Genomic DNA, 53,059 nt, shown 5'->3' with positions numbered 1-53,059 from the left:
CTGTCATTATTCCATGTTATTATTGTTATTGTTTTTTTCCCACTGTCCGACAAGAGAAACTGGAACGCAAAAAGGTGAAATTATGTAATCTGCAACTCGTTAGTTCAGACCTCCGAGGCAAAATGAACATACCATTATTATTATTATTACGTACTCTTCTTAATAAAATATCCAGTTGCATCAATTTCTGCAAGTCGGCCACTAACATAATAATATTATGTTAGTGACTAATATTTAGTCATGATTCTGGCCGGGTATTTGTGTTAATTTAAACTGGTTTTCTGAAATAGACCGGTTATGTAAAGCATAGATCAAACATTTTCAATTGGGTTGAGCCTGGAGGTGTTGGGACTCCCAGCTACGGCCAAGTTTTAATCATCTAGATGTCAAACTCAAGGCCCGCGGGCCGAATCTGGCCCGTAAAGGCAATTTCTCCGGCCCTCAAGAGCTAAAAAAAGGCATTTCATGTCATAAAGTAGAGGCGTATATTGGTTTAAAGTGTGTAGAGTGGCTAAAAGTTTTCCTACAACACATTAAAACAACCAAGAAATGTCCAAAAAGAGAAAAAGTGATGCAGAATGATGAGTTGAAAGTGCAACTCAACCCAATATCAACTTTATTTCTGCAGATAAACTGTATAAAATGGGCCTACGGTGCTACTTTTATGTTGCTGTGCATTTTTTTTATATTTCTATGTGAACTGAAATTACATTATGAAATCAAAAGTATCGTCTATACACGAGCAACCGGGCCTTTGAGATGATGGTGGAGATGAAGTCATCTCCACCATCATTAAACTCACACTGCAAAAACGGAACTGGAAATAAGTAAAGTGTTCTTAAAATGAGTGTATCTGTCCTTGATTTGAGCAGGTAAATAAGATGATTTGCCAATGGAATAAGAATTTTGCACTTAAAATAGGAACAATTCATCTCCATCATCTTATTTCAAGTGCAGGATGTCTAATTATCTTATTTTAGGGGTCAAAATACTCATTCCATTGGCAGATAATCTTATTTAGCTGCTCAAATCAAGGACAAATACACTAACTTTAAGAACATTTTACTTATTTTTAGATCCGTTTTTGCAGTGCAATAGCTAGGAAAACACCCCACAGGATGATGGCGCCACCACCATGCCTGGCCTTTGGTACATTAACCCTACAGCTGTGAAAGGCTCACCTTGACTTTTCCACTGCAGCCAAACAGTTTGATCATAAAACTTTCCTCCAAAGGGAATCAGGCTTGAAACTTGTTGATCGCCCCGAAAAGCATTTGCTTGAAGTTGCAAAGCGACTCTTGCAATTATGTCCAAAAACTGTGAATATTGTGAAATAGTTCTGCATAGATTCATCACACATAGTGAAGTATTTCAAGCCATTAGTTCTTATAAATGTTATGATTATGGTTTGCAGAGAGTGAAAACCCAATTATGAGATAATTCCTCATATGGAAAGCCTGGATTTATTCTACTGCCCAGCAAAGTATAAAACATTATAAAGCAGAATTAAATACAGGCTGCAACCTTCATATAATGTCCCTCTATGAGAGCAGAGGGTATTAGGAGGATTGTGAAAATCTGCAGTGACTTTTTTAGGCCAGCTGTGCAGCTGTAGAGTTTCCTTTTGTACATGTGAAGCCGAGGCTTGGTCCTAGTTAAAGTCTGGGCTTTGGCCCGCCACAGCAGAGAAGCCTCAGCCTTTTCAGTCGCTCTTCTCCAGCTGTTTCATCATTTCTCTGCAGAGCGCCAGGTCTCTGTTGAGGGATTTAGCAACACGTTAAGGTGGAAGAACAATTTGACTCTCATGGAGGTGATGGAAAAAAGTCATTTACAACCAAATATCTCAACAATATCAGAAATTATTCATTCTGTGTCTGGTATATAAAATATGTCTGTGAATTACTGTCAATGTTGACATATCCACTACATTACATGGGTAATATCAGTAGTTTATTAAATATGAGGACTGTAGTATTTCAGGTACATCTAAATTGATTAAAAAAGTATATTTATTTTTATACAATCTAGTTAGTTATACATTTTCTCACAGGATTCATTTTAAATTAAAGATGTTTAAGGAAAAAACTGAAAATTTCACATATTGTGGTCATTAGATGGTGAGTATTAAAATATTCAGATATGATTAAATGGGTAATATCAGTAATTTATTTAAAATACTGTAGTATTTTCAGGTTCATCTGAAATAATTACATAAGTATATTTTAGTATATTTTTTATACAATTCTAATTATTTATACATTTTCTCCCAGGATTTATTTTAAATTTAAAAAATTTCAGTAAAGAACAATGAAAATTTCACATGTGGTCATTAGATGGTGAACATTAAAATATTAAGATATGATTAGATGGATAATATCAGTAGTTTATTAAAAAATGATGACTGTAGTATTTCAGGTACATCTGAAATAATTAGAATATCATGAAAAAGTATAATATCAACACTCATTTTAGAAAATGAAACTCATATTATATAGATTTATTCCACTTAAATGCAAACTTTCCTTCCGTCAGAACAGAGGACTTCAGACACTGAGCAACAGTCTGTCAAGGCTGCGGTTCTCCCTGCTGCTGCTGCACCTTTTCCTGACACACTTCTTCCTTCCACTTAACTTTCCATCAACATGTCAGTGTCCAGCCCTCTGAAAATAAAAACAGCTTTTGTGTTTAATGACCCAGACTGAGACCGTTTAGAGGCTCAGAAAACCGTTTTATGTGTTTTGAGTTACATTTAGCTGATTAGTTTTCAGTATTTAACGTTTTCACTATATTATGATTTTCTGAGGCGTTGAATTTCAGGTTTTCATTCTCTGTAGCCATTAATCACCATTGAAAATACAAAAATAAAGTCTTCATATATTTCACTGTGGCTGTAAGGAATCTATGCATGAGTTTCACTTTCTGCCACGAATGACTAAAAATATTAATATCTGTACCTGTAATCGGTCCAGTTAATCTGCTGCCCAGTCACGATTCATACACATAAAAAAAACATAAAACCATCCATCAACCGCAACACTAGTGAAAGACTTTGGTTTTAGTGAGCAGCATCTATCTCTCCAACCCCATGTGAAAAGTTGATAGACGGCAGGAATCGGATATAATAATCTCCACTTTCTTTAATGATCTAATATAGAGGTCAGCATGATTATTAAGGGAGAGGGATGGTGCTAACAGTTCTTATTCCTGGTTTAAAAATGACGTGTGGCAATAATGTCACTATGACATAAACACTTTGATGAAAACAGGATTGATATTAAAAAGTTTCCCATAAAAATACATATTATGTTGCTTTTTTTGTCTGACCAATGACTACCTGTGAGTCAAAGCGTCTGAAGTCTATTTATCACCAAGTACTCCTGGGTATTTATATTGTGGCTCCACTGTTTGATCACTACCGCACTGATAAAGGTGTTACTTTTACTAAAGTCAACACACGTTTGTTTAATCTTTTCTACATTTAAGTTAAAAAAGGAAGCTTTTCACCATTTTAAAGGCTGCTACCCACCCGGTAGGTGTAAGCGTTCATTTGCCACTTTGGCGTCATGAAGTCACTAAAAGGGCCGGTAGCACGTGTATAGACGATACTTTTCATTTCATAATTTCATTCCAGTTCACATAGAAGTATAAAAAATGCACAGTAACATAAAAGTAGCAACCTTAGGCCCAATTTATACAGTTTATCTGAAAAAAAGTTGATATTGGGGTGAGTTACACTTACAGGAGGCACAGTTTTAGCCACTTTATACACTTTAAAAGGATATATGCCTCTACTTTATGACATGAAGTGCCTTTTTTTTTGGCTCTTGAGGGCCGATTCGGCCCGCGGGCCTTGAGTTTGACACCCGTGCCCTAGAGGATTAATTGTAGTGAAAATCGTTTTTTTGAATAATTGAATAATAATTTTATCCGAGCACATATTAAAAAGTATATAAAAATATATAAAAAGTCTCAGATGAATGACACAGATGGCCGTGTACGTATGTGAACGTCTCACCAGGCAGTCGGAGCCTCCCAGCATTCCTGGCTTTTCGTTTGGCCTCGGGCTAAAGCGACCGCCGGGGTCACCGGGTTTCTGACTTCCTGTTGTGCTGCTGCAGTCCCCCCCCAACATGCTCCACGTTTAAAGCCGGAGCGACAGGAAGTGACCGCCGACCCTCACAATAAAAGTGCAACTTTTCTTTATTTCCAATACAGCAACATAATTCATCGCTTCCTTCTCCAACACAATAAAAGCGTCTCTTCGGAAAATATTTTGTGTATTTGAGCTCACAGTCAATACATTCATTCGGTTTACATACAAAATTAAAATACAGCAGAAGATTTAACAAAAAAAAAAAAAAAGAAAAACAGATCCTCAAACAGCACAAATAATCCGAAAAAGGAGAAAAACAACACGGCGGACGTTTAAAAATCGAACATCTATGTGGAAAACCAACCGGGCGAGCGTGCTCACTGGAACTGCTGTATGTTTGCAGCATGGAGGGAAGAGATTTGTACGCACCTCGAAACACAGCGACACAAGGTAAAGATCCACAGAGAGAGAGTATAATGGCTGCTATGTGCAAATAAACACGGTGGTCCACTTATTCCAGCGTTATTACAATGAGACAACATGGATGTTTCTCTTTCTGATACCACACGCTACACAACAAATAAATAAGTCATCGTCTTCAGGCTATTTTAAGTCTTAGTGAATATAGTTCCTCCAAATATATATATTTATTTCAGAGTAGAATAAAAAAAAAGGGTCTGGGAAAGGTTATTGACAGCCTGCAAACACAAACTTCAGAGTTTCCTTCATGATCAGATGTTTCTCACTCAAAAGGAGCATCATTTGTGTTCACAAGGATTTCTGGAGCACCACTGTGGTTGTTTCAGCATCAGCGTTCACTTACAGTTTTTAAAATAAATGCCTTTAATTAGCTTGTTATATCAAGAAACAGCTTTAAAAAAAAGGAGTAAAAATCCCAAAAGAAAAGCAAAAGTTTACAGATGTTTAATTAAGTTTGGTATGTTTATCTTAGCATGCTATTAAAATATTTTTACTCGTTCTAATGTGAAAAAAAGTTTAAATTACAGATCCACTGAATGGATAAAAGCAATTTTCCTTCATTGTGAAGCTATTTTTGTAAACTGCTACATGTTGTAGTTGAAAAAAATACAGACTTTTAATACAAATTCTGGAAAAATCTTAAAGGAACTATCAAGAAATTTACCATAAAGCTCTACAACAACATCTAAATAATAACCAATCTGCTGCTGCATAGAGACTGCTTATTAGTAGTGCTGATAACAGAGTAGTGTGTTTAAAAGTCTCTGCAAATGATCAACATATTAGAGTTTATAAGTGATGTAATAAAATCAAATATAGGATCCTGTGGTTGCCAGACTTTTTCCTGAGTATTACTGATTATAATTATATTTATAGTCCTTCAATCTGTAAATAAAAAGTTAAAACATTTTATTTTGCACTCCCTGAAGTAGAAAAAAGTGTTAAATGCCACATTTTACAGTTTTTCTAAGTAGATTTATTTTTAACTTTAATAAAATAATTCACTTCATTTAACTTTTATTTATTATTCTCCGGTTAGTCCCTGAATGTTTATGTCACAAAAATAATTTTTTTTGAGCTAGAATTATTTTGTGTTATATGTTCTGTGAAGCTGTGTAGTCCATTTTTGCTAGGTAGCTACCTCTGTAAAGCTAACATTTGTTAAAAATAAAACCTTCAAGCTCTTAAATTATGTGGAAAGGTGCTTACCACCAACCAATTAACCAGATTTAAATGAGAGGAAGTTAATAATTTGGATTTTTTTTTTTTTTAAATAGGGTGGCTAAGGCATTTAGCATTTGAGCTAGCAAACTAATGCTACCGAAATTAGCTTATGATGCTAAAAGGTTAAAAAAATATATTTTTGTAATATTATGGTATTTATTAGGTACAGTACAAGGAGTATTGGTAAACATATATAATGTAGTGATTTCAATCTAACACGAAAAAAGTAGATTGACGATAACTTTTAGATGAAACAGGTAGTTTTTCGTTTTTCCTTTGTAACTCACAGACCACTTAAATAACTTTTGTTAATCTAATTTGCTGCTTCACTTTGCTCTATATTTTTCTAAAGTAAACTTGCAATGTAAAATATTCAGTACATCCATTTCTTTGTACAGTCTGCAAAGCTAGTCCTAATTAAAAGTGTTAGCCTTGGTGTCAGTTTTTGCTAACCAGCTACAAAGGTAAAGCTACTGTGCGTATTAATAAAATAATTTAATGATTTAGACAATACAGTATGTATTAACCACAATTTTAGATCGACTGTGCAGGCAGCAAGTTAATATAAATAAATAAAAAAATAGCATTTAGCATTTTAGCTAACAAAATTGGTCCCAACAAAATTATCTGGCTAATGTTACAAGGCAGAAAACTGTAATTCTGCCGATATTGATGTTTTATTTGGCAATTTACTTTAAAACGCACTAGGAGAGTCTGTTTCTTACGAATGTATTTGATTAAGATTAATTTCAAACTTAATTTCAAAGCTTAAACAAAAATAAAGAGGCATAATTTTGTAGCAATTCTGTTAGCATTTCTAAGTTAGCCAAAATAAAGCATTTTCTTTCATCTAGTTTATGTTTAGAATTTATTGAATAAAAACTATTTATATTGGAAATAAGATTTAATAAAATTTTACAAAAAATAAATGTTGATAAACCTGTTTAACCTATAATCTTGTAATTGTTTTTCAATGTCAGTCGCATGCTAGTTTTGTAAGCACTTTTGCTATTTCTGTAAATTCTGAATAAAATGATGAATTTATTATAAACATCACAACCTTTTTGTTACACTCCAATGACTAAAAGTTAATTAAATTTCACTTCACTGAAATAACCACAGTGTTACAACAGGGACACTGATGAACATCCAGAGCCAAAATCAGGTTTAAAATGAAATCTGTCAGTTTAAAATCAAATTTTTCCAAATGTTTAGGTTCCCTTAGCTCACGTTGTTCTATAAAATCTATTGACCAAGGCATTTTAAATAATTTTTGCAGCAAAATATTCAGAAACTGTAAAGTACAATTTCAAGATTGAACACATCAAACCCAAACACAGCATCTGCAGCATTGACGAACTGGTAAACTTTAAAAAGCTTCTGAAGTTATTTTTTTGTTTTTTTTATCAAAAGCAGTGGCAGGTTCCACCTCACAGTGATTATGGGCTGTACAGTAAATTTGCTGCCTTTCGTGCCTGCAGCTTCATCCAGTTAATACCGCGCTGGAGAAAAACCCAGAATCTAGTCGGAGCCCGCCGCGGGTTTAGAGTTTAGGAGTTTGGACTTCCATGTGAACGTGAGGAAAAGTGATCGTTTGTCCTTTTTCTGTCATTCCACTGATGCTAAGGCGTCACAGTCTGAGGGCTGGGAGACAGAAAGAGTCACTGGGGGGGTTCTCCTGAACACTAAGTGTCATGGCTTCACCTCAGAGGCGGGTTCAGGAGTCGATGAGGAGGTTACAGGTGCAGGCTGGGCCAGCGTGGAGAACCAGGAGGACATGGCGGACTTGGCGCTTGTCAAGGCTCCACCCACTGACTGACCTGATAATGGGAAATAAGTAAAGTTTTATTTGAGATTGTCCTGTTCTACACACAAAAGCTCCTTACGATACATTTGTGCTTTGGCTTAGTGGCTTTCTTACCCACTGCCTTCCCGGTCTGGACCATATTGCGGCTGGTTGTGATCATCGCGTTTCCGATCTTCTTCCCCCGCTCACTGTTCTGCACCGAACTGCGGTAAGAAAAACAGGTTCAGGATTTAGGAAATTAATCTAAGTTAACAGGTTGCTTGAACATTTCCTAAAGCAAGCTTTCTAAATATGCATCTACGGAACGCTGCAACATTCTGTTAAGGACTACTTACAGAGCATTTACCAAAATAAGGAAAAATCTGATTGTTATGAAAAGGTTAATTTCAGTAATTGAAATGGCGCCTGGAGGATAATTCAATAACATTATATATCGATTGATAGACGTGTGGTCTAATAGAAAAATAGGGGTCAATAGAAAGTTCAATGGTCATTACATCCTCCCAACCAATCACAATGCAGACCCAAGAACCAAACTCCACCCCCTCCAAAGAGCTCAGACAGCATTCGTTTCTTTTTTTTTTTTTACTTGCAGTTTTAGTTAAAAGTTGGTTGAATAAAGGGTTGGGTTTGAATTCAGTCTTTGTTTGTTCTTTATCTAAACATAGATAATTAAGGAACAGCATAAAATAGCCAGGCCTGCACTTATAAAAAAATACATGTTTTGAATTTGTTGATAATTATCGATATTAATCAATATGATTTTCATTTTTATCGATAAGCCTTTTTCCTATATTGTCCAGCCCTAAAGTCATGCACTACATTGATTAATACATGACATTGATTTATATCCTAAAAGGCTAATGCACTGTTTTCTACCACACTTTTCCTTCCACTAAACTTTCCATTAATATGCTTGGTTACAACACTTTGAACGGCCGACTTCTTTAGCAAAACCTTTGAAGGCCTAATCTTCCAATGGAGGGCATCAATGACTGTCTGCTGGACTACTGCATGGTCATTTTGTTAGCCACAACATAACCATGAAATCTTTATTTTTTCTAAATCGTTTTTAATTGGTCTTGTGGAATATTTCAGTTTTGTCAGAATTTTTATTTCGGGGTTTTCACTAGCTGTAAACCATCATTAAAGTTAACAGAAAGTGTTTCCACCGTATGCTTTCCTTCCAATCAATTTACCATTAATATGCTTTAATACAGGGGTGTCCAAAGTGCGGCCCGGGGGCCATTTGTGGCCCTCAATCACGGTTTATCATGTATTAGCCATATTTTGGCTTTTAATTTCAGTTAATCGTAAATAAGACCACAAACGTTTTACCAAAAGGCAGACATGGGTGCACCCATTTATTTAACTCTGCAAAATAAAGACACACACAAAAAAAATAAACGATGATTAAATTTAATGCTTTAGAAGAGTCTATTTATGTTTGAAATCTAAAATAATTTACATATTCCTTTTCTACATAAATCAGACTAATTTGCTTGTTTCCTTAAAGTATTTTGTGTGTTTAGTTTATTGTTGAGCAGATAAGAATGGAAAAAAAAAGGTTTTAATTTTGTGGCCCCTGGGTACTATCTACATGACATTATTGGCCCCAATGGCAAAAAGTTTGCGCACCCCTTCTTTAATACAACCAATTTAAACCAGTTTCCCTTTTTTTAAGTTAAATTAATGAAACATTTTGATGCCGTTCTGACTTAACGAGCTTGGCGGTGTTTCACAGCAAACGTTGGGTTAACGGCGGCGCCGCCCGGCTTTGGCCAAACTCCAACCCTGGTGTGGATCCAGCATGCAGCCCTTCATGTGGATCCCAGCTGACCTGACATTCAGCAGGAATCTCGCTCCTGTGTCGTCCGCAGCGTTGTTAAAAAGTCGATAATGTCAGCAGCTGCAGGAAGCAGACGGCTGTCACTCAGAGAACTCATGATGGGACGATTCTTTTACCTAAATATGAACTCTTTTATTGCAGGTTTGCTGTAAATGACACCTGTAACCCTTAAGAACACAATAAATAGTATTTCTCCAGAAGCAGCTACGTTAAATGAGCCAGGAGAAGCTCTAACATCCACTTCTCCTCTCCTGGGTTGACCCAGATAAACATCTTAATATACCAGGTTACCAATAAAGAAAGATCCTATTGGCCTGCAGCGGTCACATGACTCGCTTCCTGAGAACGTCTTTGCCACCAGCTGCTCTTTGTCCAGCTCCATTGAGGAGGAACGAGGAAGAGGTCGGCCTCGTTTTTCCCCCCCGGAGCTTCCAGAACATTCAGAAATCAGTCGCTGGGAACAGAACCGCAGCTTCGACTTGATTCTTCCTTTTCTGATCCACTGTCATCCGTCGCTCTGTCGTCCAGAGTCAGGTTTCAGGGAAATAACTGTTTACTGAGGCAGGGAACCGGGACGAGAATGCTCAAAGACGGATACTTTGGGATCAATAAATAAAACTTTAAATGAATAAATGCTTAGTCGGAAAATCAAAATAGGTTTTGGTTGGCTCTCACCAGGTTTTGAAATTTAAGAAAAAGAATAATAAACTTCCCCAGACTAGGGCTGAACGATTTTGGAAAATAATCTAATTGCAATTTTTTTATCTTAATATTGCGATTTAATGCGATTTCTTCCCCCCAGTTTAATTTATCATGTCTTTTTAAAACATATACAAAACAACAAATCAATTTGTTTCCTCTCCGTGCGTATTAGTTACTAAAAGACCCACAGCATCTAAACTCAGAGCAGAAATGATTGCGTTCTGCGTTTGGTTGAAAATATATTTCAACCAAAATTGCAATTTTGACTTTTTTCTGCATTAACCACAAGCAACAATTGTTGTCTGTTCAAATGGCCTCTAGATAAAGATGTTTGTAAACAAGGACTATTTAAAACAAGAACTTTTAAAGTTTCTATTAATCAGAATATTATTCAAGAGAACAGCTTTTAGTTGATTTGGACATCAATCCTTGTTGAACATAAAGTGCAACCAACAAGCAAGTCTATGTATTAAACTAATTGACCTGTACTTAATGCTATGTATGATTATACAAACTCTAAAACAAGTAAAAAAGTTAATTATCTCACTGCTTCAATTGTCTTCCCTTCCATTTGGAGGCAAACCCACTTTAAACATTTTAGCAACACCTAATGGACGTGTCTAATTCCCTGATTGTTACATAGCCAAAAATTGCAGACCTCTGTGATTTGGAAATTGCGTTTTTTTTAAATCGCGATTATATTGAAAATGCGATTAATTGTTCAGCCCTACCCCAGACTCACTCACACACACACACAAATTCAAGCAAAAAAAATACTGTATAAATACGAGACGCGCCAAATCAGATGATGGCGTTGTAACGTAAAATCTAGAAATCTGTGCTGATATAAAACATGCTTCTCTCAGGGTGTGGGGGCGTCCCTCAGGGCTGTGCTCTTGTGTCCTTCCTCATCTCTGTAAAGAAAATATCTCATATTTTCAGAGATTCCCCATCCATGCCTTAATCTACATCTACAAAACGACCAGCTAAACCGACTAAAGATGCGCTGAAATTCGCTGACTTAGATGAAAATAGTCCCATCAGAGGACGCTTTCAACCTGGGAATGGGAGGCTGCAAGGATCCATCCATCCATCCATCCATCTGGATGGATGGATGGATGGATCCAGGTGGAGGGAGGAACGGCTCCAGGAGGGAACCCCAGACATCCTCCTCCTCAGCAACATCCTCCTGCTCATTCTGGGGATCCCAAGGCGTTCCCAGGTCATACAGGATATATATCAGGGTGTAAATCACAAAGTTCATCGCGATACCATGTTATATCGATTTGTTTGGATGACGAAACGATATTTGCCGATATCACAAACTCTGTTACTATTTCCGATTGATGCGATTGATATGATCGAAAAACACAGATATGATTTGACAATTTTATTTCTAAGCCCTTATAATAAACAGCATTCTTCTAATTTTAAAATGATAATAATAGATCACCTGTTCCCTGCAGTGGCATGCCTGAATTTCAAAATAAAAGGCATATCTTAAAAATGAAGATTTGGATAAATATTTTCATTTTGCATCAATGTAATTAATTAATCACTGAATCGATATATCAAGTGGATCGATGTATCGTTACACCTCTAATATATAGCCCCTCCAGCAGGTTCTGGGTCTTCCCCAGAGTCTCCTACCAGTGAAACATGCCCTGAAAACCTTAATTAACTCCTTTCGACGCAAAGAAGCAGCCCACTCTATCTCTGAAGATTGTTAATATAATTTGCATTTTGGTAAAATTCGTTCTTCTATAATTAGTGTCTTGCAAAAGCATTCACACCTCTTGAGCTTTTTTCCTATTTAAATCACAACAGTCTGGTGTGTTTTATTGGTATTTTGTGAAAGAACAACACAAAGTGGAGCATAAATGAAGTGGAAAGAAGAGAATATGTCGTGTTTTAACATTTTCATGCAAAAAATAAATAAATAAATAAATAAAAAGCAGAAAAGTGTCATGAATTTGTATTTAACCTTAATTGAGTTTGATACCACTAAATCAAATCTATGTGCTAGTTTATCACATTAAACCCCAGCAAAATACATTAAAGCTTTTAGTTGTGAAGTTATATTAATGTATAACTAATATATGCAGAAACTAAACAGATTTCTCTCTTTCTTCTTTCATTTTGCTCGTTAACGCTCTAAGCGGACGCGTGTGCCGGTGATTTCAGCCGACCCTCTGCAGCTTGTTTGTTTACTGAGGCTTTATGAGGCGTGACACCCAAAACCTGAAGGTAAGGCGAGACCTCCGAGCGTCACGGCCGGCTCCGTAAACCTGGGACCCCGTCGGCTCTACGTTGGCGTGAGCGCCTCGTCCGGAGGGTTCGTCTGCAGCGTAACTCTACCTGCGGCGCTCCAGCTGTGGACGGAGTCGCCTTTCATCCACGCTTCCAGGAACGAAAGCGTAGCCGAGGGTGGAAGGAGTCTCTGGCTCTGTTTTTTCAGAATGAAGCTCGCTCATTATTTATGTCCCTGGCTGTTATGAGACCCCCCCCCCCCCCCCAGTAGCACATATGCTGCACGCCGCTGCCTGCACCATGCAGTATTCATCAAGGCTGCAGAAACCCACCCTGCAGAGTTCTGAGGAGACGCTGCGGCTCATCAGAAGCTGACGTCACGTCGCCCGCCGCCAGGAAACGGAGGATCAAGCTCACATTTTCTGAGTTATTCTGATTCTGTTTCAATCTGCCTCTGTGATCCACAACCGGTTAGATGTTGGAAGCAAATAAGCAGCGAAGAGAGCCGGACCTCTTATTATGGCAGAGCGACCATGGATGCAGCTGACCTTCAAAATCTGGCAAACTGTGATGCTAACATATAAGCTAGCAGCAGATATAGTTAATTAATAAAGTGTTATGCTTAAAATACACATTTTGCTCCAAATAGATCGAGATGCTTGATTTAAAATGTAAGTAATAAAGCAAGAACATATTTCTGTAAGACTCTAAAAAAAGATAAACTACTTAGTGTTGGAACAAACAGAAGGAAATATAATCACTAGATCAAGATACGCCTTTATTTTGAAATTCAGGCATTAGACCACAAAGGAAAATGTGATCTTATTGTTATTTTAAAATTAGAGGAATGCTTTTTTGATTTAAATGCCTAGTACCTGTACCATCATTTTATTTTGTAAGTTAATATCAATGTAGTAACAATCATATCGATCACATCAATCGGAAATCGTATCGTCATCCAAACAAATCAATATAACATGGTATCGTGATAAATCTGATGAGTTATAACCTTAATATATATCCTGTACCTCTTTGGACTTTCCACAAGTGAGTCTTAATAACTGAAAATGAGAAGCAGCTAATATTTTTCAATATGAATGAATTAAGTTTTCAGTTTTACCAACTATGGGATATCAACAGCCCTTAGAAAATAAGGTATCCATCTTCTTTTTACAAACATTTTTGACCTTTTCTTTATTTTAAAACCTAGATAAAAAAATTGTATTTCTTTAAAAAATGTAAGTTAAACATTTTCAAAAATGTTTATGTAACAACAGAAGCTTAAAGCAGGTTTTATTTAGCTGGACTGAGGCTGTCGATATCCAGCAGATAAAATCAGTAGAGGAAGCAAGTTAACCCCCGTTAGACATGTTTAATGCGGCCTAAACAAAGTTAGAGGTATTATCTTTGGCCAACATAAAGGGCTTAAAACACGGAAACACATTCAACTCTTAGAATAAGAGGGAAATTGGAGGAACAGATTTAATGAAGACGGAGACGGACATGTAGTAGCTCACAGAGTTGAAGGGAGTTCTGCTGGAAAAGCTCCATGATGTCAGAAAATCTTTCAATAATAGATGTAAATTTTGCCGTGATGTTGCATTATTAGCCTCATAATGTTCTTTTTTTTTCTCCGTCTCCTCTGTGCTTCCATCACCGCGTCCAATCTGAGCCATGAAACTGTCCAGCTGGACAATTATTACATTAGCAGGAAAAATAAGAATTCATAATACGTGGAAAATATCAGCCGACTATCGTTGCACTCCAAACATTCCTATAAGACATGAATTTTTGCATGCACTGATATTGTGATTATATATTTGTGACATACTAATGCAAACCCTCATGTTTTTTTGTTTTGTTTTTTTGGGAAGACTCATGTTTTTAGTCGGCATCTGAAGAGTAAGAGTTTATTTTCTTCAGCTCAACCCTGAAGAAAGAGAAATATCTGTTGGCTATCTTTCTCACAGCAGACATTTACAGGATGGAGAGCATGAAGACAGCAGATGTCCATAATAAGCAGAGTTGGGGGCTAACTAGATATTTATATGAGTAACATTTTAAATTAAATGCATCTATAAGAGTAGTTTTACTTTTACTTGAGTGATATTCTTCAGTATCGCTACGCCTGGGTACAAATTCTGGCTACTTTACACACCTGGAGTTACTTCCATGAATGATGAATCAAGATGTTTGAATGAATCTTTCACCAGACGCATTACTCTGTAGTTTATATTTCAAGTGGGACCGCTTGTGCACGCAAAAGTTTGTTCTAATGCTGCTAAATCACTAAATCGTCACTGTAAGAACCGACATCCCAGTCCAACAACAGAGATTTAGTCTGGATAGGCCAGGTGTTCGACTACGACAAGAACGTACCTGTGAGGCTGAATGGTGAACAAAACAAGGCAGCAGGTAAAGTTCAGAGCATTTTTTTAGAGGAACAGCAACAGCTTACAGCCATCTAGTGGCTGTAGACGGTAATTTTTACTCCTCGGTTTATGTCAGTATGAATTCACATTTAAAAACATGATAAAACCCTATTTTGATATTTAAGTCACACATGACTACAGGTTCAGACCAGTAGACACACGATGCAGCTTTAGGTGGTGAGACAGAAAGACTCTGTGGCTCTTCAGTCCCCCCCACTTTGGCTCTTACACTGCAAAAACAGAACTAAAAATTAGTAAAAATTTCTTCAAATGAGTGTATTTCTCCTTGATTTGAGCAGGTAAATAAGATTATCTGCCAATAGAATGAGTATTTTGACCCCTAAAATAAAATAATTAGACATACTGCACTTGAAATAAGATGATGGAGATGAGTTGTTCCTATTTTAATTGCATAAATCTTATCCCATTGGCAAATAGTCTTATTTACCTGCTCAATTCAAGGATAAACGCACTGATTTCAAGACAATTTTAGTTATTTTTAGTTCTGTTTTTGCAGTGTAATAACGTTCGCCAAATATGATAACAATTGAGTAATGTTTTAAAATCGACAGGTAATAAATGAATGCTGTTTTTACAGCAATAATGTGAAGAATAATTTTTGTAGGGTACATTTTTTTTGGTCTTCTGGTTGATATTACGTGTGTTTTTGGTGTCATTTTTAATTAATAAAAACTTGCATTAAAGAAAATGTATTCATTCTCTTACACTGCAAAAATGGAGCTAAAAGTAGATCATATTTTCTTCAAATGAGTGCGTTTGTCTTGCCAATGGAGTGTGGGTTTTGACCCTTAAAATTAGATAATTAGATATCTGCTCTGAAATTAGACGATGGAGATGAATTGTTCTTATTTTAAGTGCAAAAATCTATTTCCACTATGAGATCGTTTAAACATGTTGCTCAAATCAAGGACAAATACAATCATTTCAAGGAAATATTACTTACTTTTATTTCCCTTTTTACAGTGTATGTAAGAATCCAATGCTTTTCTTTGTTTAACAAGCTTATAAAATAGTTTTTTTCTATTTTATTTAGAAATCTAAACATATTTCTTGTAGTAAATACTATAAACACTTAGGGTTTCGGAGGCTCACTTAGCCTTTGTGGCTCTAATTAATATTAGCTGGACCAAAGGACCAAAGGCAAAAGTGGCTCCTCGGTTTTCATTCTTCTAAATAAATGATCTTTGGTTTTTTTTTCATATGCTTAAAAATATACACACACGTTCTGCACATTTCATAAGATCAACCTACTCAGCAACACACCTCTTTAATTTGCTGATGACTTTCTTATGTTTCAAAGTCTCCTATTCTTATTTTTCTTTTTTATATTTCCTACCTTTGTGTCTATCTACATACTTCCACTGAGGTTTTACTTTCCTGCTGGAACATCTGAATTTCCCCACTGAGGGATAATAAAGGTTATTTCTATTGCTTTAGTTTCTTATATGATGTAATAACAATAACACGTTTCCTCCCCATAGACTAGTGTTCCAGTTCCATAACTACTGATTAAAACCGACATGAATAGTATTTTGATTGCTGAATGTTAAGAAAAAAATAAATTTTTAAAAATCAATGGAGTGAAAGAACTGAATAAAACATACGGTTTAAAATTATGTTGATTCAATTTAACACATTTAGAGAATAAAAATGAAAGGAAATCCTGCTTTATTTCATCTTAAATGTTGACTCTGTTAGTTTTATTCCTGTATTTTAAACTACATTTAACTTAAAAACTACATACTTGCCCCCTAAAACCATAATTTTTTCCCCTCAGGGATCGATCAGTCTATTTACTGTGGCGCTCATAAGTTTACATACCCTGGCAGAATTTCAGACTTTTTAAAAAACTATACTAAAACTTTTCAATTACTCATGGTTATTGATGGAAGCCATTTTCTAACCAAACTAATTGTGTTTGCTCAAATGAAACTGATCACAAATATACATAACCTGGACGTAGAGCTGGGCCTTTATCGCATGGTTTTATTGTTATTGTGAAAGTTTTTCTGTAAAGTTCTGATCACGGTCCTTTTGCAGTTTTTGTTCCCACTGTAGGAGCAAAAGTAATTGTCTGACAGAAAATAGCTTCAACATCTGATTTACCAACAGGCTTTAGTAGTTTTTAACTTGCTTTGAAAAATGGTCCTTGAAAAAAACAAAGAAATCTGACAATTTTATTCACTATCCTGTCGGAAATGACCCATTATGTAAAGATTCCTGTAGAAAGTGAGGATTTTGTGTTAAAAGAAGCATCAAACTACTTTGTAAAGTGTCTTGAGATGACATTGTTGTGAGTTGGTGCTACATAAATAAAAGTAAATATAAAACAAACCAGAACAAGTCTGCTGAATCTGAATTGTTGTTTCTTGTCTTGGCCACTAGGGGGCAGCAGGCTGCTTGTTTTGAACTGAGAGGCCTGAAAACGGAGCAGCTCCTCCCCTGGGTCTCTTTTCTACTCATAATTTACACATTTCTAACTCAAAGCTCGTCCATCAGAAGGTAAAAACAGGAGAATGAAGTAATACTCACTGTGAGAGCCGCAGTTTCACATCAGCTACGCTGTACTGGCCCTGGAACGGGTGGCTGCGACGGAAATTACATCCAATTAACTTCATGCTGCATCATGATTGCATCATCATTAGTCTTCTGCTAATCAACTAAATTAAAGATTTACGTAAAAAAAAAGAAATAACCTGTAAATAGTTAGAATGCAGGAAAAAAAGAAAGCAATGTATTTTGTAATCAAACTATCAATTAAAAATAACAACAAATCAATATTTTCTCCTAATAGCTTCTAATAAAAATAAACACCTGAAGTTGCTTTTGATGAATACTTTCAGTGATTTTTTTTTCGGTTTATTTTGTCTTGATCGCTTGTCTTAGTTTAGATTAGAGATGCCGATAACTTGGCTAAATCCTTCACGGGCCTCATCACATGAGTAAGGACAACCAGACACAGCGAAACATGGTGACAGTCTGATTGTTATGAAAAGGTTAATTTAATTAATTGAATTAGAGCTGGACGATAATTCAATAACAATATATGTTGATTGATAGACGTGTGGTGCGATAGAAAAAAAGTTCAATAGAATAACAGCTGTCCTTCCTTTTATATTTTAATTATCTAGGTTAATATTACAGTCATTACATCCTCCCAACCAATTACAATGCAGACCCAGGAACTAAGCCCCGCCCCCTTGAAACAGTTCAGAGAGCACCATGTTTCATTTTTTAGTAAAAAGTTGGTTGAATTAAGATTTGAGTTTTAATTCATTGTTCATGTTTTTGTATATTACACAGTTTTAAATAATACTCTCCTGGATACCGTGAATAGCACACTGTCTATTTCCCCTGCATTGTTTACATTGTTTTACATTGTTTACATTTCAATTGTTTACATAAATCGCTGCTGCATCTTTATCCTGAAATTTACTGCAATTTACTGGGATTTTTCAAGCTGTATGCAAACGAAATTTCGTTCTGTACGCACTCTGTGCATACAAAATGACAAATAAAGCTGTCTAAGTCTCTCTAAAGTCTTTATTTTAAAACAGGTCGTTAAGCAACAGCATAAAAAGGCCAAGGCTGCACTTAAAATATATGTTTTGAATTTGTTGATAATTATCGATATCAATCAATATGATTTCTATTTTATCAATATGCTTTTTCTTCTATATCAGGGGTGTCAAACATACGGCCTGCAGGCCGGATCCGGCCCGCCGAACAATTTAGTCCGGCCCTGTGGCTAAATGCATTATCATTATTAAAAAAAAATAATAAAAAAATTATAATTTCCCCCCCCCCCCCCCAGTGTACTGTCTGGCAATGTGTCAATAATAATTGTTGTCTTAATGCCAAAAAGAGCTCATCAGATTTGACTTTCACAAGTGGAGCAGTGATTTATGAATGTGAATAGTTTTATTATGATTCATGCGGGGAATATCTCAAATGATATGGACACTACAATGGGAAAGTAGGAGAGGAAAGGACGAACAAGAAGAAAAAAGGAAAAGGTGAAAGAAAGAGGAGAGAAAAGGAAGAGAATGATAAAACTATTAGTGAAAAAAACATGTACTTCGTTTAATTGAAAATATGCAGTTCCTATACTGTCCACGAGGGGCGCTGTGTTTTAATCAGCAGATGGTAGCACTGAGCTTCAGATGTGGAAAATTTATTTGAAATCATTTCTTAATTTTTATCTGTTTGATGTATTTTGTCATGCAGGACAGTGTTTTTAAGTTCCAAAAAATGTGAATAAATGTTTTTCAACATTGTACAATCACTGTGATCAGTTCTTATGCATAATGCACTTAAGTAAATGATTAACTGAGTTAAAGTATTGTTGAAATTGCACATACTTTTCTTAAAAACGCTGAGGTTATTCATAATATATTGTGTAAAAGTGAAATTAATTTAACATAAAAATCAACAACAAGTCCACATTTATTAGTTCTATTTAATCTTGCAATGAGTTTACTCGTGTGGCCCTCTTGAGATCAGATTAAGCTGAATGCGGCCCCTCAACCAAAATGAGTTTGACACCCCTGCTCTATAATCGTCCTGCCTTACAATCTAGAAAACAGAAAATAGATAAAAAATTAGCAATTTTAGCATAAAAAAAGAGCAGATCTGGAACGGTCACATGTTTCCTCCTGAACTCCTCTGGCTCAGTCCACCTACCCCGCAGTGATGGCCGTCATGCCAGGATGTTTGTTACTGAACCAAACCCGGAAGTTGTGAGTGTTCTTCCAAGCGCCGACGAACGGCACGCCGTAATCGGCCAGCAGCCTCTCGTTATCTGGCAAACGCAGAGCAGAGGAGAGTGAGGACACTTCCTGGTGTGACGCCTTCAAGCCACCACCCACACGGTTCCCACCTTGCTGCAGCGCAGACGACAGCAAGGAGTGCAGGTAGAGGGTGAACTGGGCTCTGATCCACTCGTCGCCGCCCTCCCAGCCCGTCCCGTCCAGGAACACGTCGTCCCTGTTCTCCGTCACGTGCTTCACCAGGTAGTCGGCGAAGCGCAGGTCGGCCGTCGTCAGGCTCAGGGTCCTGCGCAGCTCCGGGTCCTGGATCTGGATCCGGGCCTCCTCCACCTGCGGGAGGGCGAAGACGTTCTCGGATCAGACGAGTCCCGCTTTTACGGAGCGAACGGCGAATAACGGGCGGGACTCACTTCCACGACGGCGTCGCTGAGGTGCCTCTGCTGGCGGAAGAGGATGTTGGTGGCGCCGGCCACGAAGCCTCGGACGGCGACGTCCGACAGCAGGTGGTGCTGCTGCAGCGCCATGTAAGGCAGGCACAGGTAACCCTGGAGACGGCGACCAGCAGATTAGGCATTTTACCACGACCACAGCCAGTGTTGTAGGACTCGAGTCCGAGTCATTAGCTAAATTTAAAGACTCGTGACTTGACTTGGACTTGAGCACTGATGACTCGAACTTGGACTCGGACTCCTACATTCAGATCATTCTGACTCGGAAATTGAGAAAAAGACTTGACTTTTTTTTATATCATTAGGCTATAATTTTAATATGTCATTAGAATATTTTTTGGTGTATGATTTTAATATCGAAATTATTAGTGCAATGTGCTGGAGTGTGGATTTTTTTTTAGTTTAAAAACATGTAGGCTATGTTTACTTTAGTGCGGAACTTGGACTCGACTTGATCAATAAGGACTCGACTAGGACTTGACTCAGATTTTTTTTAATGACTTGGACTTGACTCTGATTTTTTTTTAATGACTTGGACTTGACTTGGACTTGAGCACTGATGACTCGAACTTGGACTCGGACTCCTACATTCAGATCATTCTGACTCAGAAATTGAGAAAAAGACTCGACTTTTTTTTGTATATCACTAGGCTATAATTTTAATATGTCATTAGAATATTATTTGGTGTATGCTTTTAATATCTAAATTATTAGTGCAATGGAATGTTACAATGGAACATGGACTCGACTTGGATCAATAGTGACTCGACTCAGACTTTTTTTTAATGACTTGGACTTGACTCTGAATTTCTTTAATGACTTGTACTTGACTCAGATTTTTTTTTTAATGACTTGGACTTTTTTTAATGACTTGGACTTGACTCGGACTTGAACACTGGAGACTCGAACTTGGACTCGGACTCCTACATTCAGATCATTCTGACTCGGAAATTGAGAAAAAGACTCAACTTTTTTTATATCATTAGGCTATAATTTTAATATGTCATTAGAATATTATTTGGTGTATGCTTTTAATATCTAAATTATTAGTGCAATGTGGTGGAGTGTGGATTCTTTTTAATTTAAAAACATGTAGGCTATGCTTACTTTAGTGCGGAACTTGGACTCGACTCAGATTTTTTTTCAATGACTCGGACTTGAACACTGGTGACTCGAACCTGGAGTCGGACTCGAGGCATAGTGACTTGACTACTTGCTGTTACCTTGGTGAAGATGGGGAGCGGCAGGCCGTACTGGTCCTCCTCCAGACCCGACACCAGGCCCTGGGTCACCCCTCCCTGGCCGCTGACCCCCAGCGGCTGCACCGTGATCGGTGTTCCCGGCTGGGAGTCGAAGGCGTCCGGCGGCTCCGCCCCGCCGCCGCCGCCGGCTGCTTCTTCTTCTTTGGGGGCGGCGTCCTCCAGCACGCTGGGATCCAGGGTCTCCCAGTCGCTCTCGGAGGACTCGGGCGAGGCGCGTGAGGGCGGCCTGAGGTGGTTATTGTCCCCCTCCGTGCTGGTCCCTGAGGACAGAGGCTCTGCGGCTGGACGCGCCGCCTTCACGCCCTCCGGGGCCACGCCGGCGCTGGCGATGTCGGTGACGGACACGGAGACGAAGTCCTCGGCTCCCGAGACGCTCTCCACCAGACTGAGGTCGTCGGAGACGCTGCTCTTTGGTTTGTAGTGAGACGAATCCACCAGGCCGTGTTCGATCATACCTGCAGAGACACCACAGCGTCACACAGCCCGTCTGCTGCTGCTGGTAAACGTTTACACACCCGCACCGACTGCACGCCGCTCCATCTCATCAATATTACAGATTAGCCTTAACTTTAAAACAGCCTGATGTTTGTTATGACCAAACAACCTTCTGTACGTTACCTAAAACTATGCATTAAAAGTGATTTATTAAAATCACAACTCTATATGTTCAGTTCCCTTTCTGTCGACATGGATTGGATTCATTTGCACAACAAAATATATTTTATCAGCATATTGTAAATTATTGTAAAATAATTTTATTTGGTAATAATAATAATGAGAAGAAGAAATATAATAAACATTATTGCAATATTAATGAAATTATTATATGAATAATAATACCTTTTATAAATATTGTTGTATTTTTCCGACTATACTGCACACTTAAAATGCTCAAATTTTCTCTAAAATTTATGGTGCTCCTTATATATGATCACCGTTGTGCTTACGGCGGTACAATGCGCTCAAAAATCTGTTAAAATGTGTAAGTACGACTTTGGTTAGCAATGAAGTTGCTCCGCTCAATGGATATTAGGAGCACCTGATAGGACCCCTGAGCTGTCTACCAGACTGCCTGACTGTAATGTCTAAACTAGAAGTGCATTCATGTAAGGCAGCCTGGAGTACGCGCTAGCAACAATAAACCTAGTAAGTTAATTCAAAATAAAAGTTTATTTTGGTCTTATGTTAGAAACAGGGCAGTGTAGTCCAGCTACTCTGTCCTCCTGACAGAGACGATAGAGAGCTGAGGACGTGGAGGAGTGGTATTACACACCTGGGAAGAATATTTAATATGCCTTATAATCTGGTGTGGCTTATGGTCTGAAAAATACAGTATGTAAAAAATTGGCGATAAGTCATACTTAATACAGTAATGGTCAGGAATAAAAAGGCCCCCAGAGCACTTAAAATCAACGTTCAAACCTAAAGTAAAGTAAAATAAGAAAGGTCAAAGGTGCAGCCTTTGGAGATGCTGAGTAAAATTAAGAGTCCATGACAGAAAATGAGCCACTAGCTGCTGTGAAAACCCAGAAAAGGTGATGCCTATGAACTGCTTAGCAGAGGAAAAACAAGTTACTGTACACACCTCTTTATTCTGAATGTTCATCCCTACAGATCGCCTTATAATCAGACATTGCATTACGAATAATATTATTTTAAATTTTTTTAATAATGTTACAGTAAAAAATAAATTAAAAAAAAGTCATAACTTAATCAACAATGGTCCAAGTTCTGAACCTTGAGGAACGCCACATAAAATTTAGCAAGCTGCAAAATTAGCGGCTTGTTTTAATGTAAAAGACTGAAGAACGGTTTATTATATTAGAACGTTCTCCACCGTCCGCCTTCACACTTAGAACCAACTTGGATCAATGACCAACATCCTTCCTTGAAGCGGCGGGTTAGTTTCAGTCCTTAGACAACACCAGGAGAGAGTAACTCATCTACAGCATCCTCCAGACTCGTTGCTCCACCAATTTGGGAAAAGGTAAAACTTCAAACGATGCAGAATGAGAACTGCACTCAAGTCACCTCACAGGTTGGAGCAGAGAGGAAAAAGATCCCTGAACCCCCGGGACACGTTCTGAAACCGGCTCGTGGATCAAATGTTTTAGTTTAGTTTAGTAAAAACTTGTGTTGCGCCGATGCCATTTTCTAGTTTGGTAGTGAGATGTGTGTTGGAAATTATATTTTCTGTTGAAAATATGTTAAGACCCCCTGAAGTTGTAATTCTACCCCCCAAGTAACCATAACTATAATATCCAATTTGATTAGCTTGCAAGCTATCAGCATACCTGTTTCAGCGAAGCAGGTTAAATACTGTAACTGAAACACTTACAATTAGTGTTGCGCCGATGCCATTTTTTGGCCCCGATACCGATACCATTTGTTTGAAATTGATGTGTGTGTGTGTATATAAGAAGAACTGCATACTACTTAGGGTAGTAGAACTTTTTATTGCCTATCTGGAATGGGTGACAATAGTTGAATAAACTTTTGGCTCTCAAAGACCAAAATAGTGCAACATTGGTGAAATTATAACATGTATAATAGTAGTGCACACTGCAAAAACGGAACTAAAAATAGGTTAATTGTTCTTAAAATTAGTGTATTTGTCCTTGATTTGAGCAGGTAAATAAGATGATTTGCCAATAGAATAAGCTTTTTCACTTAAAATAGGAACAATTCATCTCCATCATCTTATTTCAAGTGCAGGATATCTAATTATCTTATTTTAGGGATCAAAATGCTCATTCCATTGGCAGATAATCTTATTTAGCTGCTCAAATCAAGGATAAATACATTAACTTTAAAAACATTTTACCGTACTTATTTTTAGATCCGTTTTTGCAGTGCAACAGTAAGACAGTAAAATGACATTAATAATTTAATAATCTCTTTTAAACCCTGAGTTTTGGCTCAAATGCCAAAAAAGTGCAACTTTCATGAACATATATAACATGTATAATACTAGTCGGGAGAGAGAAGGCTGCGTTCAAGTGACATACAAACATCAAAATGGTATCGGTGCCATATTTGTTGGTACTCGTTGATACCGATACCACCATTTTAGTGCTGGATCGGAGCCCCGTCCCATACTGGTATCGGTATCGGTGCAACACTAGTAAAAACCCAGATTATCTCTGCTTCATCCGTCTGTGACTCACTGTTGATAGGCTCCACAACGGTGGCGGCCTTAAAAGTACGTAAAGATCGCCACAAAGAGAGCCAGAGTAAAACTTTGGAGTAGACAGGACATAAGCAACACTTCAGGTCTCACTGTCGGCCATGATGTCCCTGAAGGGGCCGTCTCCCTGCAGAGGAACAATCTCAGGGTTCTAACTGGTTCAGGATTTTTCCTGCATTTTATATTTGGAAATATTTACATTATTATAGTATTTAGAAAATACTACAGCTTCCTTTTATTCTATTGCATTTATCCACAACTTAAAAGCTGGAGCATGAAATATTCTCAGACATTGAACTGGTCCACGGTGCAAAAAAACCCAAAAGGTTGAGGATCATAGCTGTAGAGAACTTTTGGTATTTAGGCCTTTTATTTACTTTTAATTTTATTTGCATTAAACATGTAAACACTGCAACACTTATAGCCACGGATAATTAATAATGTCCGTCCCAAGAAGGGCTTTAAATCAACACAAAGTAAAAAAAAAAAATTGTGAAGATTAGCACAGGTACCTTGCTAAAATATGTTCTCTTATCTTTCCCATTTTGAACAGGGGCAAAGAGAAATCTGTCATATTTATAAAGAATCAGAGATACTTTAATAATCCCAGAGGGAAATTACTTAAAGGAATACCCCAAGGAAGCAGGAAGATCAAGCTGCCTCGTTCAAGAAACCATTAATATGAACATTTCATCTGTTTTATACCCGATTTCCTCGGCCGTTTATCTATTTTTTACTTTTAATTTTGCCGTAAACTTCATCCTCTGCATCTTCACAACCAACTTTAGATCAGATTGCTTCTCCACTCCTACAAACTGTGTGTAACTCTGTGTCTTTGCCACTGCCACGCCTGAATTCCCCCCCATTGTGGCACAACAGAGGATTTTTTATTCTTAAGCGTTTATTTTACTTGTAAATAAAGAACGCGGTTCTTGTGGGCGTTACTGACCTGGGAAAAGTGACAGAACGGTCATCAGGGCTCCCACGAGTCTGTTTACAGGAGACACATAGAACAGGACCTGAAAACAGACGACTGTGTGGATCACATGTGGAAAACCAAGGCAACAAGAGCGATGAGACGTTATTCCCAGGCTGGACTCTCACCTTCTTCTCCAGCAGAATCAGCTTGAAGAGGATGACCACCTACGAGACGACGAAGAGCGATTTGTTAGAAGAGGTAAGACGTCTGCATCTTATTAATTAAACTGTTACCAACCTTGTGTTGAAAGTGTAGGATCAGGTCTCTGGGTGATAAACCTGAGGAGAGAAAATTAACAAATGAGGAAAACAAATACCGGATTTTGGGGAATATAAATCGCATCAGTCAAAATAAATCTGTCATAAAGAGGAAAAAAACGTAAATAAATCGCATTTATTTCAACATTTATTTCATACAATCCAAGACTAAAACTGACATTTAATCTAGTAAAACAACTTTCAGCATAACGGGCAAGTTGTCAAAATTACGGCTAAATTAGACAGTTAGCATAGCGATGCTACATGCTAAGCTAACAGTAGGACACGGATGTTTCAGAGCAACAAAAAGCTCAGATGCATCAGTGAAGTCGTAACCCGCCTGGACCACTGAGCTATATTATACACTGGAGTGCTGATTTTGCTGAAAAACTGAAGCCACTGGCCGCCATCTTGCTACTCCCTACTCTCACAGAATCCCACAGGATTTGGTTGCAACAACAAGCAGTTTTCTGGCTGTGTGAAAACGTTTCACAGGTAATTCTACAGTCAGTGGATGTACTAACACTATCAACTACTAGGAAATTAGGTGCTGAAATACTTTACATGTTATTCATATTAAATATATATATATATGTAATTATAAATATGTGTATATGTATATATGTATATATGTATACATATATGTAAATATATGTTTTTGTATATTGTTATTAATATATTTATAAATGTTATATATATGTATATTTAAATGAATAAAATGCAAAATATTTCAGCACATGACTTTCTAAGTACTTCATAGTTTTAGTACATAACATAAAAGTATATAACATTTGACATTTTAAAAGTTTTAAGCCCCCCTTAACATGAGAAAATCCTCGTTATTCGATGCTGTAGCGCACATATTCTCTAGTTACTGGGGGGAAAATAGGGAGTACCAATATGGCGGCTGGTGGCTTCAAAGCAACTCGATCTAACAGCGGGCGAATAGCACTCCAGTGTATTATATAGCTCAGCTGTAAGCTAGCGCTAGCTGCTATTAGCTTCACAGACAGCCTAATAACAGGTTCTGTAGCGGTCTGGGTCCTTCAAGCTGCACCACGCAACGCTCTGCTACGTTAACATACAAACATGTGTTCAGTCTTTGTTGTCTATAAGTTAATGTTTCCATTCATTTTAAGTTAAGGTGGCCAGATTTCAGTAACGAAAACCGGTAACGTCTCTGATTTAGTTGAGAATCTCTGTCAGGGGGTTGGTTTGTTTTACCCGATCTGGAACACTGACGGGTTGAAGGCGCGTTTTCTGCTCAGCTCTTCTACCGCGTTGGAACAGCAGCAGGACCGGGTAAAAACCTCTCGTTGTGCTCCAAAAAAAAGTTAAAAACGTTGCAATGAGTGCTGTAACGAGTTTACAGCACTCGGAGTGCTGTAACGAGGAGTCGTGTTTCTGTTGAAGTTGCATATTATCTAAGCCATTACATGGCCTTTGTTTGGGCAGTAGTATAAAGCTTGGTACTCCACATTAATCCAGACTTTTTGAATTGAGAAAGCTTCCTGGAGAGGAAGCGAAACGTCTTCAACTACGGAAAACAAGTCCAGTTGCTTTGTTTTTTTTTACTTTTTTTTGGAGTGACCATGACCTGGATGACTGAGAATCTTCACCAGCATATTCTAGTTGTGCTAAACATTTTTACTCCATCATGATACACTGAAATCTGGGACATTTCTGGAGACAGGTCATGAAAAACAGTGTCAGAACCCGGAAAACAGGGACGTCTCGTCATCCTATTGTAAGTGGTACAGGAGAATTATAGTTCTCACAAGCCTAGGGCGCCCTCTTGTGGCTAAAGTCGGTAATGTTTACTCCTTGGTTCATGCTGGTCAGTATGGATTACCATTTAAATTTGATATATAAGTCACAGGATAAGCCAAACTATGAAAAAAAGTGCGACTTATAGTCCGAAGAATGTGGTAAACATTTTTCTGTGAAACAGCATTAAAAACCAAACATGTGATCAGCTTGCTGGTGGGTGTGTACCTAGATAAACCTGCGATCCCTCCAGGGAGGAGCCCCTCAGAGAGCCGTTCATGTGCTCGTACAGCTCCTGCACAGGAAGTCACAGGTGGTTAGGACAGGAAACAGGAAGTGAACCTCAGGTAAGGTCGGACGGTGCTGTTCACCTTCAGGATGGAGATCTGTGAGAAGTCCTTCTCCTCAAAGTAGGCGTGAGTGATGAGCTGCAGCTTAGCTTGAAGCAAACCGTACAGAGGCTGTAAATGAAATAAAAACGCTGCGTCAGCATCATCAGACTGTGTGATTCAGATGCATCATGAGCCTGAAAACGCTGAAGAAATCTAATTTATTTCTGTCTGCTGGAGAGATTCATGAATCACTGCGCTTCCTGATAACGACGGAGACGCACTGATACTAAACAGCTGATCAGCTGCTTCCTGTAAGGCGTCACCCATCCTGAACCGCCAAGGAGGAGAAGGAAGCATTTTATTCTAGCTAGATTCATCCCTGAACAGTAAAGGACGGATAAATAAAAACATCATTAAAGCCGAGATCTTTGTTCCATTTTTATTCAGCTGATTCTTTTAATACTCATTTATTAAGGCCTGTTTTAACTAAATTAATGCTGTATGATTAAACACGAGTAATGTTTTGTTTTTTTATTATATATCTTCTGTGGTTTTATAGTTGTTTTTATTTTAAAGCACTATGCGGTTCATCTGTCAAAGGTGCTAAATACATAAATTTAACTTATTTTATGTTAAGACTTAAAAAATCTTACTCAATCTTTAGTACTTTTGTTAATTTTTTTTATTTTTAAAATAATAAGTAAAATTCACCAAGAATTTACTCTATATTTTCATGAATGGAGGGATAGACGGAGTAAACAGGTTTGTCTGCTTCCCACTCCTTTTTGAGCTAAATATGTTTCTTGTTTATGTATAAATAAAGTATTATGTAAGAAAAAAAATTACCTGGATGACTTAGACAATGTTTTGTTTGTACTGCAAGTGTAAATATTGCACATATTTGTGTATATGTGTATGTATATATATTTTTGGTTCCTTTTTTACTTTCTCTTTTCTTTTTTCCTTTTTATATGACTTGAAATAAAGCAATCTACCAACTATTGGAAGGAAATATGCATATGGTAACTATATGCATATTTAAATTCAAGTATTTTCTAGAAACTCAGTTATTTACGTACTTATTACAGCTAGTTAAATAAATGAAAGGTGAAGAAATAAATCCTGGAAATGTTATTTCCTAATTTATTTTTCCTTTCTCCATCCTTAATTAAACCTAAATAAAGATTAAATGCAGGCTCTGAACGTGTCAGGAGCTCTGATCCCTGAGTTTACCCCCCCTGACGACGTGAACTGAACTTATTTTGTTACATCTCATGATGGCGGCGTGCGGCTGACGCGACTCACCACTCGACTGAGGACGCAGACGCTCTTCTGGACCGTCTCTCTGGTGACGTCGGCCTGTCGCACCTTTAGGGCCTGAAACAAGAACCGGAAACAAGGAAAGCTAACAACGTGCAGCAAAGTGTCTCTGTGCATCATGTGGACCATTGATGCTCCTGATAGGTCAAAGTTCAGAGTGTAGAATCCCTCAGAGTGTGTCATATCTGCACTGACCTTGGCCTCTATTTGGCGATAGCAGGACACTCCATAGACGCACCTCAGGTCTCCGCTGAGAGGCGGCAGGTGGAAATAGACGGTGTCTGCAACACAGGAACCAGATCAATCAGCCCCATGAGGAGAAACGACCAACGCAGGATACGCACACACTGCAGGTCTTCATGCTCAGATACCATTTTATGCTGAAGTCGGGGGTTTTTAGGTGGCCGTTTATATTATTTTGTATCTTTTTGACTTCCTTTGTTTAGAGGCGGCTCTGGTTTCCTCTGTCACTAAAAGACGTGCTGGTCAGGTCGGCCATTAGTGGCGCTCAGTCGCAGCGGCTCAGGCTGACCCTCCATCTGATCTACGACGTTTTGTTGTATGTATAATGACAAATAAAAGCATCTTACTTTATATTATTATTAAAAATTATTATTTAATGCAACCACCATCAGACCTCTGTGTAAACGGTTCAAGACCGCAAAGCGACCCTTCATGCTCAGATAACAGGAGACGTCATAGAGCTGTTTACGGAAGTAATGCTGAATGGAATTGTTTCTAGAAGTGTTCAATAAAGTTTTGTTAAAAAAACAACAACTCGAAAACATAAGAAAACATGAATACCGGCCAGCATCTCTACTTATTATTACAAAGCTGTTGAGCAACGATAGCCGATAATATTAAGACCACATTGTAGAGAGACGAAGTAAAGTGAGAAATAAGCAGCACAGCTATTAAATTTGTCGTTTTTTATGCACAGAGTGCACAAATGCCCTTTGCACAATTAAATTCTGCACATACAAATGGTTTTAAAAATTCTCACCTGTACACTGTGAGTTCTCCTGTATTGTTTACATCTCAATTGTTTACTTCAAATCACTGATGCACCTATACTGTAATTCAAATTTACTGTAATTTACAAGCTGTATGCAAACAAAATTTCGTTCTGTACGCACTCTGTGCATACAAAATGACAAATAAAGTCTAACAACGGCCATTATTGGAGCGCTAAAGGCTACAGCTGTGAGGATGTGGAGTGATAGACGGATAAAATGCGATATGACAATTCAGACTGCGGACGCTTTGAAAAAATCTGATCTGTATCTGAATTAGTGCCACATGTGGAAGTGACAAAGATCGGATTTTTTGTGGGTCAAACAATCAAATTGGGCCGTTTACCCTGCTAGTTCTTATATTGTTTTCATTAGGGATGCATGACATATCGGTATGGATTCTGGTACCGCTCCCTTAAGTAAAACTGGGGCTGACATTAGCAACCGACGCAACCCAGGATTATTGGGGGATTGATTTGTTGTTTGTATATGTTTAAAAAGACATGAGAAATTAAACTGGGGAAAAAAAAATCTTATTATTAAGATGAAAAATCGCAATCAGATTATTTTCCAAAATCGTTCAGCCCTAATATTTGTTTATCAGAATGGGCTCAGATCTTAATATCGGTGCATCTTTACGTTTCATCCCTCCTGACCGAGTCCAGTTAAAGACCCGCTCGTTTAAATCGACCGCACTGACACAGAGGAACGTGAAAATTTAGGAGGAAGAGTTTGTAACAAAGCAGACGAACTTTTGATCCTGTAAAAAAAAAAAAAAACTCCAAAGTGACCAGATATACGTCCACAGAAGCGATTCTTCTAAACACAACATGAACAAGTCTGCAAAAAACAACCTGGACCAGAACCTGTTCATGAGGTGAGAAAATAAACCAGGAGGACAAAAAGAGGCTCAACAAATGTTAATTATCCAAAACGGGTTCATCTGTGATCTGAAAGCAGGAACTAAAGAGCATAAAAACGTGTGAAAACCAGATGAACAGAGAGGAACAGCAGGAGTATCCTGGGTGAGTTTTAACGTCACTTTTTACACTCATGTTCTCTGGAGGATCACTAATGCAACGGTTCCCCTTTTCTCTCTGGCGGTGATCCAGTTCATCTCTCACAGCAGCTTTTGTCTCCCTCTGTAACCAAAACCAGGTAACCTGACTGAGCCCGGCTGCTTTATGGGCCGCCGAGGCTCCACAGAGCATAAAAGATTTATTATGCAGTATAACAAAAAAAAAAAACAGAAGAGGAGGCGATAAGAATACAGGAACGAGTTAAAAATTAGACACAAAGAAATCTGTCTGCAGGAGAAGCCGAGTTCTCCTGGTCCAGATCAAACCATGATGACTGCCTGCATGTTGACTTTGGCTCAGCTCCTAATGTTTGCCTTCACAGACGTAGAAACTACAACATGCTCACACCACCGCAGCCTAAAGCGCTTCCTTCATCAGAGCTGTGCCTCCAAACAGAGCAGACGATAATTCAATAACAAAAAATAAAGATCGATAGACGAATGTCGATGATAGAAAAAAAAAAGGATCAATAAAAAGTTCAATAGAATAACAGTTTTACTTCCTTTTGCATTCTAGCCAATCATGTAGGTTAATATTGCATCATTACATCCTCCCAACCAATCACAACGCAGGCCCAGGAACTAAGCTCCGCCCCCTTCAAAGAGTTCAGAGAACAGGCGTTCTTTTTTCTTTTTTTTAAATACGTGCAGTTTTGGTAAAAAGTTGGTTGAATAAAGGGTTGAGTTAGAATTCAGTGTTTGTGTCTTTATCTATAAACAGGTTGTTAAGCTACAGCGTAAAATGCCCTAACCTGACTCTCGCCTAGCTTAACTCACATCCATCTGGGACCTCTCCCATAGAGAGTGATTTCTCCCATAGACATATATACGTAGACGCGTCATAGGGCGCAGGTTCGCACGTCAACGTCACCGCCATATTGTATGTGGCAGAAAAAAGTCGAGTTCTGTTATTGTGAACGTGAATCAGAGAAGATGCCTCATTCCTGTGCTGCAATAAATACACACACACGCATATATATATATATATATATATATATATATATATATATATATATATATATATATATATATATATATATATATATATATATATATATATATATATATATATATAATGTGTGTGTATGTGTGTGTGTTTATGTGTTATGAATATAAGGATAAATTTGTTAAATCTAAACATTGTGGTCTTCATTATTTCATAAACCCGTGTCACAGGAGAACCTTTAGGAACAGACTTTTTGGGTGAGTATTAAAGAGGTAAAATTAATAATATGAGGAAAAAAAAGTCCTAAAGTAAAAATAAACTAACAAACACAAAAGTGATAATGTTATGATAAAAACATCATATTATGAGAATTAAGGGGGAACATTTCCAGAATAATCACAGTTTGCAGAATTATTTCACTCCTGGAGTAATAGGGCCAGGTTAGATTATTTTAATTATTTTTATTCTTTAGGAGAATACATTCAGGAGAATGAAGCTAAAGGGATACGAAAATAAACTTGTAATATTACAAAAAAGAAATACAACGAATACAAAGTATATTCATAGATTAAAGTCCCTCTGATACTGTTTAAGTAACTGAGTAACTGCAGATTTGCCACATTTAAGATGGCGGACGCTCTGACGCATCGCGGCATAGGCAGAACCCGCCCAATGACGCGTCTACTCTTATATTATGTCTATGATTTCTCCAACCAATTTTATGGTCTGGCCAATCAGGACGCAGGGCTGGAGTTTCATAGATGTGACGTAGTGGAGAAGCGACCGTGACATGAGACTGTTTTGATTCAGACAGCAATGGCGGCTCGCATCGAGGAAGCAAGCGTTAACATTGATGCTGCTATTTCTTCCGTGTAGAGCTGGGCGATAAATCGATTTAATCGATTAATTCGAATTTACAATTCTTTAAGATTTCATTTTTGGAAAATCTGGATTTTATTCTGCCAATACACTCATTGGGTTTCCATGAAGAGAACAGCATGTGATGCTGAATATACGTTTAGACAAATGTATTGTCAAAATATTGTTAAGTAGAAACTTTTTTTTTACCATAATACGAGGTACTTCATTTACTTATTTACTTTTTTTTAAACTTAGTTTGACGTTCACAAGTGCAGTGAAGCCTGTTCTTAGCTCAATGTGTAATACCACTAGCAGCAAATGTTTTGTTATATTTTCATTGTTTATAATGGCACGGCTGCCATCTTGTTTTACAAGCATGTTTCACAGCTTGTTTTTAGTTGCACTTTGAATTCAGGTCAACTCCCTGCAAAAATGCTTGACATAAAAAGCAAGGTTTTAAAATAATTTCTTTAATTTCTTTTTATGAAACAAAAAGGAGGAAAAAAATCGATTAATCGGATTTGGTATGATAAAATCGGATATTTATTTTTTAATCCATATCGCCCAGCCCTACTTCCGTGTTGTCCAATCTACCTAATATTGTTTCATTAAAAGAACATCAGAGAACGGCTCTGAAGGCTTTTGTTGGTGGAAACCATGTTTTCGCCCTTCTACCGACCGGATTTGGCAAGTTTTGTTTTCCGGGGCGCGTCCGTGGTTAGCGGTTAGCACTAACTATGTTAGGAGGCCTTTAGTCCTCAACGCGGATCGACTCCGACCCGCGGCGCTTTGCCGCCTGTCTTCCCCCCTCTTCCTGTCAGCTCACTGTCAATAGAACGCGTGCCACTAGAGTTTCTCTAACACATTTAAAAAAAGTTTAGTTTTTTCCTGCGTCGCTATCATCAGCGTCACAGGTTAGCTTCGGTGTGAGTGGTTGAAATAGCACGTCGATAAAGATGACAGACAAGTGGCTTATCCAATCATATGCAAGGATTTTTGGTAAGGCCCAGCCTTCAATAAAGGCAATTCCTGTGGAGAGGTCCCAGATGGATGTGACATGCGTCTGGCCAGAGTCAGGTTAAAAATGACCAGGGCTGCACTTAAAATAAATGTTTTGCATTTGTTAATAATTATCGATCTCAATCAATATGATTTCTATTTAATTGATATGCTTTGTTTTTTATATATCGTCCAGCCTTACCTCCTCTCTAAATAAACCAACCAGGAAGTTATTTTATCTAATATCCTGTCTGGTTAAACCCCCCCCTCCACTGATGACGTACCTTCCTGGTAGTTGTGGGCTCCGTCAGGCAGAGCCAGGAACGGCAGGTACTTCCACTCCTCCGGCAGCAGGCCGCTGTCGTGGGCCTCGTTGGGCATCAGCGGCGGATACGAGAACTCCACCTGAGGACAGAGAGACGCACACAGAGACGTTCACTTCCACTGCAGCAACACAGTTTACGCCCAACCAGCTCAATTACCCCGAGTCCAGCCTGGAATAGTGCAGAGACTGGAAGTGGGACAACATGCAGCCATCAGCATGACGGAGCAAAACCAGAAATGTTTTAATTCCAGCCCAGACCATCAACCCTCCACCACCGTGCCTGGCTGCTGCTACGAGGCTCATTGAGCTGCTTTTGCTGTTTCTGATCTTCTAATCTGGTTTGGTCTGAAAATTTATCCAGAATTCAGTTCCAGGGAGTCTCATTTTTTTTCCATCTGACGCCATATTCTACGTAAAAAGAAGAGATTTTTTCTTTTAAAACTACAAAACAAGCTGAGATTTCATCTCCTAGGATAATTGGCCGCCGACTTGAAGATTCCCCAGCAGTAAAACCTTCATATATTCTGAATAAATGTCCTTTTAACCCGTCTCAGAGTGTCCCTCTCTGGTCACTGCTGATTACTTTACGCTTTGGCATTGATTAAAACACAGATCTACGCTTCTACAGATGCTTCATCATGATTAAAGAAAACATCTCAACATGAAGTTGAACCTCGTTGAGGAAGTTGTTCTACATTTAGATGCTTAAACTTCTTTAAAATGACACGTCTCTGCTCGGTTGCTTTTAGAACAGAGTTATTTTTGGACACTAATGTTCTTATTCTGACAGTTTTTTTTTAGATCAGGGGTTTACAACCTGTGGCTCTTTACACCTTCAGCTTTGACTCTTAAAAACTTTAGACCAAAAATGCAGGGAGGGAAAATTTATCAATGTTTGTAAATGTAAAGTTAATTTACCATTTCTCGCTTTAGAATGAATTTAGTTCTGCAATATATGCATAATATTTCCAGAAAGAAAGAAACTAATGGTGTAGAATATTTTATAGCTAAATTAAGCATCTTTTTGTCAATAGGTTGCAAACGACTTGCTTTTTCATCATTTTGATGCCATTTGCTATAAAAATCAAGAAGAATAAAGAAAATGTATTAAATCTAATCATAAAAATACTGTTGGTTTAAATAAATAATAAAAACTGTTGATCTTTAATTAAAAAAAAAATGTAAACAAATTTCCTATAGCATAAAATAAAAACAAGCTGCTGTTTCAAAGAGATGTGTAACTTTACACTGCAAAAACGGATCTAAGAATAATTAAAATGTTCTTAAAGTTAGAGTATTTATCCTTGATTTGAGCAGGTAAATAATATTATCTGCCAATGGAATGAGTATTTTTACCCCTAAAATAAGATAATTAGACATACTGCACTTGAATAAGATGATTGAGATGAATCGTTCCTATTTTAGGTGCAGAAATCTTATTCCATTGACAAATTATCTTATTTACCTGCTCAAATCAAGGACAAATACACTAATTTTAAGAACATTTTAATTATTTCTAGTTCTCTTTTTGCAGTGTAGTGGCTCTAAACCAAATAAGTTTAGCGTCACCGTGGTCAGAAATGGCTCTGCGGGTTGGAAAGGTCGCGGTTTTAGATCTTTTAACAACGCTGAGCTCATTAAAAAGCAGAAACGCTGACCGCGGTGAAATCGTTCCGACTAAAGCTGAGACGCTGAGCTAAAAACCTGTTGCTCCTGAACGCAGCACACGCCCACAAACAGTGACTCAGGAGTCTGAGAGGACGAACGCGGGGCCGAGGCGTCGGCGCTGGCTCTGCAGGACCGATGAGCTCCAGGCAGGAAGGAAACCTGCGTTACGACCTTCCCAGTAGTTTACGGCAGGGTCAACGTAGAGAGCGGATCACGCTGAATAATAAAAACGCTGCGCTGTCGTCATCTGTACGATTTATCTGAAGTTTGTTCCAAGTTAACATTGTTATTACTGCTAATCTTGGCTGTTAATCATTCTGCCAGCCTTTGTTAAGGATGTACACTGCAAAAACAGATGTAAGAATAAGTAGAAATGTTCTTAAAATGTGTGTTTTTGTCCCAGATTTGAACAGGTAAATAATATTATCTGCTAATAGAATGAGTATTTTGACCCCTAATATAAGATAATTAGACATCCTGCACTTGAAATAAGATGATGGAGATGAATTGTTCCTATTTTAAGTGCAGAAATCTTCTATTGGCAGATCATCTTATTTACCTGCTCAAATCAAGGATAAATACACAAATTTTAAGAACAATTTAGTTTTTTTTTAGTGCCGTTTTTGCAGTGTAGGAACTTCAGCTTCCAGACTTCAGTCTGAAGACGCACCGATCACGATATTATCGGCTGGTTCTTAGGAAGAAGTGCAGAATCCAACAGGAAATGAAAGAACTAAGTGTGTAACCATCATGCTGCTGGCTGACGTGTTCCTAATAATCTCATTTTAGCCTTTAGACTACAGAGAGCATGAATGAATTAAAACGCTCAGTGACTTTAAGATTTCACGCATGACTTCCTCGTATCAACCGTTTAATGACAGCAGACACTTCTCTCTTCTCAGGACACCCTTCTGCTAGGAATACTCTGACATTATACTTCTGAAAATGGACTCTTAACGAGATTATTAATACAAGGGATAAACCTGACAATTTATATTAGGGCTGGGCAATAAATCGATTTAATCGATTAATTCGAATTTACAATTCTTTAAGATTAAATTTTTGGAAAATCTGGATTTTATTTTGCCAATACACTCATTGGGTTTCCATGAAGAGAACAGCATGTGATGCTGAATATATGTTTAGGCAAATGTATTGTCAAAATATTGTTAAGTGGAAACTTTTTTTTTACCATAATACGAGGTACTTCATTTACTTATTTACTTTTTTTTTTTTAACTTAGTTTGAAGTTCACAAGTGCAGTGAAGCCTGTTCTTAGCTCAATGTGTGATACCAGCAAATGGTTTGTTATATTTTTATTGTTTATAATGGCACGGCTGCCATCTTGTTTTACAAGCATGTTTCACAGCTTGTTTTTAGTTGCACTTTGAATTCAGGTCAACTCCCTGACGAAATGCTTGACATAAAAGCAAGGTTTTAAAATAATTTCTTTCATTTCTTTTTATGAAACAAAAAGGAGGAAAAAAATCAATTAATCAGATTTGGTATGATAAAATCGGAGATTTAATTTTTAATCCATATCGCCCAGCCCTAATTTATATACAGGATCAAATCATTTTCTGATAAATTAGAGGTCTCCATCATCTTTATAATTCTGCCCGGGTCAACATGTCGACTCGTCAGACAATCTAAGAAGAAGTGGGATTTTCTTTCTGTGGTCGTCCTGGTTTTAGAAATGAAAATGAAAACAGAAACAGGTTAGTAGACCTGCGGTGAAACCTGCAGAGTTTTCACACAAACGTGGATCCTTTGGTACCGACTATGATGTTATAGATAATAAGAAAGCAAAAAATCTGACGCATTCATGGAAAAACTAAATCCTGGACTCCAAAAATAGTTAAAAAAACAAAAGAACTGGACTTTTTTCCAAAGTTTGAAGACGTTTCGCTTCCCATCCAGAAAGCTTTCTCAATTCAAAATGTCTGGACTAATGTGGAGCTCCCAGCTTTATATTATTGCCCCAAAAGGCCTTATTATGGCTTAGATAACATGCAAATTAAACAGAAACTGGTCCACTCCTTTGCAATGGGGAGTCGTTAGGTTCATCGTTAGCCTGGTTTACAGGAGAAATGTTTTAATCACCTGCATGGAGGTGATGATTGAGGCGATAATTGGAAGGAATTAAAACTTATTGCTGTTGTAAGTGTTTGAAAGTTGAAACCTAAGGCCTCCTCCTCTGTTTAAGGTTGTTTTTTCTCTCTTAACGTAGATGGCTTCCTTCACGCACCTTTCAAACCATCTGTCTTCTTTGTCCAAAATGTGGACATTTTGGTCCTCATAGAGTGTCCTTTGTCCTTAAGGTGTAAGTGGACAGCAGAGTCTTGACCTGAGGAGCTCTCCTGTGTTGAGCCATGCGTCTGTGGAGACATTGTTTGCTTTCTCCAATATAAAGATCAGAACTCTTTATTTTGGAGAAACGAAACGTCTTCAAACTTTGGGGGGAAAAATAGTCCAGTTGTTTTGTTTCTAACCCTAATCCTAACCTAACCTGGATGACTGAGAATCTTCACCAGCATAGGTAAGGCAAGGCAAGGCAAGGCAAATTTATTTATATAGCACAATTCAGTACAGAGACAATGCAAAGTGCTTTACATGATTAAAATATAGGAATAAAAGCAAGTAGGGATAGAATGTAGAAACAGAGAAACATTTAAAAACAGTAAAACCGTTTAACTTGAACATTCAAAGGCAACTTTAAACAAATGTGTTTTTAATCTCGATTTAAAGGAACTCAGGCTTTCCGCACTTTTACAGTTTTCTGGGAGTTTGTTCCAGATCAGTGGAGCATAGGAACTAAATGCTGCTTCTCCATGTCTGGTTCTGGTTCTGGTTCTGGTTCTGCAGAGCAGGCTGGAGCCAGAAGACCAGAGTGGTCTGGATGGTTGATGCCCTGATAACAAGTCTGTGATGTATTTAGGTGCTAATTTAGGGATTTATAGACTAACAGAAGGATTTTAAAGTCTATTCTCTGAGATCCAGGGAGCCATGGAAGGACTTCAGAACCGGGTCCATGTTCTCTACGTTCTTAGTCTTAGTGAGGACTTCAGAACCGGGTCCATGTTCTCTACGTTCTTAGTCTTAGTGAGGACTTCAGAACCGGGTCCATGTGCTCTACTTTCTTAGTCTTAGTGAGGACTTCAGAACCGGGTCCATGTTCTCTACGTTCTTAGTCTTAGTGAGGACTTCAGAACCGGGTCCATGTTCTCTACGTTCTTAGTCTTAGTGAGGACTTCAGAACCGGGTCCATGTTCTCTACGTTCTTAGTCTTAGTGAGGACTTCAGAACCGGGTCCATGTTCTCTACGTTCTTAGTCTTAGTGGAAGGACTTCAGAACCGGGTCCATGTGCTCTACTTTCTTAGTCTTAGTGAGGACTTCAGAACCGGGTCCATGTTCTCTACGTTCTTAGTCTTAGTGAGGACTTCAGAACCGGGTCCATGTTCTCTACGTTCTTAGTCTTAGTGAGGACTTCAGAACCGGGTCCATGTTCTCTACGTTCTTAGTCTTAGTGAGGACTTCAGAACCGGGTCCATGTGCTCTACCTTCTTAGTCTTAGTGAGGACTTCAGAACCGGGATTGTACCGATTCAGTGAGATGTTCACATATCCTTCCACCAATCAGACTAAAAATCACAGTAACCCTCTGCAGTTATTATTTTTTGGATGACCAGGTCTGACTTCTAGCTGCAGGGATTGGTTTAACTGGGCGACTTTGTAGCGTTTCCAACGCTGAAGTTACTTTTAACAGGCCTGGCATTTATTTCTAGACCAGCTGAGAGCAGACAGTCGGGGCTCAGCTGTGAAGATCAGAGAGGAAGAGGAGGCCGCATGGATCCAAGAGCCGAAGAACCAACCGTCTGATGCCCAGCAGGAGACCGCCGACCCACACCCAACGCCACGGGCACAAACACAGAGCATCATCTCATCTTTACGTAAGGAAAAACTCTCCCTTTCTTTCTTTCTTTTTTTTAATCCTTCATGGTGGAGGGCAGCTGCTCCTGAGGCTGCAGAGCGACACGCTGCAGACAGATGGAGAGCGGCGACAGCCTGGAGTCTGGCTGTGGGCTCTGTGGCAGCCGGCTGACCTCACACGTTTCATTAATTATACAGGACCGGGGAACCAGAGGACGGACATGTTCAGCACGTCCACTTCCACTGATTAGCAGACGTTTGCTGCCGCTGGCTGCACCGTTAACATGTCAGCAGTAAAAAATATGGAACTAGTTGTTTAATTCATTCAAAGGAGGCTGTTAGTGTTTAAGTTTACGTTAGAAAGACTAAAGAGTCGGATGTCCAGGATTAAGGTCTTTTTTTTAAGTTTTTTTTTTGTCACCTATAATTGCATAAATGACACCTTTTCTACCTTTTCTATTCACCTTTAAATCAAGATTAAAAACACATTTGTTTAAGATTGCCTTCAACTGTTCTAGTTAAACTGAATCATCACTTTTTTTGTTCTATTTTCTATCTACATTTTATTCCTACTTGCTTTTATTCTGTTTAATTTTGCTATATTTTAAATCATGTAAAGCACTTTGCATTGTCCTTGTACTGAATTGTGCTATATAAATAAATTTGCCTTGCCTTGCCTTTGCCTTCTAACACATTCCCAACCCACTCCGTCTTTTCCCAGATGAGGACCACAGCATCTGACTCGAGACATGCTAATCCCAGATCAAGTGAGGGATCCAAATCCTCTGTAAAGGCGGCCAACCGGACCAAATCAAAACAAAACACACGACAGAGCAACAAAATCAGAAGACTTGAACCGGTCGTGTCTAAAAACTTCCATTTAAAAACAACTCAATGTGTTTATGTTGATCTATGTGACAGGATTCAGCACAAAACTCGTTAAAAGGAAAGAAAAAATGTAAATTGAACTAAACAGAATTTGGAGCACACACCTCCAAATTGCGCCCTGCCTTCAGTATAATGAGAGATTGATGGAAATTGTGAGTTTTTCAGGCTGTCGTCTGAACCGACGTATTTACGTGGAAACCGTGGAAAAGAAAGCACACCGCTCTGGCTCTGCTGGAAGCAAGAAGACTAGCTTTTACTGTGATTCTATATTTTTATATATTTTCTGTATGTTTGTTACTGTACGAACAGAAACAATTAAGCTTTGAATATTAGGGAAATGAAGCTTGTTCCAGTGAAACTAAAGCAGTCTAGTCAAGGTCTTACTTAGCTTGCTCCTTCGTTAATGTAATGTTTTCCTTTTCTTGTGTAATATTTACCTCTGTAATGTCTTTCTGTTCATCTACAGCACTTTGAATCATCTTGTTAATGAAAATTGCTACATAAATAAACTTGCCTGGCCTTTCAGGCTGCAGAATTAATATAATATGTACCTGCCAGGCTGTTAAGGAAACCTTTGAGTTTGAGGAAGAAGGAGCAGCACGATCCGTTTGATCTGCGGTTTGGCTAAAAAACTCCAACCACGTGCAAACCATGGTGTAGCTGGAGCTGTCAGAGACTAACCCAGCAGGCTGGTTGATCTGAAAACAGCACGAGGAAGTAGGGCAGGTGCAAAATAACAGCTTCCCACAATCGTTTTGCTCCCTCTCACACAAAAGAAGCCCTGGAGCAGATCTCTCAACTATGGAGAGGCGCACACACCTCCAAATTTCGCCCCGCCTCCTGTGGGATGGTTACTGGGAGACTGAGGGGGGGGTTGTAAATTTTACGGGCAAATATTTGAACATACCCTCTAGCAATATTGTTAATGCAATAGCTGGAAGGATATCAGATTTCCAGACATTCAAACTCCTCCAGTCAATAATAGCAGGCCAGCTGATTGGTCTTCTGTTGACCTTTTTACCCATGCTTGGTAAAATCTTAGTACCCAACATGCTAAAGCTCAAAGAGAAGGATTGAGGAGTCATTATGATGGAAAAGAAGAAGAAAATTAGAGAAATCCAGGTTTAATTGCCACCGATACAACAAAAGAAGACATTATTTGCATGCAAAGCACCAGTTTGTAACTCCTAATGTAATATTACATGCAATGCAATCCTTGCTGATGTAAATATTGCACACAGTGATATCGCTGTGAGAATATATTTGCACTGCAGCCCTATTTCAGACAAGAGTTTTAAACTGTAATAACCCCAGTTGTTTTGTTTTTTTGCAGCGGCAGCTGCGGGAAGAATGATTTTCTGGTTTAAATAAATGCACGTGGGTCATTTTATGCATTAATCTTTGTTTAAAACAGTGTTACTGAGACATTTTTTGTACTCCAAGTCACCAAGCTGTGCAGGTCTGCGCCTAAACACAGACACAAGACCGCACAGAGAGCATAAACGAAAATTAGGACGCACATCCATCCACTAATTATCAGCCAGGAAACAATAAGAAAATAACTGCAAACACGTGCAGGAGGTGAGAAAAGGAGTTTGTCTCGTTTTACAGGAAATATGTCACACTTCTGATATCTCTGCTGGAGGATTAAAAACCACCGCAACAAGTAAGCCGATCACTAATCTAATCGATCGGCTACGATTAATCGATCGGTTGAATGAACCCGATGCAGGATCAGGTGGAAAAAACATTGAACTGAGCTGGAAACAGCCGCAGATCCCAGAGTAAACAGGTGATTATTCACCTCCACGCAGGTGAAACACGCAGCACTCCTGCTTATTATTGACGATATTACCTCCTAAACGTGATTGTTATAGTTAAATGATGACGTAAGCATTGTGAGGGTTAACATTCCCACACAACTGAGCAGTGAACCCGGTGGGAACGCGCCTTTAACCGGCAGATAGTTAGCCGCGGTTAGCACGAAGCGGGCGGTTGGAGGAGCTACCTGACAGCCTTTCTTGTGGTGAAATCCGACCACGACGATGTGCAGCACCGGCCCCTTCGCTTCGTCTCTGGCCTCGGACTCCATGTCTGCCGCCAGGCTTCGGTTCTGCCAGTCGCTCCGGTTTCGCTTTGCCTTCGGGAGTCCGATGTAAACAGCGAACGGAGCCGAGTTTTAGCCCCGAATCAACAGACAGGCAGCAAACAGCACCAACCTGACCTGACGCGACTGCAGCGGCAGGAATCGATGAGAGGATTCCCTGCAGCGCACTTCCGGATTCGCTTTGCCGGAAGTGTTAGCATATATTTAGATTTAGCTTTTAAAAGACGCTTATTCAAAGTTGTTTGAAAAGCAGGGACCTTATTGTAACTTTATCTTCGTACACATTAAGATAATTTTCATTAAAGGCATTGTAGCTAAATATATTATTCTAATAATTGCCTGTGTGTTAGTGTGGCTCTTCAGCTGTTATTTATAGTAAAATTACAGAAAATGTCAAGAAAGAGATTTTTGTACTTTTTGATGAGCTGAAGGATAGAAACATAACAATATTAAGGATTTGCAGCAAGTTTGGTGGTGAGGTTTGTGTTGTAAATTACATTTTCTGTTGAAAATATGTTAAGACCCCCCGAAGTTGTAATTCTACCCCCCAAATAACCTATAATATCCAATTTGATTAGCTTGCAAGCTATCAGCATACCTGCTTCAGCGAAGCAGGTTAAATACTGTAACTGAAACACTTACAATTAGAGTTGCGCCGATGCCATTTTTTGGCCCCGATACCGATACCCGATACCTGGCTGTGCAGTATTGGCCGATACCGATACCATCTGTTTGAAATTGATGTGTGTGTATATATGAAGAACTGCATACTACCTAGGGTAGTAGAACTTTTTATTGCCTACGTGGAATGGGTGACAATAGTTGAATAAACTTTTGGCTCTCAAAGGCCAAAATAGTGCAACATTCGTGAAATTATAACATGTATAATAGTAGTGCAACAGTAAGACAGTAAAATTACATTAATAATTGAATAATTTCTTTTAAACCCTGAGTTTTGGCTCTCAAATGCCAAAATAGTGCAACTTTCATGAACTTATATAACATGTATAATACCAGTCGGGAGAGAAAAGGCTGCGTTCAAGTGACATAAAAACATCAAAATGGTATCGTACTTGTTATTTTTTATATTTGTTGGTACTCGACGATACCAATACCACCATTTTAGTGCTGGATCGGGGCCCCGTCCGATACTGGTATCGGTGCAACACTAATTACTATATATATATATATATATATATATATATATATATATATATATATATATATATATATATATATATATACATACTTTATTAGAGACAATAAAAAGTACAATAGATAAAAAAGTCACCAATGAGCGTTGCCAGGGCTAGAATGATGTTATTTGTACAACATGATCTCCCTTCAATCAATCAAATAAAAATTTGATTGATTGATTGATTCATCTATACCCACCAAGGTTGCAGGGAAGGTGATGGGCCAGGGCATAGTCTAAAACGGTTACTAGTCCATCAAAGTGCAACACAAACTCCCACAGGGGCTAAACAAGCATGAATGCATACAGTCATATCCAAGGGCAATTCAGTGTAAGTAGTTAATCTAACAGTAATATTTGGTTGACCAGGGAAGAAGGCCAGATGATCTGGAGAGAATGCATAGATACAGAGGGAGAACATGCAATTGCATGTAGAAAAAAAACTGATTGTTATTCAAATCCTCCTGTTTATGATATTTTCTGATTACATAACAATAGTCTTGATACAACTGTACTGTATTGCCACTACTTATTCAGGCGGACTCTACATATGAGTATTAGGAATTAAATCTGGTCTTACTCAACTAACCTAAAATCCAGCTGGACTGAATTTGTCCAACTGGAATTTCACTCCTGTCAAAAACCCTTTTTAGACATTTATTTTTTTAACTTTCAACTTTTTTTATGATTTTGTGTGCATCTGTCTGTTGTCATCACATATTTTACTGTACTGAATATTTTTATAGCAATAACTAAATAGTATTTAGTGTTTGTGATTTTTTTTATGTGTATTTTATTTTCATTTCTGTAAAGAGTACAGGAATTCTAACCCTACCGTGCACCAGTGCATTTGTGTCAGCACAAATAAGGTCTATTATATTTTATTAGAGAAGTTTAGCTTTTCTGCATGATCCCTTGCTATGTTAGAAAATGAAATGAAAAGAAAGTTTAAAGAAGATAAAATCGACGTCTTGTTATCCGCCATGGCAGATAACTATCTTGACTTTCTTATGCGCTTCAGGGCAGACAAAAAAATGTCGTCATGCGTCAACTGATACAACCAGCGCCATCGTGTGGAGTTAGGTAGGATTTGCTTTCAAACTTTTTATTAAAAATACAAAAATCAGTGAGTCTTACTTTTCACCTTTATTATTGTTATCATTATTATTATTTTTTTTAGATAAACCACTATTTATATTTAACAGATAAACATATATAAAGTACCATAAAATTGATTTAGGGGTGTTCGATTGCTTTTGCCTGATCCCAATTTAAACCTTCTGTCGATTGGTTTTGACTGCGTTCGATTCAAGATGGCGGCTACACCAGCGACCAACCCTTCACAGTTGCTCCCACTCGGTAGGCATAAAAGTGACATTCTGTGTTTTTTTCTGACCCGGGTTTTAAATCCTCTGGGTGTGAATTAGAAGCTAAAGTCTGAGGTGTTCGTGTTTTACTTTAGTTTGAAGCAGCTACAAGTCGGGATGCTGCTGAGGAGCAGATGCGGCGGACTGGACTGAAGTTAACGGCGCCATTTATTGAACACAAGCGTTTCAAAATAAGAGTAAATTAGACGAATAAAGGCGTAGAGTTTGAGATAATTGAGCATGTGCACAGGCAGAACGTTTTTAAGATGAATGCAGCCGTAATTAACGATCCACCTGTGCAAACCTGAGTAATTCAGGGCAAAATGGCGTCCTCACGTGAAGTCCATCTGACAACATAACTACTAATAGAAGACAGGAGCAGTTCCTGTGTTTAAAGTGTGCAGCCATCTCTATTTGCATGGAAGTGGCAGGAATCTGTTGCTCCAGTTGGTAGCACTGCTGCCTTGCACCAAAAAAAGGTCCTGAGTTCAAATCCCTTTCTGCTTGGGGTTGCCATGTTCTCCCTGTGCATGATTTATGTTCTCTCTTGGTGCTCTTGCTTCCTCCCACAGACCAGAAACATGCTTGTTGGGTTCCTTGGTGTCTCTGTAGGGCTGGTGACATGATGGTACCCAGCCTCTTTGCCCTTTGACCCCCGGATGGACCAGAACTGGGTTGTTATCCTGGTCAGAACCGTGCGAGAGCTTTGGTTTCCCATCTGATGGAGTGGGCTTCCTCCCAGTTCTGCCCAGGAATACAGAGTGGGATCAAAGTTTCTTCTAACGATGCAGGAAGGGTTTGGTGGTGTTCTGGTGATAGAGGCCCTTCTCACAAGGTTAAAGCGGCTCAAAGATTGGAACTGTAAGGTTTAGGCTCTCTGATCAGGAAAGTCTGGTTCTCCAAAAGCCGGCGCAGAAACAAGGGAAACCACCTGATATTAGGAAGGCGTGAAGGAATCGTCGTCGTTTATCATTGTCAGGGAGAACTCCAGAAATAACAATCTAACCTGTTTTGCAGAGCTTGTGGACAAATGTATCGGCTCCAGGATACACATAGTGATGAAAACCGACAAAGAAATAGTCGGCACGCTGCTCGGCTTCGACGACTTTGTCAGTATCCTTTGTGAAATGCATGCATGTGTTTAAGTAAAAAAACAAAAAAAAATGTTTGTTTGGTACCGACTGGGCTAGACCCTGTTAGCCTCACTGGTTCTGCTCCTTGACCCAGACGTTCAGACATGGTGCTGGAGGATGTCACAGAGTTGTGAGTTCAGACGTTTATCCATCTATCAGTCCTCCTCTCCCTACGTTCATGTTCTGTCCGCTCAGCTCACGCTTCTTGTCTGCGTTGCAGTGAGATCACCCCAGAGGGCAGGAGGATAACCAAGCTGGATCAGATCCTCCTCAACGGAAACAACATCACCATGGTAGGCGACGCCAACCACTGAGCTATATAATACACTGGAGTGCTGATTCTGCCGAAAAACTGAAGTCACTGGCCGCCATCTTGCTACTCCCTACTCTCACAGAATCCCATAGGATTTGGTTGCAACAACAAGCAGTTTTCTGGCTGTGTGAAACGTTTCACAGGTAATTCTACAGTCAGTGGATGTACTAACACTATCAACTACTAGGAAATTAGGTGCTGAAATATTTTACATGTTGTTTATATATATATATATATATATATAAATGCAAAATATTTCAGCACATAACTTTCTCAGTACTTGATAGTTTTAGAACATAACATAAAAGTATATGGCATTTGACATTTTAAAAGTCTTAAGCCCCCCCTGAACATGAGAAAATCCTCGTTATTCGATGCTGTAGCGCTCATATTCCCTAGTTACTGGGGAGAAATAGGGAGTACCAATATGGCGGCTGGAGGCTTCAAAGCGACTCGTTCTAACAGCGGGCGATTAGCACTCCAGTGTATAATATAGCTCAGTGACGCCAACACGCTCCCGCCTCCCAGACTAACCCCCCCTGAACTCTTTCCTCCCCTGCAGCTCATCCCCGGTGGAGAAGGACCCGAGGTGTGAGCGCGCCGTCGCTCTGGCTCCTGCGTTTCTAACATTTTTCTCTCCGACGCCCTCTTTTCTGGGTTTTTGTATCAGGAAAAAACACTTTTGGTTTAACGCTCTTTGTTTTGTGTTTGTTAAATGAATGAAAGATGCATCATGTTAGATTGTTTGTTTGTTTTCAAATAAAAAGATGATTTACCACCATTTTGGAAAAAAAAAGAAGTTTTTATTTATTGACAAGTTCAATTTTAGTGCAAACGTCGGGTCAGAATGAAGTGTTGCGTCAAAACGAAGTGATCAAATCAACATCGGGTTATGGATTTGGACTGTAGGGATGAAGTTAAAGACTTTAGTCCACCAGCATGGGTAGATGTGCTGAATGCAGCTCAGGGACTTCAGTACATCGACGGCTTCTCCTCGCCTTTAGGATTGGTCACCTTTTCCAGGTTCTTGGTGATGATGTCATACAGCTCAGCCTGAAAAACACACAGATGTGGGGGAGAAACTGTTACTGTTAATTCATAATCTCATTCCAAGCAGTGAGGAGGACTAATAATTATTAGTTTTTAAGGCTTTCTGAGGGTCTTTGAGGGCTTTCCAGAGGAAACTTTAAGCCAGAACTGCAAAAACACATCCCAGCATAATCAGCCATAATTCACAAATTCTGTTTTAAGCATCTATTGGTGTTTTATCGATGCTCACTGCTGTCCTGATGGGTATTTCTGAAACTGTTGGCATCTAAAAGCACAAAAAACAGTTTCAAGTAGGAGGATTTATCAATGCCAGATTCAGTGTTGTTAAGAAACAGTTATTTAAGTTTGTTTTAGTTTAGTAAGTTAATCAAGTCTGACTGACATGAACTACAGCAGCTGCATCTCAAATCAGAACAAAAAGACTAAATGAGGAGTTTTGAACAGGGAAACTTCCTAATAAGCAACCAAGACTCATTGTTTCAGGAAATTAGGATATTTAAACCAATAAAGGCTCTGGAAGCTCCAGCTGTGATCCACATTTATGAACTTTACACCGACTTCTCAAATACGCTTTGGTTCACAGCCTCTCAAAGTAATGGGTTATCCCTGTTTAGTGCACACTTTTTTTCCTTCCACTAAACTTTCCAGTAATATAATCAGATACAGTACTGTGCAGTACCAGCTCACATTTCTGTAATCATTTCTGGAGCTACTGTGGGTTTGTAATTAGATATCTTTTAAATGAACAAATAAAAACACTACATACAGTATATTACCCTATATAAAAATGTATGAGTTCACTTTTCAATTAAAATAACTATATATTTGATTGTCAGCATGTAAAGAGTGATTTTTTTTTTTTTTTTAAACCAGTGGCAGAAAGAAGCAAAAGTGAGTGATTGTGTTGTTCCGGAATCTGTCGTATTAGAAGAAACTTTTTATTATACTGCTGGATATAAAAGTCAATCTTTGGTTCTCTTTTGTTCAGAAAGCCTGAAAAATACTGGATGGATCTAAAAATGACTACGATAAAATCTAAAGAAAGACATGACGAATTTAAAGAAATTAGGAAAATGAGCTGTAGAAATAGTTTTGTTCACCATGTAAACTGAAATAATTACTCATTAGCTGCGTTATCAGCCTTTCTGTGTTTTATACTGCAGAGGTGTTAGCCAGGTGAGAAGATGTCAGGTATTTATGTCAAATTTCTAAAAACAAGCATTTGACCTGCAGAGAGTTTATTTTTTTGTGTAAACTGGTGGTAATACTGGCCTAAAAACCAGAAAGATGAGCCTGAGTTAACGAGTAGAGCTGACGTGTCAGAAACCCTCCCTGCCACAACCTGTTCGCCCTGTTCCTGCTGACAGTCAGCAAAACAAGAAACCCTCAGCAGATTCTTCGCTCACGGCTGGAAGACGACGACAATCATCATCGCTGGTCCTGTTTCAGAGCGAGCAGCGCCAGCAGCTGGAAGAAGCCTTTCTACGCTTTGCTTTAATTTGCATCTAGATTAGAAACCATTTTCCACCCATGAAGCGTCTTCCTGCACCTCTGAAGGCTTTTACTAGTGTTAGTGCCCATGTGACACATCTGCAGAGATTAGAGATGTGGACGCTAACACTGCCAGCGGCGCCTCTAGAAAGGTTTCATAGGTGGGCAGATGGAGCCACTTAAACTCTTGGGGTGTGAAACTAAAAACCATAACTTCAGGATTTTATTCTACTGTTCTAGTAAAGTTGCCTGTAGAAAACTTAAGTAAACGCCTACTAACATCTTTTGGTTTTTAATGGTTTTGTGGATTTTTAATGTTCCTAATGATCTAATGTGCGTAGACCAATAACAGTACAGTTAACATTTTGAGTTGAACGACAATTCCTTTTTATTGTGTAATCATATTTAGAATAAGGTGTACATCTATTAATTTATTGGAAAACAAAACAGTTACTAGGGGAAAGTAGATACTGGCAGATAGAAATAAAAGCGTGATAGAAGGTCAGGAAGAGCAGCTGCCTACAATTTACACTGGCCAGTGGGGGGGGGCCAGGACATGGACCGGGGGGGGCATGGCCACCCCTGGCCACCCCCTGGTGACGCCACTGAGCACTGCCCTCATAACATAGAGGAAACGCGCTTCTTCAGGACAGCGGTTACATCAGAGATGCAATTTGTATTGTTGAACAGCTCAAAATAACCTTTTTTGTGGCACTAGTGGCATCACAGCACCACCTTTAATCACATCTTAAATATGTTATTTTAGATGTTAAATATGTTATTTGTTGATGCGCTCATGGGGCCCACGGCAGAGAAAACAGACACAGTACCAAACTGCAACAATACTGTCAGTTTTTTAGGGATTTATAAACATCGTCCAACAATAAATCACAATTATTAATGCGATAAGACATTTTTCACGTTTAACGTCCGTTCCTTATTAGGCCCGTCGCCATAAGTAATTTTGCTGGCGGATACATTTTTATAAAAAAATTATCGCTTCAAACCATAATATTGTCGTTTGGAGATCTTTTTTAAAATATGTCATAACGGCGTAATAATGCAGGTATATCCTCTCATCGTACCGCCTCACACAGATCAAGCCGTCAGCCGCCGTCGTTTGGCTTAAATCCAAAAAAAACTCCCACACTGCAGCAGTCGTGTTCATCTCTGACACCAATTAAATTTACTTTTCTAACCAGTTTCTCTGGCTTTTCTTCACGAGGCTAAACTTTGAGCATGTGCCGAGCTAAAACAGGATTTAATTCCTCCTTCACTGAGGAAACGAGAAAGAAAGGGAGAGCAGAGACGACGCAGCGTAGTGAGACCTGCTGTCCCGTCTCAGAGAGAGGAAACAGCAAAGACACCTACGCAGATTATAGAGCTCCTTTTAATTAATTAGTGATTAAAAATGATTGTGCGATTAATTGATCTGTCGTTACAGGCCTGCTGTCCCTTATTGCATATCTGCTTTTTGTTCCAGTGGAACAGGACACTATAACTCCAGGACGGTTTCTTTTTCAGCACATTTTCCTGCTTTCTGCTCGTTTCTTTCATCATCATCTCTAAATTAAGCAGAAATTCTCCCCCAAAAAAACACTTTTCTAGATTCAAAAGACCTTAGTTACAAAAAGCACGATGCCACCAAGCGATGCCACCTTCATCACACGATCCTTGACTTTTCTGCTAGAGTCCACATGTAGGTGTTTAGTCTGTTATAGGGCCCTATAATTTCCGCGATCACGGAATCGCGGAATTGGCAAATTAACGCGGAATCTAGTGTAAACGCGGAATTTCTACATTTGAAATGAAATTCTGTTTTTGTGTGGGAGAAGAACGTACGTCTGGGGGAAATGTACACCGGGGGACGCAAATCTGCGCGACACAACCCCTCCCGCTCTGTCATTTCAGCTTCCCCCCACCACCCCCCATCAAAACATTGAAAAAATTATGAAGCGGCTCTCCACAGCTCCGCTTTCGGCGAAAAAGTTGAGAAACACTGAGGCTGACATCCCTTTGGAAAAGATGACAGAACTGTGTCCGTTTCTAAAGAAGCACTGCAAACAGGGAGGAGCCCTACCTGAAAATGTAAGCAGTCTTCGCTAACTTCACCTACTCATATATTCTGAAATTGAGAGGTCCTATTTTATTTTTTTAACTTGAAAAAGCTAATGGAGCACTTTTATTTATAACAATTGGTTCATAACCATTAATATTTTGTTAGTACTTAGAGTGCAGTGTTATGTTGCATCATGCAGTAAAAGTATTGAGTAAATGTGATGTTTTTTTACCTCAAATTTAAGGTCATTCCTATTTTATTTGTGTACATTTTAATCATCAACATTAAAAGCACATTCTTTTTACGACTGAAATAACAGTAAAAAAACTGAATTCGTAAAAATTAAAACGGAAAAAAACAGAATTTTCAAAAATTAAAACGGAAAAAAACGGAATTTGGGAAAAAATAAAATGGATTTTATAGGGCCCTACTGTTACCTGTTTGTTCACCTCTAACCGTGGAAGGCAGCTTATAATGTTACAGTTTATTTGAGTTTCTTCATATTCTCAGTGCTGTCTGTCTGTCAAAGCCTGGGCGGAGGACTTACGTAGAATCCACGGACGTCCAGGACGATCACTCTGATCTCGGAGAAGATCGCTTCGTCCTTCTCGTGGACCAGTGAGCGGTAGTCCATCTGACGGCAGACAGAAGCCGCTGTTATAAAACCCATCAGCTCCCAGTTATTTACCCAGAAGGATGCTAACGTTCGCTTACCACGTGAGTATCTTTGGAGGCTTTGGCGACGGCGTCCCCCCTCTCTGAAAAGTACCTGTTTGAAGGGAGACGGCAGAGCTGAAAAGCAGAGAAGCTGAGACAGAGGCGTGCTCTGCGGGGGGAAAAAAACGTCTCCTTCGTCTTACTTGTTGATGTTGGTCTGAAAACCGTCGACTTTGGTCTTAACTGCAGCGATTCTCTCCAAGATCTTCTCCTGCGGGTCGACCAAGGATTGGAGGTTAACACGCGGCGTGGAAAATAACACGAGACACGGTGGGAGCAGCCGGCGTTGATGAAAGCAACGTGAAGAAGAAGAAGAAGAAGAGCGGGACGTACCTGGATGGCCACTCCGAAGTCATTCCCATCCTCTATTTTAGGAATGAGGTGCTGAATCCAGCATGAAACCTGCAGACATCACAGGAAACCATCAGCAGTTTTTAACATCTACTCTCATTTATTCTTTTTTTGTTTGCACCAACCCAACAACAGCTAAATATTACACAGTTAACCCAACACTGGTGTTTTTCTGGCTCTGGGAGGAAGGAGGAGTACCCAAGGAGAACCCAAATAAGCACAGGGAGAACATGCTAGCTCCATGCAGAAAGACCTCTGGACGGGTTTTGAACCCAGGACCTTCAGGATGTTTGTGGTGTTTCTTCCAGGCTCGCCAGTTTAAAGTCACCTCACAGCCTCTCAGGGGATCAGATCTGTTCATTTTCACATCAGTCTTTAGTTCAGATCT

The 53,059-nt window shown here is 38.7% G+C and overlaps 3 protein-coding genes across 3 annotated transcripts in view; 1 reads left to right on the top strand and 2 right to left on the bottom strand.

Moving 5' to 3' along the window:
- Nucleotides 1–4,182: 4,182 nt before the first annotated feature.
- avl9 (AVL9 homolog (S. cerevisiase)) lies at nt 4,183–43,132 on the bottom strand. Its single transcript, XM_012882593.3, has 16 exons — nt 42,897–43,132; nt 34,362–34,482; nt 29,376–29,461; nt 29,166–29,237; nt 27,900–27,989; nt 27,757–27,823; nt 25,742–25,782; nt 25,630–25,668; nt 25,475–25,544; nt 21,300–21,793; nt 20,038–20,172; nt 19,738–19,957; nt 19,542–19,659; nt 17,391–17,444; nt 7,719–7,807; nt 4,183–7,617 (listed from the first exon to the last, which is right to left on the bottom strand). The coding sequence occupies exons 1-16, from the start codon at nt 42,978–42,980 to the stop codon at nt 7,490–7,492; spliced, it is 1,908 nt and encodes a 635-aa protein (XP_012738047.2). The 5' UTR covers nt 42,981–43,132; the 3' UTR covers nt 4,183–7,489.
- Nucleotides 43,133–45,433: 2,301 nt separating this feature from the next.
- Nucleotides 45,434–47,784, top strand: lsm5 (LSM5 homolog, U6 small nuclear RNA and mRNA degradation associated). The gene is made up of 5 exons (XM_036125599.1): nt 45,434–45,549; nt 46,575–46,670; nt 46,793–46,820; nt 46,911–46,983; nt 47,566–47,784. The coding sequence occupies exons 1-5, from the start codon at nt 45,504–45,506 to the stop codon at nt 47,596–47,598; spliced, it is 276 nt and encodes a 91-aa protein (XP_035981492.1). The 5' UTR covers nt 45,434–45,503; the 3' UTR covers nt 47,599–47,784.
- Nucleotides 47,785–53,059, bottom strand: part of LOC105940131 (proteasome activator complex subunit 2) — a 9,304-nt gene continuing 4,029 nt past the window's right edge. Inside the window, exons 7-11 of the mRNA XM_012882594.3 lie at nt 52,654–52,722; nt 52,464–52,531; nt 52,318–52,372; nt 52,151–52,237; nt 47,785–48,056 (exon numbers count right to left, since the gene is read on the bottom strand). Of these exons, the coding sequence (XP_012738048.2) occupies nt 47,976–48,056; nt 52,151–52,237; nt 52,318–52,372; nt 52,464–52,531; nt 52,654–52,722 (360 nt within the window). The 3' untranslated portion in view covers nt 47,785–47,975. The remainder of the gene's footprint in view (nt 48,057–52,150; nt 52,238–52,317; nt 52,373–52,463; nt 52,532–52,653; nt 52,723–53,059) is intronic.

The sequence above is a fragment of the Fundulus heteroclitus genome, chromosome 21, assembly GCF_011125445.2.
Source record: "Fundulus heteroclitus isolate FHET01 chromosome 21, MU-UCD_Fhet_4.1, whole genome shotgun sequence".
NCBI lineage: Eukaryota > Metazoa > Chordata > Actinopteri > Cyprinodontiformes > Fundulidae > Fundulus > Fundulus heteroclitus.
The sequence above is the reverse complement of the archived record's forward strand: the minus strand, read 5'-3'. Positions and strand labels throughout refer to the sequence as shown.

Bases quoted from the DNA above. Each gene is read 5' to 3' on its own strand.
- avl9 (XM_012882593.3), bottom strand. From the start codon at position 42,980: ATGGAGTCCGAGGCCAGAGACGAAGCGAAGGGGCCGGTGCTGCACATC. The intron at 25,783-27,756 runs GTACACACCCAC...TTCTCTCCTCAG, and splicing joins GGGATCGCAGGTTTATCTAG to GTTTATCACCCAGAGACCTG. The intron at 25,545-25,629 runs GTGAGAGTCCAG...GTCTGTTTTCAG, and splicing joins TGATTCTGCTGGAGAAGAAG to GTCCTGTTCTATGTGTCTCC.
- lsm5 (XM_036125599.1), top strand. From the start codon at position 45,504: ATGGCGGCTACACCAGCGACCAACCCTTCACAGTTGCTCCCACTCG. The intron at 45,550-46,574 runs GTAGGCATAAAA...CCTGTTTTGCAG, and splicing joins TTCACAGTTGCTCCCACTCG to AGCTTGTGGACAAATGTATC. The intron at 46,671-46,792 runs GTATCCTTTGTG...CCAGACGTTCAG, and splicing joins CGGCTTCGACGACTTTGTCA to ACATGGTGCTGGAGGATGTC.